This window comes from Pelmatolapia mariae, linkage group LG2 (assembly GCF_036321145.2).
Source record: "Pelmatolapia mariae isolate MD_Pm_ZW linkage group LG2, Pm_UMD_F_2, whole genome shotgun sequence".
In the NCBI taxonomy this organism is placed as follows: Eukaryota; Metazoa; Chordata; class Actinopteri; order Cichliformes; family Cichlidae; genus Pelmatolapia; species Pelmatolapia mariae.
In genome coordinates, this window is record NC_086228.1 from 16,982,875 (window position 1) to 17,054,963 (window position 72,089).

A 72,089-nucleotide genomic window follows, 5' to 3' on the forward strand; every position below is an offset into this window, starting at 1 on the left:
ATGCACAAACATGCGCATGTGCATAACCAGACACACAGGTGGGACATCTAATCTCAGTCATTCTTTGAGTTTGTAGACAGCAGACTTTCATGGAATCCCTTTGCAAATTTAACCAGCCACACTGGAAAAACTTTACCACTTCGTGTTTTCACTGTGAGAATACTATGCCAAGCACATTTCTCCATAACATGTTAAAGATAAACTTTATATCCAGGACAACATTTTAATCTGAGAGACGTATACACAAATAGCAGCTTTCAATTAAGGTTCATTGTATTTTAGGATTGCGTTTAGATTCATTTTGAATCTTTCTCTAAACTGGAAGGTTGAAGTTTAAACTCCTTAAATTAGATCAACATTGACTCCAGTGGGGCTGCTCTGTAGATGACCACTGAGGTTTTTAATGATAGTGTCCTGCCCCAATACATATCTGCTATATCTATTATATCTACTATCTACTAGGCATGAATATTTTCCTACATTATTACTGAACAGTATTAAATATATAGAATATGACATTGTTGTCATATTATATAGTATAATGCACAATAGACATGAGAGGTGTGCAGTGCAAATCAGAATTACAGATTAGTACAAATGTTTGACAATACTTCATAATACATTTAGAACAAATTTAACATTTACCTATCAAATACAGGTATAAATCATACATTTCTCAAAATGATGACATATTTCAGCAGTATTAATTCCTTTATATGTGCATTTTTTCCTTTTTAAACTGTATTTATTCCATTTTGATTAATTAAAATAATTCACCGTGAATTACGTAATTCACTGTTATTTCTATTAAATATATGGCTGCACCAGGGTTTGATCCCACCCAGGATATTTACTTAATAGCACTACATTGCTGCATGCTCTCTCAAAGAAGAGTTGATCATTGTATTTTATATTACTATAATGTTCTCTGTGGAGGTTTGGAACCTTAAAAAAAAACTGTCTACTTCCGTTATCTATCATATGATGTCACACATCTGCACATGTACCGTTGGTCACTCGAGTCAAAAAACAAATGTCTGCTTTGGTCCCTGTGGGCTAAATGAGCTAGCTCAACAATGCTATTGTTCCTTCGAGGGATCTACAGTTGATTAAGTACCCTGTTGAGAGAGTGGAGCTGTTGCCAAACAAATACTAAAATGTCCACAGCAACAATGGTTGGTCCAGTGCCAGAGATAATTATCCACTGTGTGGATTCACACACCAATGGCGGCAGAGCTGCCAAAGTGCTCGCCTGACACTGAGCATTTAGGGTTCGGTGCCTTACCCGAGAACACAAAGGGACCAGGGATCAAACTGCCAAACTACTCCTTATAATTAGAAGACAACCTGCTCTAAATACAAACTTGTTACCAAGTGTGAAATTATTTTACTTATTTCATTTATGTAGCATTAAAGTTCAGTCTTGTTTATGATAACACAGTGAAACACAATGATGTGATTCAGTTCATTAAAAGATTCTTAAACATAAAGATAGAACTAATTAATTGACTGGTAGTTTTTTGTTTTTTGTTTGGGTTTTTTTGTAAGTAGTTAGTCGTCTTTTGGTATGACACACAAGTATACTGCTTCAAAAACTGAGTGTAAAGAACATGTTGATAGCCATTAATATCTACTTGTCTTATTTATAACTGCATATATATTTCCCTTCTAACGATTGCAATGGTGCCTATTCCTGCTGCTCAGGATAACAGTCTGTGCCAGTATGACAGACGGCAGCACGTAGCCCATGTGCGCCGTGGGAATTGACAGTTTGTGTCAGCTGTGTCTTCTACCTGTCGTCAATAAGCTGCCACTAACTCTCTTCCTCTTTCTCTGAGCAGGCTTGTTTTCCGTCCACTTGTATCTAAAGGCTCCTTGCTGGGTGACATACCTCTGTAATGCCAAGGAGCTCCAGAGCTATTTATCTCCATCTCTGCACCTTTTGGAATTAGTAACATCGCATTTCAATAGTGATTCCTCAATCAACAGTGGAGTGCTTGGACATCTGGCTGTAGCTGTGATACTTGTATATTCTTACATGTTGAAATAGCAGCAAGTAAATGAGGGAGTTGGTGAGTGATTGACTGAGTGTTGAATTTGTCAGGGAAGCACCATGTTTAGTCAGTGGTAAGACCTTCAGGCATACGAACTACAAACTACTACAGGAATGTAATATCAAATCTCCAAACAACCATGGTTTGTGAACTTGTAAATTAGTGAAGCTGAGCATGATCTAGGATGTACTGTCTAAATAACCTTAACAATGAGCTGGCTGCTCGATTGTCCTATGTCAGAATTTTACCTGTACTTTGGGAAGTGTACAAATAAAATATTCTCAATAAACTGCAAGAGTCAATTTGCCAGCATTGATTTTTGTTCTACAGCAGCAGAAAAACGTTGGTATGCCTCAGCCTGTGAGTGCTGACAATTTGATCTAACTAATTTCCAAATATTTGTTTGGCTCCAAGAAGTTTCAGAGTTGACCACACTTATTCTTTGGCAATAACGTGCAAAAACTGCAGCGATAAAATGCATTATCATTCACCGTTAATTATTAAAGGAAGCTGCAGAGTTGGACCTGTTGTATTTTTAAGTAATATTCTATGAACTGCATCTTTAATAAACTCCAAAATTAATGGAACTGTTTTATTACAGTTTGAAAACATGTCCAGAATACCACCAACATCAGAGTAGCTAATATTGTTTTCACGCAATGAATGTGTGTTTCATCACAGTAAAATATGGTCCACCTAGAATAGCAGAAATGACCACAAGATCAACCTGCAAACTGAGTTTGAATGTGGGTATCAAAATTTACATGTAACCAAAGTACTTTGGTTACATGTAAATTTTCCATGTAATTATGTTACATAAGTACAGTGTAAAACATTAAATTTAATGGAATCTGGTCAAAGAAAATGTATGTAAATAGTATACATTCAGTGAGCATATTTTGTTAAATATTTAGAGTTATTATTTTTTTAAATAAATCAGCCTTTTATTTTATACATATCAGTCGCATTTTACTCAAACGTTTTTAGTGTCAAACTTACTGATTCATGTTTATGAGGGCAAAAATAATTTATTTGAGTGCTGGTCGCTTTCAGCCACTATCCGGCTTAGAGCTCAGTGACCCTGTCTGTAACTTTATGAAGTCTGCCACTTTATGCCTGAATTGCTGTGGTTTCTAAGCACTTCCACTTTGCAATAATACCAATTAAAGTTGAAATATCTAGTATGAAAGAAATTTCACAAGCTGTCTTGTTGCAACAGTGGCATCCTACTACAGTCCCACACATGAAATTCAATGAGCTCTTTAGATCAACCCATCCTTTCACAAATGTTTGTGAAGGCAATCTGAATAGCTAGGTGCTTGATTTTATACACATTGTACATTGTCCACAGTGTATTTGTAACTCCCCTTATGATGTATCTTGATCTGGTGGTATATTTCAATCAGCTTTGAATCCATCTTGAAACAAATATTGCTTTACTCTGCTATGTATGGTAACCAGTAATTTACCCGAAGCCTGCTTCTCAGCTGCTGGTTAAACATTTAAACTGTATGTCAAAAAAGTAATATAAAATCTTTAAATTGCCTGGTTTTGTCACTGTAGCTTCAGAATGATGATAAATTAAACTGAATTCTTCATTGTCTGTGGGCTCAAAAGTCAACTCCATATGACAGGAACACTGAAAGAGCTCAATTTTAAGTCTAGGCCCTCAGATTATACTAATTATACGCAATAACAGACTCAGTTCTTTGAAGGTTAAGCCTCATTAACTTCTTCGTGTAGGCACATGTAGCAGTAAAAGATCATCGGAAAACCCCTGGAAGAGTGTCAACATGTACAAATTCGGCTGTATCTACAAGTGGTATGTATTGTAAGTATTTCGGCATGCTGTACTTTCTGTAAAATATTCTGACTTCATGTTTTTTCCATTTTGTAAGTAGTTTTGTTAAAACCACTACTGTTTTCTAGACCAAATTAAAACAATTTGTGCATGTATTGTTTATCCAAGATCCATTCATTCACCTGACAGTTGTTGTTGATCTACTTATCAACTTCAGCTTAGTAAATTGTGTGATTTTGACTGCAATTTTGTTAGGCCTTTTTTGTAAATGAAAAACGACAAAAAGGTAATCTACTTGGTTTAACCTGAAATAAAGTTGAAATGCACAACCCTAAACCCATCTGCTTCCTCGGTGCTGGTACAAAATTCATCTTAAAAACAAACACCTGTTTCAGAGATGCTCGCTCCCTCAGTTTTAAGCTTTATTATTGGAGAACAAACATGGTGTTTAATCGTTCATATTAGACATGATTTTGATAAACCCAAGATTTTAATGTATCTCAGTGCACTGGCTCAAAGGTCACTGCCTTCCACCTAACAGAGGAGTCATATAGTAAGAGAATGGGCCCTGTAAAGGAGACCAGAGATTTACTGTGTCTTCCTCATACCCATGCTTCGATGCCATAAACTTTTATGATGTATTTTCAGCAATACTTTTTAAGCACATCTATCCCATAAGGCAGAGACATAATTCACTTATGGGTATAGCTGAGTCATAGCCTTTCAAAGCCTGATCTAAACCTGATTTGAGTTGCTGACGCACACAAGAGCTCATCTACAGTGTTGTGATTTTTGGGGGCAAACGTCAAATATTTGCACAGGTCGACGTGGCAGCAGAATAGTCCATACAGAACAGATTTAAACTGATATATTATGATGTTATGTATACCATTGTTATGGTACTATAATGTTATTGTTGATAGTTGCATCATAACTGCACTATACAAGTCAGTGTCAATTAAACCTCATATATTATACGCTAATTTTATTTCCATAATACACTTATTATAAATGGGAAAATAATTTTGGTAGCTTCTGTGGATATTTTGTTATATTGTTATGGTTATATTTAACTTATGATTTTTTTTTATTGAGTGGCTTCATTGTTGCAAATCACAATCATAAGTATATACTCCTGTTGTCATCTTGGTCAACAAAATGCATCTTAAAAGTACTTTTTGCAGTCTGTGGATTTTCTAGACATACATTGTGTTGCAAGGAAAATTTGCTAAAACTATTTATATTATACATGCAGAAGAAGAACATTCCCCACATTTTCCCACACTTAGGGTCATGAAAGTGCCTTGAAAAAATGATTATCGAAAAGAAAAAAAAATACACTGCTTACATATAGATTGTTAGAGCTACAAATTATGGATTAAAATGTTTCAGAGGTGTCTTAACTTAGAAAGGAACCACTGCCAATTTTAGCCATTTCTAAATGTACATGAAACTCCCATTAAATGTGATAGAATAAAAAAAAATCTAAAGATAAACTTTATTAGATAATTACAATTTATTGTTACTTAAAATGAATCAGAACATTTCCATATAAGGATGTAAGACAAAACACATTCATGTCTGATGCAGACAAGCAAATGCATGCAATATTTAGTTTCAGAAATGTTACACCGTAAAGAGATTTGGCAGTGAGGCTGCTCTAATTAAGCTTAGATGTTTTGGTTCATAGTTCAAACTCACCCATTTTTATTTGGAGAGCAGTAAGGGTTCAAACTTGTCCTCTGAGTGATGTGATTGGAGGACACTAAATCCTTGTTCTGTTAAGGCTCAAAGAAATATTGTGGATGAGAGAAAATATCTTGGCAAAAAGCATCAGTCAGAAATGCTCATGGGAAATTATTGTTTTTAAGTTAATAAGTTGTTTTACTCTTAGCTGAGTGAAAGGGGATTTTAGGGATTCAAATCAAAACAAACAAAATGTCCAAATGAACTAAAGTGCAAAGGAAGAATCCTTGGAAGGAAATCAGTTCTACACATGGTATGAGCAAAAATAAAGTCCAGATGTAGTGAGCTGATTTTCTGCTTCAGCTGTGTTTATAGGCATGCAATAACTAACACAAACACACACACAAACTCTCAAAATGGCTTGTCAGGAATAAAAAATTATGAAGGAGCCCACAATTTCTTCATAATAATCAAGATAAATAGCCTCTACTGTAGCAAATTGAACTCGCTCCATTTAATGCTTCTCTAATTTCTAATCTCAGCTGAGACACGGCATTAATACAAATTGTGAACACGAAGGTTTGGACCATATTTAAAAGCTTGATTGCAGCCACATGATTAATGTAGTAGAGTTCACAGATAAGAGCAGCTGTCATTTTAGCACCTTGACAGTCCATTTTAACTGAGTCTTCTGCACTTTTAGTATATTTACAATATAAAAAACATGTATAATAGCAATATAATAACTTTCATTAAATGTGCTACATTTCATCCGATGGGCATAATAAAGTTTTATGTGTAATATGTATATTTTTTTCTACCTTACACACAAAAGACAGATTTTTCATTATATTATTAAATATATGTTTTCCTTTTCAATAATAAAATTTATAATTACAGTTAACAATGAACTCCTTTGCATGATGTCTCCCAGTTAGGGGATGTACTTTTCTCTCACCAACTACTGTTGCAACATTGCTCCCCCTAGTGGACGTCCTTCTCTGCTGAATGAACAAGAAAAAAGAAATTGTAAACAACTTATTTCACACAAGCAAGACTAGTCATATTTCTTGATATCCCTGTTGATATGTTGTTGAATTTACTTTGAACATGTCTGCAAAGCTACAGGTTTCAACTTGGGCAACAAAAATTAATCACAAGAGACAAATCTCTCCCTTAATATCTCCAAATATTGAGCACATCTCAAAGAGCAATGCTGTAACTGATCATTAGGCAACACTCTCGGGTTCAAGCTCTCTTTGAAAACAGCCCAATTAGCAAACAGAATGCTGATCCCTCTGTCACTGTGCTCTTCAACCATTAAACCGCCTTTCTTTATGAGTCCAGAGATGAGGTTTAGGTGCTAACAGAGCAGGACACAGAAGGAGCAAGGGCCATAAAATCACTTGGCTTCCCATATCTCCATAAAGTCATATTTTTCATGCTTAATGCAAAGTTATGTTCTATTTGCCCAGGAATGAGATATACCGACTCATAGAGACAGACTGTTAACTTCATTAACCGTGAAATCGGATGCTTTTTTCATGTCTTTTAGGTGTTCTGTACTTTTTGAACTGTGTTATGTGATACTGGCATTTAAAACACATTTTGAAAACTTAAAGAAGGCACAATTAATCATTTTGATTAATCTAAATGTTCTAAAACAAACATTTTATGGTGGTTGTGGGTGTTCCAAGAGCCCATGCAATAGTCTAACTTGTCAGGGCAGGGCAGAGCTCTGGGGTGGGTAAATCTACCTCCAGTACCCTGGGGATGTGGGATTACCCTGGGCCATTTGGCTGTTTCCAAACAGGTGAGGAGTCAGGTTAGACAAGACGGACTTTGTTGGGGTGTCCAGGGCTTAGTGGATATTACTTTAAAAGCAACTTGGTGGGTGTTCCCTTTGCTCTCTCCCTGTCTCTCTGGGTTGTTTGTTTGTCAGTCATTAGAGATGGAGCATTTTGTGTGGGTAGTAGGTCTTAATCCAAGTGGTAGTGATTATAGGGGCAGTCAATAGAAGCTAATTGTGTGCACTGCAGAGTTAATAACACAAACATAATCAGTCAGCTTTTAAACGATGAAGTAATCTTGTATTGTGCTGAAGGACTTTCCTTGCTGATTGCTAATGAATTAACACAGTATAAAAACTACTTCTGCACCTTCTGTTAAAATATAATCATTTCTATGTACAAATGCAATGACTTTTGACTAGGCTGCGTATTCAAAGTCTTTAAATTGAATTGTTACTCGACCAAATTGTCAAGCATAAACCCTACCTTGACTGGGGACTCTGTGTGCCTTAATAAAGTCCTAATAACTGGGAAGCATTGTTTATTTTCTGTTACACTGGCCCTGGGGCCAAACAAATTTAAACCCACTGGCACTGTGGCTTTACCTCAAAGCCTCACATATCCGCTAAATACCATTGGAGATCTGAGACTTTTCCTCGACCGTCCCTTTCATTAATGTTTCTGGTGACCTGACTAGGCCTCCCTGGCACTAGTTTCATTCCCTAATAGTGGATCAGCTATGCTTTTTCTGTTAAACATAATAGAGTTCATTCTGCAGGGAGATTTGTTATTGGTTGCCGAGACGCTGTGCCGCTGATTCTTTTACTTGTTATCATTTGTTGCTTTACATGTAATGTTTGCAATTTAGGATTTGTAGCTTGTTTTGCTGTTACTTTTAGTATCCTGGTTAAGAGCAGACATTTAATGCTGAGAAATACAAGAGGAATATCTCTAAAATATCAATGTAAAGCTAGCGTTCTGTCAAAATAGAAATACATAAGCGCTTGAATAATAGACAAAGAATATTTTGATTAACAAGCTAAATTCAAGTAAACATGGCAATCTGGTCTTTTTTTGTTGTACTAACTCTTTAAAAAGTTCTGTGTATTTGCAGTGGCAAACAAATGTTTTAAAAAGATTTGATAGTATTAGCTTGGAGTATTTATAATGTGGATGTGTGGATCTGGGTTTTTGTAGATAAGCACATCACCACCTAGTGGAGCTTATTGTTTTTACAGCTACAGCAGATGCATTTCTGTCTCAAATAAAAGGCAGCCAATAGAATGAATGAAAAAAGAAAACTGCTAAATCATTTTTTGTAGAAAATATCAGGCCATGTATGTCACTTTATTACGTCTCTGTATGTTGGGCATTTGAATGTAGATCTAAACATCCCATCCTATAATCACTGACTGTCACTGATATCCATATCAAGGCAAGATTTTCCACGTTTGCTCAGAGAACATCCCTTTCAAGCAAATGTGTTTGCTCTTACACTCAAGACATGTGAGCTGAGGAATGAAATATCAAACAGGACAACTGTTTAATGGGATGCACGCATGCTCGCGCAGCCACATGGGCGCACACACACACACACACAGTTATGCATGCAAAAACAAAGCAAATGAATCTCTGAGCGTACACTTGCAGACACTTCATACCTCAGTGTCCTTAATGATAATTAGTCCTCTATGATGCCCACCGAGCGATCAATGACTGTTCTGTGGGTTTTGCATGAATAATTTGTAAAGGAGAGAGTATGACAAAGAGATTGAGAGAAGCAGTAGCTGTGTCCTGTTGTGTTCTGGGACAGGGGAAGGCTAGATTACCCATGTGCCAGGGGAATCTAATGCAATTACGAGTGTTTGCTTACACCATGTGTCCTCTTCCGTCTGCGCAGCGGCATCGGGACTGCACCCGCCGCCATCCTCCCATTCAGCTCTCTTGTTTGTTTTCAGTATTTACGCCACCACAATTCCCTGCTCCTTCACCACCCCCTCCTCATTTGCCCCTGTTTTCAATATCGCTAATTAAAGTAAACCAATAAGGTTGGGGGAGGGCAGAAAATAAGATTTGTTTGAAGACCAGATTGAACTCTACCGGCAACTCAGAAGTCAAAAGAGACATTGTGGGGGTTGTTGGTGGTGGTGGTGTGTGTGTGTGTGTGTTTTGCTGGCAAAATATACATTATTTATAATGCAAGAAAGGAAGCCACAAAGGGAGAAAGGAGGTTTGTTTAAGAGATTAACATTGGCCTGCTTATTAGCTTTAGCACTCATTCCCAGTCATTTGCCTGTTCTCCCATGCCATCCACAAAGATGGAGCCAGATTATTGATTAAAATCAACTTTTACATTTTAGTCTTAATTTGAGTCTCTAATAGTGCTTCGCATTAATGTATCTGTACTTAGACAGAGCAGTAGAGGTAGGAGATTGAAATTTTGCCCATTGTACTATATCAAGCAGTGGAGCCCTGGCTTGGCTGTCGATACCGTGGGACATGGATGACTTAAATTTTTGTGTATTAGCTCCAAGGATGATATTAAGTTAATCTGTCTATGCTCCCGTTTGTTCTTTGAGATTTAAGAAATATAAGCAAACATGAAGCACACAGAGACTCCAGCTAAGATGAGGGCCGATTGAGAGACTTTTGGTAAAGAGAGGGAGCTGATCGCAGCGAACTGTTGGCTTTCTCAGTGTGAGGCTGTAAGAACACTGTCCATGTTCAAACCTCCCCGGTTAGGATTACATATTTGATGGTTAATCCTTTGCTTAAGTTTAAATCTGTGTGTCTTGCTGACAGCAAAGTTGACCTTACAATGTGAACCTTCTTAAAAGCTAACTTCCCAGAGGCATACAAGATTTAATTCAAGATCACTAGGAAGGGATCACATTTACAAGCAATATGCAGTGAAAAACTGCATCTACATGATGCAAGTCAGTGTTTTCTTTATATTGTCTGTTATGTTGTCAGTAGCAAGTCTTTACTTGCTAGCGTATTAATGAGGAAGAAAAAAACTTGCTGCAAGTCCTACACTATTAGTCTCTAACCCCTTCATTGCAACTTTGCAACTTAACCCCTTCATTGAACAGCATTATTATCATGCCACTATAAATTTTGTTCCTGTTGCCCACATGCTAGAGTACTCTTACAGAAACTCTCGATATTAAAAAACTCCATAAATCAATCTATTTATTCCTGCTAAACTGCAACCGTTGATAGGTGATACAACTAACATTGTTCATCTTACTAAAGTGCATTACACAAGCTTTAGGTCGTGACATTCATCTGAATGTTACATGGCCATATAATTTACAATATTACAAAATAATATTGTATCTGCTTTTGAACACCATTTCTTACTGTCTTAAATTTATTATTCAAATATTGTCTGTGCCCTGCTTCATTACTGCTATAATATAAAGTATAATACAAAAAATAAATGTTGAACTCTCTTAAGTCTCGAGGCATTAGTTTCCGGTTGCTTTAGCACTACATACATTTCTGTGTACATCGGTGAGATGGATTTATCTAAAACTGCTGAATCTGTTTGTCAGCTATGCAGACTCCTAAAGAAAAATACCAAAGTGCCTTTATAATTTAGACCTCCAGGTACGTACATATTTAAATACACGTATATGTGAATTCAGCATTACTCAGTTGAACTGCTGCTGCCCACGTGTAATTGAAACTGTGGGATGGTTGAGTATGAGTAATCTAACCCAGCCACCTATAATGGATCATTTCAGGTTTCTTTTCTGTTCACCACAATTACTATCCAAAGAAAAGTGTATCAACTGTGTGTGTTTTTTGGGATTGGCCCAGTCTTTTTGTGGACAGGCAGTAAAAAAAGGAAGCGTGATCCGGGTGCCTCAATTTGGAACAATGGTGAGTTGTTGTGAGGAAAAGTGGAAAAACAGAATGATGTACTTCACCGTGGTGGTAGAGCAAGGTTAACTATGGCCGACCGCACTCATCTTGACTTTTCTTGTCTTACCACAACCTTGAAACTCCTATGAAGCAATGTTCAACTTGGGAGCCATCAGAGCCAGAATATTTTTCAAGGCCAAAAACAACAAGTGCTTGTCTACCACTAAAGTCAATTTATTTCACGTGATTTTTTTTATCCTAATATTTTATCTCATCATATTCTTGGGAAAAGGTGAACAAAGTTCTTTTAAATAAACTGCAAAAAAAAATTATAAAAATGTAACTCTCTTTAAAGGCATATTACTACAGCATATTGACCATTTTAGATTGTTCCATGTAGATACACAACCACTTATTTCATATCAATTATGTTCTTACAGTCACATAAATAAAACGTTCACAAACCCTCCCAGGAATTACCTCAGCCACATGAGGCTGTGGGAAACAGGGGAGAGGTAAACTGAGCAGGTTTGGAAGAAAGGTAAATCTCCAAGTACTTTCTTCATGCTTGTGAACTTCTCAGGGATTACCGGGTAAACACACAGGGTCTCAGAGAAATATTTCCCCTACCTCCATGCCATAACCACATCAAAATACTCTGTTGACTCAAAGTTAGCATACTAAAACAAAGAATAAGTGGCAGATGGGATAGGGCTATGTTCAAGTCTGTCATGGATAAGTCCTGTCAAGCCCACAGGGTCAGAAGTTATTCCACCGTTTTTGGGGCACTACATTTAAGTCATGTGACAGTGAGTCACGGGTAAGAGCATGAACACAAATTATGATTCTCTACTTTTGCCATGGTATCTAATTAATATATAATAAAAAATGTATCCTCAGTGTCTTTAATACTAGGCCATAAGATCTATAAAAAGCTAGACTCAAACTACCCCAGTGTATGACTCCTTCCCATGCCTGTTGGTGATGTGCTGGGTGACCACTATGGGAGAGACTAAACAAAGGAGTGCCATGATAGCACCTTAGAGCTAATCTCTCAATTACTACTTTACTGCTGCTGTCAGACAAAACACAACAAAAGCTTAGACCTGTCACGCATGTATCTCTGTATGTGTGTGTTTGTGTGTCTCTTTGGTAATAGCCATGTGTGGTCTGCCTAATCCTGCTCTTTGTTGCAACTTAACTATTAAACAGTGTCACAGGTTATAAAACACAAACATATGGTCATGCATGGCTCAATAAGGGGTGCATGATAAAGTTCTTATTAGGGTTAAAGGTTTTGTATAACACTAATGCCGCTGAGAAATGTAACTATAGATTTTAATATTGTACGAGGAGCACAGAAAAATGTAATAGTCTTGTATATACTTTTGTTAGCCATGTCATATGTCTTTTGCTTTTAGAGTTCTGTTGCATGGAAAACATTACTATAACAACACTAGTATCTGAATCCATTTTCAGTCACTTTATAATGCCAAATGCACTGTTATCAAGTCTTCAACACATGGCAGCCATAATTTCTAAAAATAAATGATAATACCTAGATAAAGTAGGCTTTTCACTTAAAAACAACACACAGTGCCGTGCCAGATATGTTACTGCACAGTTCACTAATGCAGCAGAAAACCAGTTGTCCTTCCACTACACTAAGTACCACATTGTGCTGTCCTCCAGTGAATCTGAGTATATTCCACTGACACAGAAGCTAAAGCTAACCGTGTCAGTGAAAGACCGGGAATGTCACAGGCAATGCCTGGCATTAGCCGTATAATGGCCGGGATTTGCTGATAAAACAGGGGCCTCACACTGGCAGTCTTTAGTGACTTAAGTGGGCCGTTCTTCCATAGCCTTGAGGCTATACAGTATATCTACTTGGTCTCAGGTTTAGTTCTCACAGATATGGATATTGTAATTTCTTGACTGATCAATTTTAGTTTTACTTTTTTGATTTTCCAGTGACACGAAACAAGTGTGCAAGAGGTTTATGAGAACACAGTGATATCGGTATCGTATAGAACTGAAGCCCTGCAATGCTGTTGCACTGCAAAAAGAACATATAAAGACTAATTAAAAGTAGTTAACACTGAATATTTGCAACACTGCGTTTGCCACTGAAACACATCAAAATATATTGTGCGTCAAATGGATATAATACAGAATGCTTGCTTCTGCATGTTCACTAAATACATCATCAATGTCCTTAAGAATTGAAAAAATGGAAAAGTGAAACACTTCTAGAAAATGTATTTGCCATAGATTAAAAAATCTCAACATTTTGTCAGACTTAATTGTTAGCCAGTGAAAAACATATAAACCTGTCACTTTTCTTGTTTGATATGAATTCTCACTGTGTGACTGAAGCAGCCATAATGTGAAACGGGAACGAAAACCAGATAAAGCCAAATATAAATTAGATGTGTATTAAATTATTATAGAACATCTAGTAAAAGAAGAAATATTACTAACAGTAGATACATTGCGTTGCTGTATTGTGTAACCATGTTGCCGAAACTGACCCTTTTTTTCGCCTTTGTTTTAGTTTTGTTATTTATTTATTCTCCTTAATGTGGCAGAGAAAGAAAAATATTAAAAATTGAAATTAAAAAAAAAGCTTTTTTAAAGTAATGTCTTTTACTTTTTGAATATACATAAATGTAATCATAAAAATTCATACAGCTTGATTCCAGGTTGCAGGAATGTGAAAATGATGGGGTGAAACAGCTAAACATCGGCTGCTGCTTTCAGCGAATCTCATCTTATTTATCGAGTCGATGCCACTCCACAAGACAAATAATATTCAACCGAGTCCTTCTATTTCCAATTACTAATTCTTTTATGTTCAGAGAATTTTTTTTCTATATGACATGAAATAACAAACAAAGACCAATATAGCATATTCTTTTTTTAAACCCACATAGACTTCCTTTGTTAAAATAGGCTGTTTTCTGCCTACTATTCTTATATTCTTAGCATATATAATGTGCCATCATCCTGTCACACAGGAATATAGCTTAATAAATAAGAGGAAATCCCTTGATCCCACTCTAAATGTTGTGAAAAGGCAAGGCAGCATGTTTTGATTTTTTTTCCAGACATACCTTTATTTGTGCCATGGCATTTACCTCAAGTATCGTGTCTAAAAGTCTCAGGAAAGTAATGATACCAAGAGAAAACGAAAAAAAATCAACAGAGGGGGAAAAAAAACATGTAAATATCAGGGTTGGTATCTCTTATCACTATTCAACTCCATGCTTCTTCATGCTAAAAGGTTGTATCCAAGAAATATCTGCAGAAAAGCTGTACAGATGAGTGAAAAATATGACGAGATGGACAGTTAAGGCTTTTCAAATGCATACAGTGCTGAGGTTGTAATTCAGATAACATGTCCTCCCTGTGTCTGGTGCACAATGCTGTGACAATTCCAGAGGTTGCAAGGATCAAAAACAAAGAGGGGAAAAAAAGAGGTAGGAGACTTATGGTCGTCACTTTGGATAGTTTTCCCATGGATGAGGCAGACATTTGGACACATGTCCGCAAGAAAGCCTTATAAATCTGTGAGCATGTCCAACATTTATAGATGACAGTGCCCAGTCACATAACCACCTGTCAAAACTTGTCTTCCTATTTCTTTTGATCTTTCCCTCTTATCTGCTTCTACTGCAGCATTATGTGCATTATTATGTGTTCTATTTCTCGACAACATTCTTTACTTTGAGGGTTTTTTAGTAACAGAAGGTGACCTAAATTGTATAATCTGTGATTGATAGCATACACGCAGAGGAGAAGGAAAGGAAGGAAGAGCACCAATTTTTTTTCCATTTTAAATAAAGATGGAAAAGTGAGGTAAGTGCCAAGGGTATTCATCTGATCTGAATGGAACTTCAATAAAACAAATTCCTTCGGCAGCTATTTCAGTTCTTCACTGGGAGGCATTCCCCAAACAACCTTTTGTCTTCTGTCCTGACAGCCCACAACTGTTATTCTAGCCCTTCTCTGTGACTCCCATTTAAATCAATATATAATATTACCAAGGACGAAATTTGGTAAGCCTGACCACATGAAGCAGATACTTCTTCATGGTTTATGACAGATTCAGCTACTTGGTTCCTGTGTCTTTTAGAGCACGTTCTATACAAGGGTATTTAATTACAACTATTGCTGTACATTGATATCTGGATTAGAATGACCATCGTTGCCGCTTCCAAGCATGACAAAAAGAATTTGCCCTGATGTTCCTGCAGATGCTGTATATTTATAAATTACAACCAATTTACAAAAAAAAGAAGTAAACATTTTTGTGTGTTGGATCATGATAAACCAAAACAATAATCTTAGAAATCCACATGAATAAATGAATCTTTGCACACTGAAAACCTGTTTTTATTGAGATGATGCCTTTAGCGGACCTAAACATCAAAGCTTTTACACGACTGCCATCTAGTGGCAGATGGTGGCATGTCATTTCCTACAAAGCCGAGCATGGAAAACATTGTAATTGTCAAACTAACACAAAAATGACAAAAACAATGCAAAATGTTATAAAAGTGACAGAATACTTCATTTTATGAGGCAGACATTAAAGGATTATCCTTTGTTTAAGAATCTTGAAGGCTGATGACAGTGCGGATGCTAAGAAAATAAAAAGAAGAAGAAAAATTAATACCGAAGTTTCAATTCCCAACAGAACCAAAACATCTATCCTACAATAGAATTGCAATGTTTATACAAATAATCAATCCAGTGGACATTACTACAAACATTATCCATTTTTTTAAGCCACAAGTCACTGTTCTAGCTTAATCAATGTGAATATTTGGATGTTTTAAGGTCTGAAGGTAATCAAATACTTAATCAATAAAAATATTAAGGACACAATATACCAAATAGTAATTACATTTTAATGTCCTGGGAAATAAGTTTCTGAAATTATTTCTAAAGATCAATCGAATTGAATCTAGTGATTTGTTTAATCAAACAGAACATGTTAGACAGACGTTAAAGATTTGAAAATACTTTTGTTACATATACACAATTTTGTCCCTAAATAGCAATTCAGCCCCAATACTTATGGCTAAGTAGACTTTTTCGTTGTTGTTTATGTACACATATGAAAGGTCTCACCTTTTACCACTTTTTAAAAGGTCAAAGGCCTTATTGATTTGAACCAGCGGGAGCTTCTCCGTAATAAACTCATCCAGTTTCAACTTGTGATTCATGTAGTCATCCACCAGTTTAGGCACATCCTTCACACTCTTCCACCCTTTAGAAAAAGTTAACAAGCTCAACTTGTAAACATGTTTTCATGTAATATGAATTGCATTGTTGTAAGACCGTCCTGTGGACACATTCACAGCCAATTCAGTGCACATCAGATGTGAGTTTGATGTGCTCATAGTACATGAAACATATGTAAATGTATTGTTACAAACTGCAAAAATGATTATATAGTTTATGTAGGATATACCTAACTGTCTGTCCTCACTGAACTTCTTCTTATATACGTTTTGAACTCAGGAACCAAAAACTGATGGGTATTTTGACAGAAATTTAGATGATTCATCGATTGTATAATTTATTAACTGAGCACAACTCAAGACTTTTTACAGATTCTATTCTTTGAGTTATTAAATTGTACTTCAATAATATTTAGGTTCAGGAATGTTGATCAGAGAAAACAAGCAATGATTGTTTTGAATGCTTTACCTAAAAAAATTACAAATAAAATTCTAATACCAAAGCATTTGTAATATAATTTTTAACACATTTTAAGTATTAATAATCCAATCGTAAGGTTTTTTACCTGAATATAACATTAAATTTTGCACTGAAGGGCAACATTAGGGACAGTTTTTCAGGATGAAACACTCAATTTTATGTTCATCACTCAATTCCACAATTACACCAGTTACCATAAACCTGTTGATGCGTTATGAAATGCCGTTAAATAACCTAATATGTATGGTCATTTTTTTTACTTCACCTCCAAAATAAGTGCCCTTTAAGGTACGTCCCATGAGAAGCTTTTCAACTGAAATGCTCATTGCTTCTGTCTCTGTCCATCCAGCAATGACGCAAGTACCCCAGGCATCTCTTGTGGACTCAAGTGCAGCATTCTAGGGTGACAGAAGCAGTTGCTTAACTAATTATCATTTTGTATTTGTATCATTATATAACTGTTTCACTTGTGTCACTTTTTGCAAAAGAGATCAAATCTAGGGTTAACAAGGAAGACATTGTACAGTGTACTCCAATTATAGTCACAAGACTTAATTTGCATTGACACAAATTTCAAATGAGGCACCCACCATGATAGCTGGACTTCCAACACACTCCAGCGCATAGTCCACACCTCCACTCGTCATCTCCACCACAACCTCTTGGATAGGCTTGTTGTAATCTCTTGGGTTTATACAGTCTGTTGCTCCAAACTGTCGGGCTTTCTCAAACTTGTCAGAGTTGATGTCAACCCCGATGATCCTTCTCGCCATGGCAACCTTGCAACCCATGACGGCAGCCAGCCCGACAGCTCCAAGCCCAAAAACGGCACACGAGGAATCTTTTTCAACCTGAATGCCCAAAAGTTGGAAGCCAGTCAACTAACAATTCTTAAAGATCATTTCAGCATTTTCACAGATAATTTTACAGTAAATATAACATTTAGAGTACATTCCTTTAACCACATACATGAGATATTATCAGGTCTGTGAATCTTGATTAAAATTGTGTCTAAATAAATAACCCATGCAAGGATTTCCACTCATTTTTAGTTGGTTTCTTTTTAGTAAATGAGTACAAAAGTGTCCTGATTTTGTCATTTTATTTATGTTAATGTGTGTGGACCTACTTTTGGCTGCTCCCTTATTCACAAAGGGTCACCTCAGTGACTTTGGCGATTTTTAAAGCAGATTTCTTTCCACATGCAGCCAACACAGGAACATGTATTTCACATGTTATACAAATGTGTAAACCATTGCACTATGGAACTACTTTGCATGATTTGAATTTCTGTAAAGTAACAAATTAAAGTAGTTGACATGTACACCTTATCCTGAAAACTTAGAGGCACTCATGTCATTTCTGCCATCTAGTGTTGATATTAAATGACTACAGTCTTGCAGCATATTGTAAGACAGAAAACTTCCAAATACAAATATCACTAATTTTTCTTTTTTTTTTTGGTTAAAATATGCTTGGCTGTTTATATATTGTCATGTTTAACAATATATCTTTTCAAATTTGTTGCTTCGTCACATCTGTTCTAAGAGTATTAGTTTGAACCTTTAGAGTTCAGTTTTCTAACCTTGCCTGCATTAATAGCAGCTCCATAACCAGTGGAGACACCACATCCAAGCAGACAGACTTTGTCTAGCGGTGCATCACTTCTTATCTTTGCAACCGAGGTGTCGGGGACCACAGTGTATTGAGAGAAAGAACTGACTCCAAGGAACTGGTAAACCTGCTGTCCCTTGCAAGATATCCTGCTAGTCCCATCAGCCAAAACTCCAGCTTGCATATTTGTCCTAAAAACCACAAAGAACAGTATTTACATGAACACATTTTAAGTAATAGAGTAAATGTGGTTGTCTCAAAAATGGGGAAATAAAATCACCAGTTTTTCTTGCAATGATTTGTTTTTGGACTTAGACAGCGTTCACATTCCCCACAGTATGGCAGAAAAAGAGGAATAACTTTGTCCCCTGCGAAAACAACAAAACAATTATGTAAGTCTGAGAAGAAAAAAAAGAGAAATAAGACTCATAACAAATGTCATCTGACTGGTTGTGGTACACTTTACCCGGGGAGAATCTGGTGACTTCTGGACCAGTGCTCTCCACTATGCCAGCTGCCTCGTGACCAAGTACTAAAGGGAATGGTCTGAATTTCATCCCTTTTCCAGTCTCAAACAGGTATTCCCAGTCTGTGTGGCAGACACCCGTGGCAACAACCTGTACAAACCAAATGATGTGACAGTTTCAGGAAGTGGAAGTGTCTGTGGTTAACAGTCACACTAACAGGAAATAAGATTAATCATATGCAAATCATATGTATTGTCATATTGCTGACAAATTTGAGCTGTGCCAAACCTTAATTCGGACTTCATGAGCTTTAGGTGGTGCCACCTCCACTTCTTCAATACAAAGAGGCTTCCCGGGCTCCCACGCAACAGCTGCCTTGCATGTGATCACCTAAAGGGGAAAAAAACCCAAAACAAAACAAACAAGTTTCCAAGGATGAGTGACTGTGTTTGGGCGCTGTTACAGATGGAAACAAACAATGAACACTCTCCATGACAGAAAACTTTCGAATGAAAAGCAGAACCCCCAAAAGCAACAGTAGCTGTTTATAAGACAAACAGTAAAAAAGAAAAAAAAAAGCTTAAAAACAACTTTTTTCTTACCTTTCCAACTGTTGCCATTGTTGACAGATGCTGTCTTCATATAAAACAGCCTGTATTTAAACAAAATAATTTAAATAAAGGAATAATTAAATCTGCACTTATCACAAAAACAGCTGCGAGTTACATTATATCAACATTTGAGTGCGTAAGGTTGAACTGACCGAGTCAAACAGCAGACAGGTTGCACCCTCTTCTAATTCTAGTTTTTCTTCAATGGTTTAGCTCTGTCAGCGCGTTTACGACACTTTCCGAGACCGCCCAGTGCCTTTACGGCACGTTACGGTCACACGTGTTGTAGTCGCATGGAATTTCGGCACAGCGGTCTGAAGTCTAGCCACTCGGTCAAATTTGTGAGTAATTTTCTTTGTCTGTGCAAGAACCGTGTTACGCACTTTTTCGATGTGTATGTTTTTTAAACGACTACGCATCGTGTTGGTTTATGTTAGAAAACACCGATGAATTTTCGTACTTTGAATGACTGAGTTATGCTAACGTGAGCTAACAACTTCAGCTAGGATAAGAAAGAGCTTCCAAGTCGGCATAGTTTGCCTGAATCATGGGCAGGCTAATTCATTCATAAGTGTTTAGCTTCAAGCATGAACTCACGTGAGCTGTATCGTCTTTGTGTTTTTATAATTTCTTATTTACAGAGCATTTGAGGAGAATGTCGTTCAGAGGAGGAGGACGAGGTGGTGGAAGAGGTGGAGGTTTCAACCGAGGTGGTGGAGGATTTGGACGAGGTGGAGGAGGATTCGGTGGAGGCAGAGGTGGTGGAGGATTTGGACGGGGTGGTGGAGGATTTGGACGGGGTGGTGGAAGAGGGGGTTTTAACAGACAGCAAGACTATGGACCTCCTGAGTATGTTGTTGGTAAGCCCAGTTCTAACAAAACGCTAAACCGAGTGCTTCTTTATACACATATGAAGCTTCGCGTGAATTCTCAGCCATTGAGATGCAAGTAAACAGTCTTGATATTGCCAAAACACTGACTCTGTAATATTACCATTACACAGTTATGGAGAAATGGTGTGGATGAGTAGGCTGTGAGAATTTTGTCATCATCAAAGATGGAGACTATCCAAGGATGTGGAAAACAAGACTTGTGTCCTGTTGTCTGTCTTCTGTCTCTTCTTTTCTATGTTTGGTGAAAAGTCACCAGGAACTAGTCTGTGCAGTCACAAAAACAAACAAAAAGAACATGCAGGCACGCAGATGTCCACACACACCATCTTGCTTGAATCTATGTAAAGCCCATGTAACGTATGTAAGATGACATTATCAAGCCAGCATTTACTGTGTTAATTACTTTGTGGTAGAGTCCTGGCAGTTTACATGTGGTGCCAGTCAGGATAGAAACAAACAAAATACCAGAAAGTTTTTTTTCCCCCCTCTGGGTCGCCACTCTTTGCTTTGTCATTTTTATAGTTGTTTCTCTAGTTTTTCCACATCTTTGTACATTACCCTAGTGTCCATTCCAATAGTTTTGCCAATCTCCCTCTAGGAATTTGCTGCCAATTGTGAGTCCGTATTATGGTTTCTATTCCTTTTAACAGATCCTTACATTGTTATTCTGTCATTGACAAATTCTAGCACTGCATCAAAAAAGTAGCCAGAAATGCATAGGAGAAATCGTTCATTCAACAGGCCAATCACGGTTGTAGTGGGCAGTGTTGATGTGACATGTAATTAAGTTTCTGGGGAGGTGCATGTTAGTTTATGAGGGTAGGTTGCATTATAGGGTTTCTCAGGGTCTACGGCTATATACATTGCCCACTGAAGCATAAATTTCCAGTCAGTGTTAGCAGGCAACTCTAAAACAACGGTGGACCTTTGGGTGTGTGTGAATGGAGAACTTCAGTAAATATTCTATGTGACGAGAGTATGAGATTAACACACCGTGCGTCACCTACACTCATTCAAGATCCAGTTCATGTTAATTAACTTTAACTACATGTTTCCAAGTTGTCCCAAAAACACCAGAAAACTATTATATTTGCAAAGATGTTATATAATATTAGTAACAGTATTAATAATATAATATTAGTAATAGTAGTGGTGATAGTAGTAGTAACAATATTAATAATAATATGAGCAATATGTAAGTGTTTAAATGCAAACTACATTACAGACAAAAGGTCAATTTTTTATGTATTTAATGATCATCCCCCAAAATGTGAATATAACATGCTGTACCAGGAGTTAGGTTGACATGGAATATATTTTTAAGTCCACATTGTAATATTGTTAAATATGTATCTGTTTCTACCCATTGGGCTGTTCAAAAACAGATTTTTTCCAACTTATTTGAACTTTGTTTTTATATGTTTATATTCTAGCGCCTCAAAGTTTCTGTTTTAGCATATATTCTGGGTCACTTCCTTTAACCCCCATTTATTCCTCTGGCCTCCAAAGAATTTCAGACTTACAGAAACCTTGTGCTAGATGCCCATAAAGTGAACTGCAGAGCAGTCAAGCATATGCTGACTTATTATAACCAGTCAGAAATTTAAATTGGTTGTCAGTCATGGTATTGCGCGTCTTAAACTTTAACTGTGTTTCATTGTCTTCACACCCTTCACAGCACTGGGAGAGTTCATGCATCCATGTGAAGATGACATTGTCTGCAAGTGCACAACAGAGGAAAACAAGGTTCCCTATTTCAATGCCCCAGTGTACTTGGAAAACAAGGAGCAGATTGGGAAAGTGGATGAGATATTTGGCCAACTCAGAGACTTTGTATCCTTTCTATTGTCTTTGTTTTTCTCTAAACCTTTGATTGAACCGGTGTAGGGGATCTGTTTGACATTGTCAGTGTTCTTGTTGCTTCCTTAATCCATCTTTGCAGTATTTCTCAGTAAAACTTTCTGAAAATATGAAGGCGTCTTCATTCAAGAAACTACAAAAGGTACCAAAAATGTCTCACTAATCTTTTCTAGTGATTAATTTAATACCTCAGATTTCTAACCAAAATGTTGTCTTTTAGTTTTATATAGATCCAATGAAGCTACTACCACTGCAGAGATTCCTCCCGAGGCCACCAGGAGAAAAGGGGCCTCCAAGAGGAGGCAGAGGTGGGGGTAGAGGTGGAGGAAGGGGTGGTGGTCGTGGGGGTAAGATGGCATTCTCATTTTAATTTAATCTTCTAAGTGTTTAGAATATATAACAAAACAGACATTTGTGTTTTTGTTTTTCTCTAGGAATTATGCTCAGTTTTTGCTCAGTATTTACTTTTGTAGATTGAAAATGGAAATAAAGCCTAATGCATATTTGGAGTATGGCATGCAAGAGTAGTTTGATTAATTTTACTTTCTTTTTGTCTCAGGTGGTTTTCGAGGAGGCAGAGGTGGAGGTGGCCGTGGTGGAGGAGGAGGCCGTGGTGGAGGAGGCTTCAGAGGAAGAGGAGGTGGCGGTGGTGGACGTGGATTCAGAGGTTGGCAGGTTTTCTATCGTCTTACAATGTTTTGGTTATTTTCCCTGATGTGACACATGGTTTGTTTATTATGTCTGAACTTTGTTGTTCTTTTGTTTTCTTATAGGTGGGAGATGATCTGACTCTGATGGTTCATTGTGTCCATCACATCTTTATGGTCACTCTCGCAGCTAAAAGGCTATGATCTGTGTCAGATCCTGGCCTGTTGGACTCATATGAACATTGTCTCTATTTGTAGAGTTGATTTTCCTGTTGTATTTTAATTTTTTTTTTATTTTTTACCAGTTTTGGAAGATTGCTGGATCTTCAAGATTTTTATCTAAAATGTATTCTTGTAGCTGGAACCTTTTTGAGTCATTTGTGAGGATTATTGTATATTTATGAGAAGAATGACAGGTGTTTGAACATATTCACAAACCTCCATGTCCAAATGTCTTCATGTGCAAGATGTCAGACTTGTTTTCAGCTGAAAACATTGGTAGTTTGTAATATCATAAAGAGTTACCATTGCAAACAAATGCCTCAATTAAAAAAAGGTGCTTTGTAATTGTGTGGCTGTTTCTTTATCATTCAGCAGTTTTATCCACATAGAAATTAAAAGAAAAGAAACAAAGAAAAAAAACAAAACAGGCACAACTATGTTTTTACTTACTTTGGGCATCTCCTTGCTTATAAGTCACCTAAAAATATGCTCTATTTAACTCAAGTTACAAACCAGTGGAGGTTCTGTTTCAAAACCCCTTTAAAACAAGGCCAAGAGAATCCTTGTGCTCATACTGGGTTCCTTGTAATGGCAAGAAGACGTATCTCTTGTCCTGCATGAGTAGGACTGGATGACTTGGGGACAGTTTTGTCAGTGTTCTTTTTATAAGACTGAAGTGGGCAACTCATAAGAGGAAGTGATCGTTATCATGTTCTTCTTTTGACTTGTTTTGAATGCACAAAGAGTGACAAAAACAAATGTGTCTTATTCATTGATGTGTTATGGGCTTAGTCTGTGGTTTCTGTTTGGCATGCTTTTAAAAACAAAAAATATACATAAAACGATGCAGGTGATGGTGGTGGGTTTCAGGAGATCGAGGCTGGACCATCTGGTTTGTCCATACTTGCGCAGCACATTGAGGTAGTGCACTTTTATAAATATCTGGGTGTCCCACTGGATGAGAAGTTCTACTGGTCCCTTAACACTGATGCTTTCTACACGAAGGCGCAGAGCCAGCTCTTCTTCCTGTGGAGGCTGAGGTTCTTTGGTGTGTGTGATGAGATTATCACAGTGGTGGCCAGTGCTCTCTCTTATGCTACTGTGTGCAGACAAAACACCAAGTGGCTGGACCAGCTGGTGGGAAAAGCCAACTCTGTGCTTGGCAGGAGGCTGGACACTTAAGACTGTGGTTGTGAGGGATACATTGAACAAAATGAAAGCTATAATGGACAACAGCAGACACCCTCTCCACAGCCTCCTGACTGGGCAGAGGAGCAGCAGTGGCATACAGCTCCTCTCACTGTGCTGCAGATCTGAGCGGTTCAGGAGGCCCTTTGTCCTCACTGCTAGTTTAACTGGCAGTTTTTCTCAGTGAAAGATGTTTTCTTCGTTGTTTTTTCCCCACACTGTAGTAGGATCCTTCTTTCCTTCTGATATTTGCAGGTAAAAAATCAGTAACTGAAACTCACATTTTTATATCTCTGTTATTTGAGTCTGGCATGTTACAAAAGCCAACTCAGCTTGTTCGGTGTGAATCTTTTTTCCTGTATCTGGGCACAATGTGTTGATCTATTTCTCAGACTCTGAGGGGAACCCCTGAAACACTCAGCTGGTTCAAGAACTACCCACCGTGGGCAATCCAACATGTTATTTTCATGACCAAAAATTTCATTCCAGTCAGGAAATCAAACACCAGTATCCTATATGATGGGCAGAGATAAAAACCACTATACTAGAAACAACATCTGTTTGCAAGGAACAGTTGCAGCATTAAACCCTGTGAGTTTCTCAGTGTAACACAGAGTAACAGCTGGACAGCATTCAAAACACCCTGGGTTCTGGATGAATCAAACCTAAACAACCAAGCCTAAAAGGGACTAAAAGCAATTCTAATAAATAAATATTTTTTTTTTTAAAAAGGTGCAAAATGAATAATAAAGGTGCTAAATCGAAAACAACACCAATGAAGTCATTCATATAGTGCAGAAACAAATGGTTTGTGACTCTGACTTTTAGATTTATAATGAGGCTTAAAAGCACATTTGGAAGAGTGTGCTGTACTTTGAAACAAGCTTCAACATATCAAAGATATAATTTCCTTATCCAGCTTTTTTTTTTTTTTATCCTAACATCATCAACATTATTTACATGAAGGAGGTGCTGCTGGCAGTATCTCACCAATCAGAAACAAGGACAAGACTACTGGAAGTAGAGTGACTGATTTTAAAAAGGAAACTCTGATATTAGGAAAATATGACGAGGTTAAACACAGAATACAGACTGAAAACACCAGAGTGTGTATGTGAGGAAATGTCAAACGTTGTGTATTTATAGCCTGGTAGGAAGGTCAGCTATGTAAGATTGGTATTTAGGCATTGTATTTTTTTTTTAAATATTTGTATGACAGGTCTATCATAAGTGAATTTGACAGCTTATAATTGTTATTCCAAATTAAATTTTAGATGTGTGTGAAACAGTATTAATTTTTGTTTCAGCTGCATGCCTGGTGCTGCTTAACTGCCATAAGTGAGTGAAAATGAAATATAAAAACAGAATTCAAAACACAAATTGCATTGTAATCCTGCTCTCTCTTTAAAGACACCTGAAACATTTTTGGTCAAGAACATCATTTGTCATTGATGTTGACTGGCGCCGTTAACAATTGTCTAGTTTAACATGAAGTACTAAGATGTTCAAGTTCAGGGTTAGTACTTATTCCAACTGTACAAATATATCAGTAAAATTTTAAAGATAAACATAACATATTCTCCAGCATCCAAAAAGCGAAAGTCCCCACTGTCAATGATGACATTCAGCGATGACTGAAGTTATTTCTGAGAAGTGTTTAAAAAAATAAAAGATTGAAGCCTACATGTTTTCATTTAGTAATTTGTTTTATTCAAAAGTATTTTTTTTAATAACTGTTAAAATTATTATCATTAGTAGTAACAGAAGTCGTACCAGCAGCATGCAACTATTTGAAATTCTTAAGCGCCCTTTTTTGGCCTATTTTCTTCATTGCTCCCAAATGCGTCATGCGTACGCTAGGCGTTCTCGTATCTGATTGGTCCGAAGGTTAACTCCTTTACGGCTGCTCAGTGGCCCGTTCTCTTCTTCTCTAGAAACAACGAGCATGGAGACAGCTGGTAAAGTGAGTACTGTTCACACAGACTGTGTAAGAAATATATGACACACAAACAAACAAGCATTGTTTCCGTTTGTGCATTAGTCGTAAAGTTGCCTTAAAGTTCAAGTTTATTGTAAACCTGGCAAGTTCTGTAAGCTAGCATGCACGCATTAATTTGCTCTGAATGAAGTACAAAGAATCACTGTTCGATTACTTAACAGGGATCTTTGGTGGGTCAGCGGCAAACAGTTTTTTGCAAGTAGCTGCAGCACTTAAAAGCCATAGTGATAATAGTGATGGCATGGTTTAAAAAGCATCAATACTGACGGCGCTATTGGGGGTTATGTAGGCTGAATACTATTAAAGCAAACATTATCAGGAAGAATCTTAGAGAAGTATAATCTTTGACAGAGTGCAAAGGCTAACTACGCTGGTTGCAACTAGCTCGATCTGCCACAGGGACTGTAAAGCTGGAGCCAACCCACAGCTGCAGCTACTCACTTGACATGGAAAAACACATGTACATGTAGACATGGAAAATACTGTCCTTTGCCTTCAGGTAATCAAGTGCAAGGCAGCCGTTGCCTGGGAGCCAGGGAAACCTCTTTCTATTGAAGAGGTGGAGGTAGCCCCACCTAAGGCCCATGAAGTTCGCATTAAGGTAACTCAGATCATCAGACTCGTTCATAAATCTAAAGCCTGACTTGACTGCAACTGAATAAAAACACAAAACAAAACGATGTTCATTTTAGATTCATTCAGTATTTGTGTGTTCTTTTAAGATATGTTGCTATAGTCATGTGATAAATAGCTTTCATAGGACTCTAGGCAATCATTTGAAAAACTACCTTTACTATTCCCATAGGAATTAAGAGGGTAAGTAGCAGCCAGGTGCTGCTAATCAAATGCACTTAATTAAAGGATCATCAGCAAGTGTAGCTTCCTCTATTAAAGCAGATTTTTTTTGGCAGTTTGCTTGTCTGAAGTATTTATACAGTGCTAGAAGTTTCACAGGAGTGAATGCCCCAGCAAATTCACCCCAAGGTCAGGCTACATCTCAGGCTCTACAGGCCTCAGTTACCGTGTTAAATATTAAAGCTGATGAAGGTACAAAAGAAGCTGGACAACTGTTGTTGTGATTTGGCGCTGTATAAATAAAATTTAATTGAAATATGAAAGTAGACTTGTCACCTCATTACTGAAAAACTTTTGACAGGATGAACATTTAAAAATTACTGCCAAAACTTTTAAAATTAACAGGCATTTCTTTAAAAAAATAAAATAAAGATGAGAACAATACTAGTCTAAGTGTATTCAGCTACATCTATAATTATTTCCTGTGCTTCTGGTTACCATGTTTTTGCTGTTGATCAAATAGAGGTAGGATTCCACTGTTTCAGGGTAGTTGCTGACAGACCTCTCTCAGCTTCATTCTGAGACTTAAAAAAAATATATAGCATTAACACTGCCTATTAACATTACCGATGGGCAGGACTGATATTTGCTGCCTAACTCCCACATTAACCGTATCATTTTATAAGCTGCTACCTGAATAATAACAGGCTGCTAATGTGGCTATCGGGTAATTGCCAATTGTAAAACGGCCAATATTAAATATATTAAATTTATATTCATATTTCAATGCTGTTGAAATAGGAGCCTCAAAAAAATCCTCATAAAGACCTGGGTGTTTGTCTTTAAGAAACCTTAAGTATGTGAGTATCAATTTCTTTAGGAGAAAGCCTCTTCTCCCTACAAGGAACATACCAGAACAGCTTATGTTAGCAAATTTGTATCTGAATAAAGCACAAGATGTCTGGAACAATTTCCTTTTGAAGAGATGATAACAGAGTGAGGATGTTAGGTCACAATGCACAACACCTTGTACCAGCTGTCAAGCATGGTGGTGGGGTGATAATTTGGACATGGCTTTTCAGAATGGGTGAAAAGAAAAGAATGAAGCTGTTGCAATCATTTAAAGTCCAGACTGCATCCTTAAGAGAGCTGTGCATAAACAAGGAAGAGTCCTATGAAAGTGTTATTTGATAAGCAGAAAAATAAACTATTTGTTTTTGCTCTTTATTCTTTCAATCCCATCAACCCCAGGCTTTTGGTTTTAAGGTTTGAAACCACATATTAAATTAGTCAGTGATTTTTTTTTTCATAAATAAGGTTTAAGTTCAATTCAACATAATGTTTTAAATGAAGTAGTACTAATATTATACTCTTCCATCCAGCAGCCATGCCTGACGTGAACTTTAAGTGACACTGTGTCTTTCAGATCTTTGCTACAGGCGTGTGTCATACAGATGCCTACACTCTGAGTGGCAGTGACCCTGAGGGGCTTTTCCCTGTCATCTTGGGACACGAGGGTGCTGGAACAGTTGAAAGTGTTGGCGAAGGTGTTACCAAGTTCAAGCCAGGTAAACAGCTGCCAAACAAAACATTAAAACTTTAATATTTTACTTCTTGGTATACTTATGAATAAATATTTGTTGCATGTGGGTTGTTTTTGTCTTGTTCTTTTTCTAAGGTGATACTGTCATCCCGTTGTATGTGCCTCAGTGTGGTGAATGCAAATTCTGCAAAAACCCCAAGACTAACCTTTGCCAGAAAATTAGGTAATGTATGAAGGTCTATTTACGTAACCTTGAGGTGCTGAAGTCTACTTTTGTGATAACAATTTCATTAAAGAAAGATGCCCCACCACAGGGCAACAAAAGCTCAGTCAGAACCTATTATGTTTTCTTTGCACATTTCATCATGCTAATTTGCACATTTCCTTCCCCCTTCACCCTGCAGAGTAACCCAGGGTCAGGGTCTGCTTCCTGATAAGACATCACGCTTTACTTGCAAGGGAAAGCAAGTGTATCACTTCATGGGGACCAGCACCTTTTCTGAGTACACTGTAGTGGCTGACATCTCTCTGGCCAAGGTGAATGAGAAGGCTCCGCTGGATAAAGTGTGCCTTCTCGGATGTGGCATTTCTACAGGATATGGTGCTGCTCTTAATACTGCCAAGGTGGGTATGACATGACGCTGCTCATCTGCAAAGACATCGTGCAAAACATTAGATATCATTGGAATATTTACAATCTTTTTACATGTTTGTTGCAGTGTCACCTATAGAGTAATAGGAAAATAGTTGATAGATTCTTTTTTCTTAATTTGCAGTTTTACACAAATAGTTTTTGATGTGCTAGCAGGTCCTTCAAATTTAAATTATGTATTCAGGTCTTTACAGAAAGAATAATATAGGAGCCAACAGTTAAGATCCATGTTTCAATTATTGTGTGTTTTTAACCCCCTTTTTTCCCCCCACACTTAAAAAAGATGAGAACAGCAATACGTAAGCCAAATCTATTTTAGAGTTCATACTTGGATTATTGTGTTTATATGGTTATTTATCATGTAGGCACAACACTTAAACTTTCACATTTGTATTCTATCTCATGCTCACTCAGGTTGAACCTGGTTCCACATGTGCTGTGTTTGGCCTTGGAGCTGTGGGCTTGGCCGTTATAATGGGCTGCAAGGCTGCTGGAGCAACCAGGATCATCGGTGTGGACATCAACCCTGATAAGTTTGAAAAAGCCAAGGAGTTTGGAGCCACTGAATTTGTAAACCCAAAGGACCACAGCAAGCCAATCCAGGAGGTTCTGGTGGAGATGACTGATGGGGGTGTGGACTACTCATTTGAGTGCATTGGAAATGTGCAAATTATGGTGAGACTCAGGCACAGTATTATAGCACTGTGGTGTAACTTTGTAAGTAGTGTACAACAGCGGTCCCCAACCCCCGGGCCACGGACCGGTAGCGGTCCGTGAGTCATTTGGTACCAGGCCGCGAGAGTTGAGACTCGGGTGTGAAATGTACGGTTTTCAGGGTTTTGATCGGTTTTTAGCGTTATTTTGTTATCGTTTTTTTCGTTAACTCTGTTTTCCTGGGTCTTTTCACGTGTGTTATGAATAAATCTTCTTTTTTTCGGTACCGGTACTAGTTTTATTGTTGTATTTATCCGCGACACCTTAAAGGCCGGTCCGTGAAAATATTGTCGGGCACAAACCGGTCCGTGGCGCAAAAAAGGTTGGGGACCGCTGGTGTACAAGGTAAGTTTTTAAAAAAAAAAAAACAAAAAACAAAAAAAAAACCCAAAAACATTTATTTATTGTTGTCTGTCTTTTTTTTTTTTTTTTTTTTTTTTTTTTGGTGTGTGTGTGTGTGTCAGAGAGCTGCTCTGGAGGCATGCCACAAAGGTTGGGGTGAAAGTGTCATCATTGGTGTAGCTGGAGCTGGACAGGAGATCTCCACCAGACCATTCCAGCTGGTGACAGGTCGCGTGTGGAGAGGCACAGCCTTTGGAGGTAATGGCCTGAGTTAAAGAATTTATTTTAAAGTGCTTAATATTGTCTGGCTGCAGCTTTCTCCTTTATTTTGCGTATTTTTTTTTTATAAGCATAACCTTTTGTTAAGTGGAGTCAGATAGGACAAATTGTTTTGTAATGAAAACATAATCTATAATGTCTTGATGCATTCTCAATCATCCAGGAAAGTAAATCTCCAAAAGTTGAATCTGTTCATCTGGATGTAGCGTTTTTTGTGGGAGATGTAGCGTTTTTTTCTCCCACAAAAAACGCTACGTCCAGATGAACAGATTCAACTTTTGGAGATAATCTATAATGGTATTTTATGAGACTTATTGTTGTTGGCTAATGTGAAAACTGGAATGCATATGCTGTTTTTAAACCCATAGATTCAGCATGTTAAGTTTTGTAGCTTCTTTTAGTTGTATTAAGACCTATTATTTATCTATTTTATCTAGGTAATTGGTGCTTTGCCTCAACAATTTCAGTAAAATGGTTCAGTCATGCCTTACTGATGTTTGCAGTTGTAAAACTGGTTTTGTTGTTCACCCTCAGGGTGGAAGAGTGTGGAGAGTGTTCCTAAACTGGTGGAAGATTACATGAGTAAGAAGCTGAAGGTGGATGAATTTGTAACCCACACACTGCCCTTTGAGAAGATCAATGAGGGATTTGACCTCATGCATGCTGGAAAGAGGTGTGGAAAAGCAGTGTACATTAGAATTCAATTTACAGAAGTGGCTCTGTAGTCAATGTATTTTGTTGTTGAACTGCAGTGCCTTGCATCCTTAGCCTAACTTTCTTTTTTCCCCCTTCTCATTGCAGTATCCGCACAGTGTTGACTTTCTGAAGTGCCTGAAAGAAAAACCCTTCACATCCAGCCTTTAAAGAGTCTCCTGCCATAGTTAAAGCACTTGTTTCTCAGCACTTGTTTTGATAGCGTACTTTTGACTGTTAGATGTTTTTACTAACAGTAAGATATGTTTGACTGATCCATTTCAATTAAAACCTCTGTAAAACCAAAGGTTTCTGCTTTTCTGTTGGTTGTTCAGCCAACTGCACGTGTCTTTCAGTGACATTTAGTTGGTTAATATCAAGATGGCAATCATTAATTTACATAAAGGCATCAATATTTGTTATATTTTGGAAGCACCTGTCAGATAATACCACAGTGAAATCAATTAATAATTAAGAATGCTGCTTACATACTGCAATATGGTCTCACAGGTCACTCACACATATTTCCAGTTTTTGTGTATCATATAATGGACAATGGACGTCATACTTTTTCCTATACAGGTACAAAATGAATGAAAAAATTGCCTTTGCGATATTCTGTCACGTCCATCAGGGTCTGTATAAACTGACTGGCTGTTTGGGTCAGAGGCACGTATAGTCGAATAGTAACACACTGGCTTTGCAATTACAAATACAAGAACAAATACATTTATTTATTTATATATATATATATATATATATATATATACACACACTGATTTTCCTAAATGCAACAACACATTTTGGGAATAATTGTCCATATCAAACTGTTATTTAGAAAAACATCGACAAGTTCCCACTGCTACAGTGAGTCTTAACCATAAGATGATTCTCAGTTTTCGCGTAATGTACATAATTATTATGAATACAGTTTATCCAGTGCGTTCGTATCACTTCAGAGTTTATTTCCACTAACCGTTGTCCACGCTATCAAACCTGAAGGAGGATGACGTTTTTTCCCCTCACACGTTGAACCAATATTTAATTTTGTACGTATTTGCTTGCGCATGCGTGTTGTGTTTACCATACGACCCAATCCAAGCTATTTTAACACACGGCGAAAAACTCAAAGTGATTTCCAGAAGATGGCGACCGCACTGGTGGTGAGTCCCTTTGCTAGAATAGGTTATCGAAGCTCGATATGTGCGGTTCTTTATCTTTCAAACAGCACGTTTATGGAGTATTTAATTAATCAGCGGTAAAAGACAACTAGGTGACAGTTTAGTCTAAATAATCGAGAGCCTGAGAAATCTTGTAAACTTTACCTCTGACAGGTAACAGAACTCGCTAGCCAAGCAACTTAGCATAGTAAATTATAGCCAGTTTTTTTTTTTTTTAAATCTTAATATCAGCAATACTGCTTGTAAGACCAGTTACAGTAACTGTTTTTAAAGTGTCGTTTACGCCGGGTTAATACTGCGTTGACTGGGTATATGCCCCGGTCGGTGCCCTGAGTTGAACTCAGATACTTGTATGAATGAGAGGACACCGGTAACGACTCTCGTGGGTTCCAGCTAACGTTAGCTGGAAACCAAAAGTTGGTCAGTGTGGGGAAATGTGTTTAAGAATGAGCTAGACATCTTCTCTATAATGCAATTTAAAGTGGCAAACGATAATAAATGCTACCCTTTGAGAAAACCTATTTCTTTTCTCAAGTTTGCTACAAGTCTGTAGATTCAAGCCATTTGTTCCACGGGGAGGTGGAGCACTTAACAGGCTAAAGAGGCCCTAAACATGTAGACACGATAGCTTAATGTTTTCACAGGCATGTGTAAGACGTTAAATTACTCTACCTCTCAGACACGGTGTGCACACACGTGGTTATAATCATTAAAATACCAAAACAACTTAGACTAATTTTTCTTCTAGGCGTCAAATTCAGTTCCTGCAAATGGTGAAACGGAGAAATGTGAAACAGCTGTTCAGAAGGTTGTGAACCCTGAAACGTACATCAAACATCCACTACAAAACAGGTAAGCATTTATCCACGTCTGTCTTTCCTGTAGAAGTATAAATCGATACAGCTGTAGCCCCAGACCTGCTGGCCAAAATGAAGCTCTTATAACATTCATGTATCATTCTACCTTATGTATAACAGCTACAAAAATACTGAACGCAATTAAAATGTTATATTACAGTAGTGTGAGTCTCCCTCTTAAATGAATTTTGCCATTGTTATATAGTATGTTTGAGGTGGTAAAAGTTTGAGAAAGAACATACTTGTATTGCAAATTTTTCTTCACTACCACCCTGACAAATGTAGACATAGTATGCGGTCGTACTCTGTAATAAGGCATCTTGTTTGTGTTTTCAGGTGGGCTCTTTGGTTTTTCAAGAATGACAAAAGCAAGACGTGGCAAGCCAACCTTCGTCTCATCTCCAAATTTGACACTGTGGAGGACTTCTGGGCGTAAGTTTTTGATACTTGTAGAGTTCATGCCACTCAGTATCATAGACTTAAATGCAAAGCTAGAATTATAGTATGGATGTGTTTTTTTTTTTTTTTTTTTTTTTTTTTTTTTTTTTGGTTTGTTTTTTGTTTGTTTGTTTTTTTTTTTTTTAATGTTGATGATAATTCCTGTTTGTGTGGGTGTGTTTCAATAAAATTCAAATTGGCCTATTCGTTGAGGAGAGGTTGCATGTATTCGTATGCTATGCTCATTATAGTAAGCTTGGTAAAGGTGTGCCCATCCTTAAACTATAGCTCCTATAGTGTAGTCTCTAGGCCAATGGTGACCCTTAGTAACACTAACAAGAAAGTTATGAACCACTGTAAATTTCATTTGTCGCAGAGTTAACGCCTTATTGTGATGGGATTTTTTTTTTTTTTTTTTAAAGAGACAAAGAGATGCCAAGAAAGTAAAAGTATTTCTTGTGTTGTCTTCTGTTCCAGACATCACAACAGACTAAACCTTCCTAACACTGCCAAATCCAGCTTGTCACAAAATATGAGCCTCACAGTTGAAAAAACAAAACCAAAAACGGCAGAGTACAAAAATGACATTTGACAACATAAACCACAGTTCTCCGAATAGACTCTCTACAACTTAACTAACAGTGTTTGATGTTTACGTTTGTCCTGTACAGCCTTCAATCATATGCTGAGTCTGTGAAATAGGAAATTTTTTTGTATGTGTTGGTGCCAAGATGAGCTGTGGGTTGCTGGTGATGCATGAAATTACAATTCTTTCTTTAAAAAATTGCTTTCTTTCTTAGATTATACAATCACATTCAGCTCTCAAGTAACTTGATGTCTGGCTGTGACTACTCTTTATTTAAGGTAAGAAGTACTTTTCTGTCCCTTTCAGTATTTATAGTATCCCCGTGTAAAATGTCAGTCTTTTATTTCCTTTTCTCTGGTTCACAAAAGTTGTTTTAGTAAACACTGAAGGTGGACCCCACCTATCAAATAATCAGAATGGAAAAGAGCATCTTCTGCATTAAGCTGACAAATGGCGTAGTCCGTGTGCATTGACTGTGGTTTTTTTTTTTTTTTTTTTTTTTTTTTTGTTTTGTTTTGTTTTGTTCCCCAGCTTTTCAGTTTATTGAAATGCTTTATCCAGCCTTTTGTTTCAACGGAAAAACCTTCCAAAATTTAAAATTCCACAATAGAGTATGTTGTTTTGGTTTGTGGGTTGTTTTTTTTTTTTTTTTTGTCTTTTTTCCTCTTCCCGCTGTCATAGATGGGGATAGTTGTGAGCATACAAGTGTCTCAGTAATTCAGCTTCATGTGACTTTAGTTAATACATTAGTTGTCTGTTAATGTATTAATTTCTTGATGACTTGTATGCAACAGTGATGTATTTGGCGTGGGCTTGTGTTTGAATACAGGATGGGATTGAGCCCATGTGGGAAGATGAAAGGAACCGGCGAGGCGGCCGCTGGCTGATAACTCTGTCCAAGCAGCAACGTAAATCAGACCTGGATCGGTTCTGGTTGGAGACGGTATGTTGCGCCCTCTTGTATTATTGGTTGCTTTAACAGAGTCATCATTCTTCTCATCAATTGGCCTTGTACAGTGTGTATGTTTTGACACATGACAATAGGAATGTACAGTGTAAACAGGTGTAGATAAAAGGATAAATTCCATGTAGCAGAGTCCTTGCAGTGTTGTTGTTTTTTTTTGTTTTGTTTTTTTAAATAGCAAACTACAACTGTGACAAGCCAGTGAATGCTAAGTACACAACGTTTCAGGTACTGCATTTAAAACAAAAACATGTGTCCACAATAACAAATCTTTTAAAAATTCATATTTTCCTGCAGCTCCTGTGTCTTGTTGGAGAAGCTTTTGACGACTACAGTGATGATGTTTGTGGAGCTGTCATTAACGTTAGAGCCAAAGGTGATAAGATCGCTATATGGACTACAGACTATGAAAATAAAGAAGCCATCACACACATAGGGTAAGTTGGAAATGCCACAATTGTAGATGAGGAAAAAAAATCTGAGCACATTAGATGCTGTTGTGCAAGTTTTATTTTTATTTTTTTTTAAGTTTTCCTCTCTTCTGTCTAGAAGTACGATTCAGAATTATCTGTAGTATCATATAGTATTAGTCTTGAAGTAAGAAGCCTGTTACAGGAAGATGTAACAAAAGTGGGTTTTTTTTTTTTTTTTTTGTGTGTGTGTGGGGGGGGGGGGGGTGTGTTTTTGTGGGGGGTTTTTTTTTTTTTTTTTTTTTTTTTTTTGGTTTTTTTTTTAATGGCTGAGTTTGTCTCATAGCTACTATGTAAAATGTCTTTGCTTCTTTAGGCGTGTGTATAAAGAGAGGCTAGGCGTTCCGCCAAAAGTGATCATTGGTTACCAGTCACATGCAGACACGGCCACAAAGAGTGGTTCAACAACCAAGAACAAGTTTGTTGCCTGAGGATCCGAAGATTACCAACCAAGCCTTCCTGTGTTTCCAAATATTTTTTTTTTATTTTTTTTAAATTGAATGTAACTGTGATCTTTGGAAAAACATTGGGGAAAAGGGATAAAATTGCTTCTTTGTTTTTGTTTTGTTTTTTGGGGTCACTTATCACATGTTTGGGACACTATAAGGTGATGGTGTGATAAAGATGCCTTTTTTTTTTTTTTCTTTTTTTTTTTAATTTTTCCCTTTTGCGTCTGAATACTTTGGTAAAGGTTGATTTGGTGTATTTTTAGCTATTTTTGTTAAAGTACTCAACATTAAAGGCATATGAAATAAAAACGTGTAATTTAATAAACTGGTACTTTACTCCTATAGCAAATTTACAGTAACAGCATAGGATTTAAACTGTTTACATTGGAATTAAAATTAAACAAATCCAAGTAATGCGTTGACTTCAGAGGCTATTCACTGTAGAAGCAAGGCAATACTGACATCGTTGCCATTGACCCACTTTGGGTGTCAAGTCACGTTGTTGGTGCTTTTTTTTTGAAACACCACCCAAGAATGTTGTGCAATATATATATTTGTAATTTTCTATTTTTTGGGGGGGGGGGTGGCGGCATGTGAGTGTCTAAAGAGTTAAAACTTCACATCTCTAATGAGATCAACATCAATGTTTCATGATAGATAAAATTTATTTTCTTTGGCCAAAGCATGTGTTCAGTGCATGTGTTTCCAAAACATACGTGTTATACAGCATTTGTTTCTTGAACTGAACAGCCAGGCTGTTCACTTTTTTTGCAGGGTATTTGTTTCTAGGACATAAGCTTTGTTAAACAATGCAAACAGTTATTTCCATTCCACATTTTTGTGACAAAATGAATATTGTTGGATGAAACTGTGCCTTTAATGTAAATCCCTGCCTGATATGTCTGAAATGTACAGAGCGGCAATGTAAATGAACTTGTACAGTGGCATTTTTTTTTCTTTTTGTCAACATGGTGTGCTATGAACTTGTCAGAAAATGTTTTAAACCCTCTACCAAAGCACGCAATGGTGGGTTAGTTATGTTTTGTTTTGTTTTTTTTGTTTTGTTTTTTCTGCACTGCAAATGTCTAATATGAAAGCAACTGAGATTTCAGGAAAAAAAAAAAAGGTTTGATTCTTATGTCCAAACTTAACTTTGCTGCTTCATGACGTTTTTTTTTTTTTTTTTTTTTTTTTTAAATCACATGACTTTTCTGAGATCCTCAGGCTCTCAGTATCCTAGCATTAGGATAAGACATTATAAAAACAAGGTTTGATATTTTGTTCTTCAATAATTAAAGGTTTACACGAAGCAGCTGTAAGTGATGATCATCATGAAGTTGCCCCTGTTTCTTCCTCTAGCATTGTAGGGTTTGGGATCCAATTTTGTTTTGCTGGCTTTATAACTACAGTATATTGAGGAAGATTAAGCGGTTTCAGTGGGAACTGCTGCATCACTAATTTATGGCCCGTGCCTTTATTAGGCTGCACAAATTGCAGTTTAAGGGGGTTTTAAGTAATCTATGACATCAATTGACTGTTACTTTAGAGCAACAGCAGCTTAGCCCCTCCTGTCCATTTGAAATAAGCATCCTTGTAATTGACACAATCTATCAGGTCACATTTTCACATGTGACAACTTGGAGGAAATAAGAACAGAGCTACAGAAAAGTCTCTTGAGGTTATAAGGAAAAGCTTTACCTCACCAAAAGTATTCCTTGTTGAAAGCTTTGGAACATTTTCATTTTGTTCCCTGGTAGATATTCAAAACATTATTTGCTGATGTTGAACAAGTGAAGATAATTGAACACATTAAATCTCTCTGCTTTAATGCAGACCAGAGTAAATTGTAAATGTTCTGCAGTTATATAGCACTTTTACATGTTAGCTGTGTTCTACAAAGCCCTTGACATTGCGCTTCTTTTCCACTCATTCACATGCTTACACCAATAGTAACAGAGCTGCCATGAATGCTGCACACCACTGGGAGAAACTGCAGGATCATGGTCTTGCTCAGTGGTACTTGAGCACATGAAAGGGGCAGGGTATCAGACTGCTAACACTGCAATTAGTGGTTAGCTTGTTCTACAGCCTGTATTTCATTTATTTGCTATGCAGACAAAAATACATATGGCCCCATAAATCACAGTGTCTAACCTCATACCTCAACCTTTGGATGGTGTCACCTTGGACTCTACTGCTGCTCCAGTACTGCCATTTTGGACCAGGTTATGTCCTTTAACTTACACACTAAACAAACTACTACTACTACTTCTTTCTCCAAGTCTGTGCAGGGCTGACAAAATATTGTTTGTATTTGACTGATACTGAAAAAACTAGTGCATGGATTTACTTCCAGGGTGGACACATAGAGTAATTTCATACTGTCAAGTTGTCCTAAAAACTCCTCGCAGCAAGAGTTCTGACAAGGGACTCAAAAAATAGATATCTCTTCTCCAATATTAGCTTCAGTGGCTTCAATTTTAATCCAGAATGGAATTTAAAATCATCTTCACATACAAAGTGCTGAATGATTAGGCCCCGTCATATCTTAAAGAGTTCATATTACCTCATTATCCCCATTTGGGAGACAGACACCCTCTCTACTTTTAAGATTAGACTTAAAACGTCCCTTTTTGATAAAGCTTATAATTAGGGTTGGAACCTGATTAATTTCTTGTGATGTTACAGGCTCAAGCTTCTGGCGTACCTCCTATGATACACGGAGCAGTTCTCCACGTCCCTCTTTTCATGTCCTATTTGTTTTCATACCACATCAACTTTTGTCTGCTCTCTTCCTTAGCTAACTATAGGCATAGCATAGTCACCTGACATTCCCCTGAATGACTATGACTATGACTATGCATTAGTTTAAATGATATCCAACTGCATTTCCCTATCTTGGATAGATTCAGATAGCAATGTCAGCCTTTGCAACTATATCAAAAGATTGCTCAATTTACTAATATCCCACTCTTTAATGTAATGCTGCAGTTATCATAAGTACTAATCAATATAACTGCCTATATAACTGTTTTTATAGCCAGTTATGTCAGGTCATATAAATGCATTTTTAGTTACACTAAATGGAGCTTATGCGTATGTTCAATAAAAAGAATCTGTATTCATTCATCTGCCTGGATTCCTGGGTGTTCAGGCTGCTAATCTATTCTTTACATCACTTCCGCTTCCCCACACTGTCAGACTTGTTGTCTGATCCAATCAATTTCTTGCCCACCTTCTGCAAGTCAATCCACCTCTCTTCTGTGTGCTTTAAATCTCAGTGCTCTTCTGTCATTCTGTAAGACTCTCATTAGTGCAACCCACCTAGAGATCTTCCTTCACCTGCTTCATCTCTGACATCACCAGCATTTTGACTCCGGCAGTCCTGTCCTATTTCCTACCATCATTAGATCAGATTTTAATCTCAGAATAGTTTATTACTCAAACTCTGTATATCAATGAACCATTTTGACTTCCTCCAAATGATTCCTTCTTCTCAGATGCTGTTCTTGTATTACTGATCAGTGAGATCATTTTCCTTTTTATTGTATAAAGGTGTGTCTTTCTTTGCTTGCTGCGTCTCCATCGCACAATCCAAAGACAAGCATGTTACATTGATTGTTGATTCTGTAGGTGTGGCTGTGAATGCTGTCTTGCTTATAATGTTTGCCTGTGATAGACTTGTGAATAAATACTGAGTTTACCACACTCAGTGTCACTGCCTCTGACTCAGTGCCAGCAGGGATAGGATGGATGGATGGATGGATGGGATTTAATTGTCTCTTTGGATAGGCAAAACTATGATACAGCGTCCAATAAAATCTCAAATAAGATATATTTCTTTATTTTATCAAACATGTCACATTGTTTTTAACTTATTATTATATATCTGTTGTTACCGGGATGTCTGCCTTTCCTTTATTTTAATAATTTCAAAGCAAATAAGATGCCTGACGCTGCATTATGATCATCTGTTAGCATATTTAGTATGAGTTCATGCAACCTGCTTTTCTTCATATGCCTTTTTAGCTGATTAGCACCTCTTGTGCTCCTCTTGTTTACACAGCTGACACCTGAGGTCTATGGATTTCATGTCTCTGATGCCTTAACAGATGGAATTGCTAATCTGATCTGACACCTAAAATTGACAGTCACAACATTAATGTGCTTCCCATGAAAATCAGGTGCAAATTAAACAGGAGTAACGATAACATATATTTCCCTTCTTTTTTTTCGATTTGTATTTTTTAATTTTGAGGATCCTGTTATGATTCTTAGAAAATGCTGGAAATATTATTCATGTCATTCAAGAATCTTATCTATCTATCTATCTATCTATCTCATTGTTGCTATGAGTGTAATTAATGATGAGCAGTTATGTTGCCATGTGAGTAAGGCAGAAATGTTCTTTTCGTTTACTAAACTGTCCACCAGGAGGCAGTATAGCTACACACTTGACTTCAGCTTTCACTCTTGAATCCCCCATAAATGTTTTGGTAGATGAAATTGGGATTCCACTGAGTGAGTCTCTGTTGCACACACCAGGGAAAGAAGATATCTGTAAATAGCAGCTGGGTGCCTTATTTATTTATATATCCCCCCAACCAAGAAACCCCAACTCCCCCTGCCCCCCCACCCCCTAGTTGCTTTAGGCAACTGTCAGCCTCCTGTTCACCAGCCCACCTCATATGCACAAGTGCAGCTATAAACACAGTGACATGACACCACGTTGGATGAAGCTGCAGCATAAAAGGTTGCAGATAGTTCCTTGCATCTGCAGGAGGTGCTGATTCCCTCTGTGTTTCATGACAGATGTGTCACTGAACTACTCGTTCACTGTACCTCACCAGCGGCTGCTTTTGAGGACTCTGAGCTAGTCTCAGTAGGTAGGTTATTATCCATGGTGCTGCTGACAGAGTCCTAGAGTCAATAATAATCTTGTCATCTTTCTGTGTGAACCAGAGGGAGGGATCCACTCATTTGCCAAGTAGTATATAGAGGGCTTCATATCACGCAGACACATATAAGTGTGCACAATTGCACACAAATGCACAAGCCCTAGAGTTCTGACTGCATAAGACTCAGGTCCTGTGCTTTCAGATCAGACTCACATGCAGGCTGCTTGGTGTTTCTGTCTTAGAAGTAGTACACGAGAGACATATATTAAGCCCCTGGTGTTGATGAAAAAAGGGAAATATTTGAGTTGACTGCAGTACATTGTAAGTATTTGTCCCCTTCCTTTTTTTTTTTTTGCATATATGACACACATACATTTTAATATTAGACAAAGTAAGTAGATACAAACTAATTACAAAATGCAGTTTTTAAATGATTATTTAATTTATTAAAGGAAGACAAAATCCAAACCTAATATTAATGTGGAAAAGTAATTACCCCGTAAACCTGATAATAGGTTGTGCCACCCTTGGCAGCAAGAACTACAATCAAGCATTTAGAATAACTGGCCACAGTTCTTGTGGTAGAATTGTGACCCACTCTTCTTTGGGTAGTTGTTTTAAGTTGTTGTTTTGCTCAAGTAGCACTGGAGCATTTTGAGCATGAAAAAATTAAAAAATCAAGAAGGGGACAAATACATTTTCAGGACACTTTATACGTCAAAATATAAAGTTTGTCACATAAAGAAAGTGTTAATATTATCATTTCACATTACACACATTACGTCACACGAAGGTAAATGTATATGTGTCTGTTTGCTATACCTGTGAACAGTGCTTCTACATTCTGTTTTTCATCCATTGCCCTTAATTAATTCAGAAACGAATAAACGTTTTTAAAGCAGTAATATGAATAATTTCTATATATCTTAAATTGTTGCAAAGAGAAAGGCTGTGGGGCTAACACCAGCACAAACTAGTTTCGCTCATAACTGCTTCAAACAGAACTGTTTCCAAGTATAGAGAAAGTATTTTACTACCCAAACACAAATCAACTTGTGGAAGTACAACCAGGATTATTCAAATGATCCATTTTCATTCAAATACTGATCATTGTACCACTTGATTGTTACTCTTTCCAAAGCAAAAATGTCTGCCACAGTAGTTTCATTATTCTTCGTGTAACAACAGTACATCAGCAGCTGATCACTGAGTCTGAATATTTTTAGACGTAACCCTAATGTGTTAGAACAAGGGGAAAAAAAATGTCACGTTCTGTCACATATTTCTCAGCCTTTTCTGTGAACAGACTGCAAAATGGCTAACACTAATGTTAATAATAAGCTGCCTGTACCCTTCAGCAGAAGGATAGATCATGTGTATCTGTGCTTGCAAAATGGCATTATTCAATGAAGTGAACAGCCACAGTAAGCTAATTTATTTAGCAGTTCACTGACTTGCAGTGCTAGAATACAGTATGATTGTCCTTAGCAGCTACAGTTGATGTAATCTGCATACAGACAATAGCTTATATGCCAATACGCAAAGCAAACAAAGTGAACTTTAGCTTTTTATGAATTTCTTGAACTCAAAGTGACATGAAAATCCATCTAATTATTTGAACAATGGAAATATACTAAAAATGGTAAAAAATAAAAAAAATGGAGATGGCAAAACATGGGATTTACAATGTAACACAATGTAATGTGAAGTAAATATATTACTGATCTGAAACTGTGTACCCTCATGACTTCCTTCTGGATCAACAAAAATCCAAATAAATATTTAAGGCTTTACCATCATTCTTATAGCCCATACCTGAAATTATAAATGAACAATTCCTTTTTTGGTCAGAGGACTAGTTCTGTTACCACTGCTTTCCCAGGCGTTGTTGTATTGATTTAAATTGCATTCGTGCCCTGAACAAAAAAGCAGTACCAGAATCAGCAGGCTGCTGACAAACATCATGCCGCAGAGAAATAAAGAGAAATAAAAATCACTTACTTGTGAAGAGTGAAGTGAAAAATACTATGAGTCACCCTTGAAAACATCAGCAGTCAAAAAACATGGATTCTGACTAATCAAATGCTCTTTTATTAAGCCTCTGAACCCTTTCTTAAAAATTTTAATCATTTCAAAAGAATCGCAAATCATCCTTAATTTTAAGAATCAACTTTAATTTTCTATTCAGATCACCAAATTTGGTCCACCAGAACTTCTTTTTTTTAATCCATTCAGTTGGTTTTTGTCTTGCTTTGTATTTTCTTCTTGACACAAATTATAAACTGTGTTGAAATGTGATAGCACTGATTTTTGTATGTCTGCTGGAAAAGTCTTTCACTGTGCAAAACCCAGTAATAAGCAGTAACACTATCTGATTAGAGTCTCCGAGGGAAGGAATTAACCTATGTAAAATGGATAAAAAGTAGTTAGGGAAAATAATCCTCAGGTCTTTATTATAAAGGAAAAGTAAACAAAGTCTTTTCCACATTATAAGCAATGCTCCCATCCATGCTGATTTGACCTTGAGCAAAACAACAAACTCCTACCTGCTTCTGGCAGTTTTATGCACTGACCCAGTTGGTGAAACAGTAATGTGTTTGTGTGTAACACAGCGGGCAACTAGCTCTTTTAAAAAAAGCACTTATTCCCTTTCGTCAGTTTTGTACATATATTCAGTTTGGCAGTTATTTAGCTAAATGAGCTTCAGCAGTAATCACTAGTGTCACAACTCCAGAATCAAATCTATGTTAAATTTGTTCCCCAAAGCTTTGGGTATCATCCATTTCTTAGCTTCCTTCTGTGGACAGGTTTGGTTTTATGACCTAGTTTTTCTTTCTTTCTTTATTTTTATCTGCAACACATTTACATCAGGTAATATCGTGGCAGGATGAGCTGCTGCTTCTTATGCAGAGTTTGATCTCGACTCTGCGGTCAGCTCATCGTGGCTAAATGGTGTTTCCCTGGCAACATATTCCCTATAAGAAATGCTGATGAACGCAGTGGAGTGAGTGGATTGGAGATCTCTATCTGGGAAATCATTCACTGGTTGCAAGAGCTTGTGATGATGATAACGCATCACTAATATTTGGGACACAACTGAAACACTTTCAAGGCAGACATAGTGCCTGTTTAAAAAACAGGAACATATATAATATATATATTCCTTTGGACATGCCTTTGCCACTTACTTTCCGTGTAGTACTTGTACCTGATGGTTTCAAAGCAATGTATTTTTGTTTGTCGAGCCACTGTCACAAAAACACATCACTTGTTCCCATTTCTTTAGCTGAATCTATGAAAACCTAAAGTATAAAATGCTATTTTTGCACCAACAGGGTGATTCCCAATAAACTTGGTATATCTCAGCATGGCGTACAATGATTTTGAGGAAACCAGAGGAGAAAAAAGCAGTGGCAGGATTAACAAAAAGACTATCAACAGCAAATGAACAGTATCTGAAAAACATTTCAAACAGTCCAGTGAAGATGTGACACAGGAGCTGAGAGATGCATCTGGCCCTTGATCCATCTTCTGTTCACTGAAGCCTCATCAGAAATGGTCTCAGTGGAAAGGTGGCTGTCAAGAAGTGGTTCTTAGGGAAGAAAACAGGAAAAAGGGCTGAGATATGCCAAGTTACACAAGAACTGGACTGGAAATTAGATGCAAAAGGTCTTCTGAAGTGGTGAATCCAAATTTGAAATTTGTTCAAATTGTGGTTAGTTTGTATGGAGCAGGTCAGAAGAGAGGTACCTCAGTGAGTGCCTCCAGCCATCTGCACAGTGGTGGCTCTGTCATGGTTTGTATTTCAGTCAGTGGTGTTGGGGATCTTGTCAGGCAGCCAACATCCAAAGAAAAGCCTTGGAATGTGCTTCAAGAAGCCCAGACAACTATTCCCAAAGACTAATTAAAGGAATTACAAGAAAGCTAGGCAAAGAGAGTTCATACTCTGTTGTAGAATAAAGGTGGTAATAACAAATATATGACTTTAAGTTTATTAGAAGTGTACAAGCTTTGTTTTTGCCTTATATACTTATACAGATGTACTGCTAGATATATAGATCTGCACTTTTTACCAATTTTCCTAGAACAGTTTAAAGATGGCTCTAAATTTTTGTACAGTGCTGGATATTTGGTCACGCTATACTGACTCATCCTTTTCTGCTCGAAATATGTTAGGTTAAATCAGATACTGATATGCCACTTCATTTGAAGCATTTGCTTTTTTGTGATGGATAACTGGGCCGTGATATTGTTTGTGAAACAAACAAAAACCCGCTCGTTCTCTTCTTCGGGACAAAGGTTAATGCAACAAATCTGGCATGGTCTATATTTGTAAGTATACAAAACTGCCTCTAATCCAAATCTCCAGCATTTAGGGAAGTGCCTGTGATTTCCAATGTGTGTACATCGATTTGTTAGCTGTGTAATCCTCGACTGTGACAATGGTCAGCGAGATTAGGGGCTAGAGCCACAGCGTCGGTCCTTTTAGGCGGGTAATGGGCAAAAAAGCGTGTTAATTGCCCTTGACTGTTGAAAGTAAATTAATTATTGATCGCTCTCTCGACTCCTCTTCTGTACTTACATACCCTTACAAATCCTTTTATCTCCGGCTCAGAGTAAGAACATTTCCTCTTTTCCCATCATTATGCAGGGTGGTGAGCAAGAGGACCACTAGCCTACCTCTTCAACCAAAGCCATCTTGAATTTTGTTCCCGCTTGTAGTTGTGTAGCATGCTGAGCAGGCCTGTCAGAAAATCTCACCTCAAAAGACGCTTACCTTCTTCTCTGATCTCTTGCCACCTCTCTCACTCACACCTCCTCTCTCTTTTCCTCCTCCTCTCTAATTTTCTAATAGTGTCTCCTTCATGTTCTTGCTTCTTCCAGCTCACACGCACACATACTTACAGCCCACATACTACGCACATGTCCCCATATACCAGCAGTGGTTGCAAATAAATAAGCGAAAATGAATAAAAACCCGGTTTGAGGTCTAAAGGCTGCTTAAATTGATGACAGTGAACATAAAGGTGTGGAGGCAGTACAGACAACAGCATCATTATTCTACCTATTGATTTTCTCCGACTGCTACTAAAAGGAATAAGCCACCTTGGACTTGAAATGAGATATAAACAAAGTCCAACATGATACAGCTGCATATTTTTTTTTCTGCTGCAGTAGATGTCAAAGCCCTCGCTTAGCTTTAGCTTGATAACAGTCTTGTGTGTTGTATCAGTATATATATATATGTATATATATATATATATATATATATATATATATATATATATATATATATATATATATATATATATATAACTAATGTTGAAATGTAACAAATTGGAGGGAGAAATGTGTCAAACCACCAGAGAATGGTGTGAGAACAGCTTCAAATCACCTTGGTATTGGGTCTACAAGTTTAGAAACTTCACTCAACAAATAGAAGGCCATTCTTGTGAAAGTTCTACCCACCTTTGCAATGGCCATAATGAACATTGTGTTCAGGTTCATTAAGCCATGAAGTGACCTATGGATTTGGGCTTTGTCACATGAAATAGACCGCTCCGGTCATGAAAGACATGTTTCATGACAAAATAAAGGTGATTGGTCTGAACAAGTTTGCAATGATTTGCAGGGGCACTTCTGTAAAAAGGGACAAGTGAATTCAAACCATACTCACTGCAGGTGTGCAGGTTCAGACTCTTCGTTTATCACATGTCTGAATATGTGTTTGGGGATGCGTGAAAGATGCTGTTATGAAATATACCAATATTTTATCAGCGACCAAAATGCATCTCAAATGAAATCAGAGCAGCGTGACAGTGGAAGTAGCATAGTTAGATATTATGTGACAAGATTTTCTGTATGGTCCTATACATCACTAAGTAGGTAATTTTAATGCTTTAGTTTGTTAATTATTTAAATAAAAACAAAAAAAACAAAGGAAATAAGCATAAATTAAAATGTGGGTCTTAAGTGAAGGTCTCAAGGATCAAAGGAGTATTGTGAGATCTTAGCTGTGGCTAGAACAGGTTATCTTCTAGTTAAAAGTTGGTGGTTTAATCCCTGTTTCTCCAGTCTGTTTGCCAAAATATCCTTGGTGGTTTATCTTTAATACAGGAATTGTTATCCTGACTTTGTGTACCAATAGAACACTGTGAGACCTGGTCTGTTTCTCCTTGGTTTGGTCCTTGGTAAGTTAATTGTTCTAGGGTTAAACTACTTATTTAATGCACAGATATTTTAAGGGTGTTTTTGCAACTGTTGTTTTTAGTCCATTTAAATTGAACCCTAGTTCCTTTTCCCAGTTGGTGCAGTTCATTTGTGCAGGTATGAACACATTAATCGCACTTGGGTGCAGATCTAAACAACCTCACGGAAACACGTTGGAGGAGGTGGTCTCGGAGGAGGTACGGTTTCAAATGAACACCAGAGGAGTTCATTTAAATCAAGGGCGTAGATTTGGCATGGACGGAAGGGACATGTCCCCACCAATATCCAGCTATTACTGAATTGTCCCCACCAATAATTTGATCTCTTCGAGTAAAGAAAAACAAACCCGATAGAAAAAAAAACCGATCTGTCAACGTCTCTTTCACCCAGCGGTGCAGAAAGAGTTAAATTACGTTCTCTACTGGAGTCCTACATCATGTGACAAATATGGCCAATGTGATTGGCTGTGCCTTTCAGGGAGCTCTGTTTAATTTTAGCAGCGGCGGCAAGCCTGCGCTGCCAGGACCTGCAAGGAGGAGAGGAGGATGGCAGCAAAAAGGAAGAACCTGGATATAAGAAAGTATTTTTCAAAGAAACCTGTAAGTCACTTAAAGTCAAGTTCACTCATAAAATGTGTCTGTCATAATAACGTTACAGGCTATGCTAGGCTTTGGCCCACATGAGTCTAAAATTGTATGTAACCATGAATAACGTGTTTTGGAAACTAACTGCACAACAGGCAGCACTATTAGTTATCTCAGTATAACAGAGTAGCATTTCTAATTTTGATTGAAACTGTCAGAGAAAACGGCAGCCTCGAGCAAGCCAGGATATTAGTTTACAGAGGCTGTTAAAATTATATGTCTAACATGGCTAAGGTCAACAATGACTCAAATGAGATTAAACAATGCTGCTGTATGCCATGTCCACCAGGAGAGACTGGACAGTATAGATGTAAAACAAATATGCCAGCAGTTTATCTCAGTTAACGAGAGGAGAAGGCATGTGTTTGGCTCCTTCACATAGTGGACATTAAGTTGTTGTCTGGGGCAGCAGTAGTCCATGTCTGTTGCTGTAACAGTAGTTCATGTTTAGAATAAAAAATCCCAGCTCACTGATTTGATCGGGGCAACAGTGTGCCTAAACTGTTGCATGATTTTGCTGAGAGATGTTGTACTTTGTGGTAATCTTAGATGAGTAGTTTTATGGACAAAAACCACCAGGTCATTCAGTGTTCCCTTAGTACTAATGTATCAGATATGTTGGTGTACTATAACTGAAGTAATGTTGTTAAGTCCTTAAAGTCATATTGTTTTATTGTCATGACTGTATTTGAAGCTATTTTTATTTTTGTATGATACCTGATTCATATGGAATATGGCTGAAGTAAACTAAAGCCTAAAATACTTAGTCATTTGTTTAATAGTAATTTAACATTATATAATTCACATATAAAACTATGAATTGTAATTTTAAATGGTTTAAAAGCATGTAGAATAGCATATGTAGGCAAGTATATTTCTCCTTTTTTAAAAAAATCAAGAAGCAAAGACAAAAAGGGAAAAAAAAAAGAAACAGGGCAGGGGTTCGGTGGTTGAATCATCTGTCCCCACCAATGCCAAAACCAAATCTACGCCCTTGATTTAAATAAATGTGATCCGAACTAACTACCACCTGCACGTTACAACTTGGAGCTAAAAGAACATTGCGTAGCTACGCAAGAACATTGCGTAGCTACGCAATGTTCTTTTAAAGCATACGGATCACGTATGCTTTGTGCTCTTAATGTGGAAAGCTTATAGATGTACAAAGGTCTGTGCGGGCTAGCAGCTAGCCCTAAAATGAACTTAAATTCTCAATGATCTCCACTGGTCCAGAACAGAGTACTTTTTTTCTGCATTTACTTTTGTTGCTCTGACCCCAGACACCTCTGGCCAATGAGTGGACTGAACAATCTCACGTGGTTTGTAATTATGCAGTTTGGCTTGCTTGGTGAAAACTTTCTGTCAATACAAACCAAACCATGGAAAAAGCTACAAGTTTACAAACTTATCAACTGATCTTGACCAGGGTAAACAAAGTATAGGTGTGAAATACCTTAGACGTATTGATTCTCTATGAAAGCAAATAACCAAATTTCCCTTAAACATCCATTAAAGCTGGCCTCTGCTGATTTCTTCAATTAAAAAAAAAAATTCAGCAGTTGACAGTGCAAGTTGGGGCCCATTTTATTAACCTCAGCAGCAATAATTTCTCAAGGCTGAAGTTAACATTCATCTTAACAACCACGCACAATGACAGTGGGTAATTAGACCGCTGGTTGCTAAAATTATGTTTGCCTGTAATGATATGATGTCACTAAATGTAATTAATGATGAATATGCTAATAGGAAAACTTAGCTGGTATCTGTCATGCACCGTGAACTGCCATACATTGCAGAGATCTAATGTGGCACAAGAGTTTAAATACTTCTGTGTGATGTATGAAGATGTATGAAGGGTATATGTGAGACTGTTCACATGCCTGGCATAACCAGGAGATCCAAAACAGCTAATCAACATGGTGCCATCTAGCTTGTAATGATGTTTACCATATAACAGCAGAATAAAGGCCATTCATTGTTTCCATGCATTTAAAAGGTGTCCATGTTGTCAGCTGGGGGATTTCTGCATCACAAATAAATATCTGTATTTGTGTAGCACTGCCTCTGGAGGCAATTTAAAAAATTGCCTTCTGTTTCTTTCTTTTGGCTGGATTTTGTGTCAGGAAAGAAACTCCAGCTAAATTTCCTCATAGCAAAAATGTTGTGAGAGTTTATTTGTAGATTCTCTGAAATGTAATGTCTGCTGTGTTGCCACACAGAAAATAGCTCAGTATGATGTAATGTGACATATGTCTGACTACAGAAATAGAAAACCCACACTCCAGAAACTGAACACAGAAAAACATCAGCTGGTATTCCACGTCTGACTCTGTCCTGTTGCACTTTAACTGAGGCTGTGTTGTACTTGAAGTTGCACTTGCTTTAATGTACCCACATGACTTTGATAGTCGCTTGCTGAATGTTCCCACACCAATGTCACACATAAAATTCAACTCACATTCATTGGTCGTGGTGACTTGAGCTATTCCCATCCTGACATATTTATCATTGAAGGACCTTGAATCCTCCTGTAGCATTTTTACTATGATAATTGAGAGAGAGATTTAGACAGATCTCCGGCTTTTCTGTGCCCTCCTGTTGGCAGGGTGGTGTTCATCTCTTTGAGGCTGGGATCTTTATGGTGATCTAATCTCTTGCATTTAGGGTTTTGGTCAGTTGAATTATATTCTTTCACTTTCTGAACAAGAAAGCAATTTCTTTTTGGCTGAGGTTTATGCACTGAACCATTTCACTGACTTGCTTTAAAGAAAGTTAGAGGCAAAGTTATCTATGTGATGACTATGTTATTTCTGTTCAGTCATGTGTATTTTCATTCTCTTTTGTCTTTGAAGACAAAAGAAAATGATGTGAACAACGTATAGAAACTTGATAAATATAACAGCAATGCCGTATATAGTGCAGTAATCCTTTTGGATTTAGGTGATCCACCAAACAACTGATAACAACAACAAAGCAGATCCAGCAAACTAAGCCACTGAGAAGAGCATGTGTGATTATTTGTGAAGAATATAGTTTTATAGTATAGTATATTAGTATATCTATGTTTATTAGTGACAGTATAAACAACACTGGCACTGATAATAGTGTGATGAAAAACACAATCCCAATTACACAGAGAACATTAACACTGCATTTTTCATCATTTTCCAATCTCCTCTGTCTGTGAGACACAATTCCCGAAATATTAACGTGTCATATTTTTGTTTTATACATTTAGCCTAGGATTTTAAGATATTTCACAGTGGGTGACGACATATAGAGAAGATGATATGCCCCGACGAAGAGCATTTTAATGCATATATATCTATGAATATTTTCCTGTGACATGTACGAAAACATTGTGAACCAAAGGATATGCCGCTACATATTTACAGCTATTCCCCAAATCTTGTTATTCTATGGATGTTTGTTGGGTAAAGGGTTCTCTTTGTCATTCGTTCTGTCATATTTTTCCATTACATGACCCATGAATGATTCAGGAGCCACTGTGTTTGTTGCAAACAGTCATTCATTTTTCATAACAGCTGTATCTTGAAAAACCTCTTCTGTCCTGGACCACCCTGCTAGAGCATGGTTGCATTTTCATCACTGGTGAATGAAGTGCAATGCAGGCATTCTTCTTTTTTGCATGCTCAGATTTCCAGATGCAAGATTTCTCCTGTTTTTTTTTAATGGCACTTCTATACATTGCTCACAACCTTGAAATATTCACCTCTTTGGCAAAGACGATACTCTAAGTTTCACACACATAAACATACGCAACGCATACATAAATATAAATTCTTACTGTTTTGTGTATCTTCGTCAGAAAACCCACATGGTTTATTTTGCCCTAACCACACATGCAAATGCTTTTCAGTGGGAAGACAAATGCATATGCATCAGTAATTGACTGTGCGTGGATATATGCTCTTAGGTGTCTGTTGAGTCAGCCTCATTTGAAGCCATTTCCTGTACAGCTGCTCTGGATAAGTAGCTATTTACTGAATGACCAAAATATCAAATGATATAAATGCCTTATATAAGAGGTGCAGTGTTAGAAAGAGAGCCACACTGGATTCTCAGACCTAAAGCTATTAGTCAAGGTATAATACAACCACACATCAACTTTTCACGGCTGTGGCTTATCGCAAAATAAACACTATACTGAACTGAGACGTTTATACTGTAGTGTAATTGAATTTTGACCTCGGGAACAGATATAGAGCTGCAGTGTAGAGGCGACCTAAGAAGAGAAGGGATTGTGTGCAGTGGGGCCATCCAAAAAGTCTCTGTGGGGCAGAAAATAAATAAATAAATAAATGGAAAAAAAAGAGGCAGTCATGTTTTGGGGAATTGGTGTGACTGTGTCATAGAATGCAGCACTGTACATATGTGTGTCTCTCTTTGCAGTGATTTCCCGCCAGCCTAGAGGGAACACTTATCTCCTTGACTTTTCTTTACCTCAAGTCAGTGGCAGACTCTCCACCCACCTATATCTGTGGCTGTGCCAGGTGAGAGTGGCAACCTCATTTAGATAAATGCTTTTCCTTTTTTCCCCAGGAACTTCAGGTTGTAAAAGGAGTTCAAAGGAAAGTTATCTTGTCCTTTCCTTACACCCTACCCCCAACACACACACATACACACCAATCCTTTACCCTTTCCATTCTTTTTCTCTGTTTCTTTCCCTCCACATCTCAAGATTAATAATGCGGCATAACTGATCCCCCCCTCCTTATTTTATCTACACCAGATAGTGCTCAGACAGCACAAGCTAATTTTAGAGGATGACACTGCTGAGTGCTTGCGATAAGGAGCTCACAATGAACAGGACGTTATTTTCTCTCTCTCTCAGGTTCCAGTCCTTCTCAGGTGGAAATCACCGTAAACACGGCATGTCCCAGATCTTCAAGATTACTAAAAAATTGCAGAACATATTTTGCATCATTAAGCTTTGGAGACTGCATCTGGCATGCATCCTGTCTTACAAAATTAGCGTTTGGCTGTGATGTCTGCACTTATTCTTGTTTATACGTACGGCTGTTTGCGTTTGAGGGAACAAACCGCAGACATGTGCAGCTGTAGAAGAGGCAAAGTAGAGAAAAAGTGACACAGTCTTTGAGAAAATCATTAATATTGCATTTTAAAAGGACCCCATGCAGTTTTTCTACAGATAACACATGCTTTAAAGTGACATATTTTTTAACAATTAACAAAGACGTCGAATAACGGCAGGGGGCTCCAGATCCTTGGCTGACATAGCAACCTGTTTAGCATTCTAAGCTTAGAGCCCACAGTGCAAGTGTTTATCATACAAAATGTATTATTAATTTTCAAGCCTTCAGAAATATCGACCTCAGTATTTGTCTAACCTAATCATGTTTATTTTATCTTGCCCATAGCGTGTAAATCATGCTAAATCAGCTCTAATTACACTGGAGTGGAGTTTGTCTACAGTTGAGGCAGCAGAGATTAGATTCAAGGACAGGATTATTTTATTGCTGCGTTTTTTGTTGCCTCCTGTTCTGGATGTGTATTGCTACACTGACATGTGGGCGTGTGGGTGTTTGTGATCTTATCTTACAAGGTAGATAATTGAAATTTATAGGAGGCACTAGATAACATGGATGTACACTGAGCCAGCAGACGACATCAGGAGGAGCAATATATATCCTGTAGCTGCTGTTCATTTTCCAAGAGTGGTTGAAAATGGAAAACCAGCGACTGGGTCATATGGTAGACTCTGACATGGACTTTAGTTGCTGCACCTGACATTTTCTCTTTGGTATAAATTGGTAAACCTGGTGGATTCAAAAACAGCAGCATCATTCATGGTCTCTAATGGTCTGAGGAAATTTTAGCAGCTGTTTTTGTTTTTTCATGTTCAGTGTTCAAAAAAGTAATATATTACAGATTATCTGTTACCTTTTTAATATAAAGGATTAAGGTATATAATTACTCCCTAGAGCAGCGGTCCCCAACATTTTTTGCGCCACGGACCGGTTTGTGCCCGACAATATTTTCACGGACCGGCCTTTAAGGTGTCGCGGATAAATACAACAAAATAAAACTAGTACCGGTACCGAAAAAAAAAAAGAAGATTTATTCATAACACACGTGAAAAGACCCAGGAAAACCAAGTTAACGGAAAAAAAAAACCGATAACAAAATAACGCTAAAAACCCTGAAAACCATACATTTCACACCCGAGTCTCACTCTCGCGGCCCGGTACCTGTCCGTGGCCCGGGGGTTGAGACCGCTGCCCTAGAGAAAGTAATTCAGCATGATACTCTTTACATAACTGTAATTTTACTCAGTAACATGACCAGAAATTAGTGCTGTCAGCGTTAATCTCATTAAAATTGCCGCGTTCATGCGGTTATGACGTTAACGTCATTTTAACGAGGTTAACGCTGACAGCACTACCAGAAATGGATCGTAATAATAATAATGTTTCGTTAAATTACAGTCAAAGGCCAACACTAATGAGAACATGCATATGCCAACAACACAAAGCAAATGTGAAAGCTAACCCAAAGAGACTTCAAAGAGACCACCATTGCAGTTCTGCTGTAGAAATGTGTACAGGTAGAAATGGAGGCTACTACAAGCCTGACTGCTCATCATTACCTTTGTGACGTCCTGAAGATCAGGCTCTGGCTCCTGTGCTGATGTCAGTGTGAACTCAAATACTTGCCATGTTGTGTTAGCAGTATAATGTAGTTGATTCTGTTGTGACCAGTTTACATTTTACCATAGCGTTCTTTATGTTTCATGTTTTTTTTCCTATTAATCTGCCCATCCTGTAATACAAATAACAACATAGCTGTAACTGTAACATGATTACATATATATATGTAATCATGTTACATATATATGTAATCATGTTACATATATATGTAATCATGTTACATATATATATGTAACATATGTAGCTGTGCCTTTACCTTTTTGACAGGTAAAGGCACAGCTGTCAAAAATGTCAAAAACTTCAGCTACCAAATTACCAGCTAATTAAAATATTAGGCCATGTACTTATTATTATTATTATTATTATTATTATTATTATTATTATTATTAAATGGACTACAAATGCAATATCTCATATTACTTATCTATGTCCAACAAATTATGTTATATTTTATTTCCAGTAGGAAATTCTTTTCCCCCCCCTAAGGTAATGCCATAGTAAATGATAATCTCTGTCACTGCAAAGTGTTAGAGGAATGCATGCAGAGATTCTTGTCATATTCAAATGAATGTTTGACAAATGAGTTTCTCTTGAGGACATATGATACATTATTAGCATTTTATTATTACTAATGATTGTGGTGATCAGGATTATGTAGAAAAGATAAATCATTTTCCTTCCTTTCATTTAGAGAATGAAAATGGTTTATGGCACTTAGATGAGCATTAGACCTGTGTCAAAGATTTTGATGTTAGTGGATTTTAAAGGAACATTTCTACTTGGGCCTTATTCTCATAGTTTTTAAGATCATGACCGTTGATTGTGTTTAAGATATCACCACTTCTGTCTCTTTGGAGCTTCTAGATGAGTATCACATGCAAAACTGAAAGAATGACAGACATTAAAACACAAACAAACCTTGCATGATTGTTTAATTGGTCTGTACCTGCAGTGAGCCATGATAAAAGTTCCTTATTCTGCAGCATATATATTGGATTAATAGGCTATGGTGTAACCATTGCAGAGGTCTCAGCTTCTTCATCTATATTGCATTTATACTGCAGTGATAAATCCAGCTCTTGACATCTACACTGCATTAATGCTGTAATAATAGCAAAAGTAAAGGTCCCTCACAATGCATCTATCTTACAGTAGTCTTGCAGGAGCTGCTTCAACCTATTCTTTTAAAAATGTGATAAAGGAGAGTTGAAGACTTGCAGTGTGTTGCGACAGTGACCTCATATCTCAAACAACTGGGTACTGAGCCATTCCTTATGCCTGACAACTAAAAAGAGAGAAAATTAGACTTTTTGACTGTTTCTGTAAAGGCCAAAGTAACACTATAAAAGTGGCAAGTAAAAAATCTTTGATATGCTAGAGAGGGATTTGACCAGTTTTCTATGGCTAGATTTGAGGCAGACTAATAAACATATAATGCAGAGACAGTATAAATACACAGCCCACTCTATCATTCTTAACTATTGTCAGTGTTTACAATCAAGGGTACATTTTATCCTCAGAGTTTTCTGCGCAGGACTAATGTTCTCCGAACCGTACAGAGAGAAACAATTCAGGTTAAGTGTGGCAGCGGAGACACAGAACTGCCTCTGTTTGGGGATTTCAATTTGCATTCAAGTCTCTGACCCCCCTTTCTTAACTACTTCTTTTTTTCCTGCAGCCAGTAAGAGACAGAGTAAGCACACACATCGGCCTAATTGAAAGAAAAAAAAAAAAAACTTTGTGCAATTTCTAAGGTGCATGTGTTAAAGTGTTATTTTTTTAAATTGTTTGCCACTTGGCATTAACTAAAAGGAAGCTAATTTCTGTAATTACACGGTGACCACCTTTTACACGATGTTCTTGATGATATTTCTTAAAATATAAAGTGACCATGCATAATGTGTACTTGTGCAAATGAATTCATTCAGGCCTGTGAGCTATTGGCATAAGATTAACATGGTGGAAAAATAAATGTTTTTTTGCAGCTTAGTTGTTACCCACTTAAATTCCAAGTACCACACTCTTGAGCTCTCAAAACCTGTTAACAACCTATTGTTTAATTTGAAATGCCCTTTGCCAGCAAAAGCAAAATAACACTTTTGTCTTACTTTACACTGAAGTAGGTTCCCCACACCGTGTTTTCATGCAGGTGTTCTTTCCCATTAATGTGGTGGATTGAACAGGTGGACAGTTTGTTTTATGGCTTATTTCACGAATCCTTTCATCCTGCTTTGTATGTTTATCTCATGGTACACTGCTCACCTGCGGAACCTTTGTTGATCCAATTTGCAACCTGCTTTGTATCACACTGCTTTAATACATGCCTGAAAGCAGGATGCATATTTGGAGTGTTACATTGTACTACATGTTTTGTGTAGGTTTGAAATGTTTGGAGGGATTTTTCATCAGAAGTATGTGGTTCTCAATTTATTTGTGTAGTGAGTCAATACATGAGTTTTTTTTTCTTTTTCGGTGTATCTGCTTTTCCACACAACCTGTCTTGACTTTTTCAGTGAAGGATTCTTGACATTTCCCAGATTGTCTTTTGACAGTCCCCAGAGATAATGTGTGAACTTGTTGAACTCATTGTTCAAGAGAGCAGAAGTTAAAGGAAAGCTTTTCCAAAGGATAGGTTAGACCTTTCTGCTTTCTCCCACCTAACATGAAAAAGTTTTTCACTGAAATGATTCAGTGAAGAACATCTTATAAAAAGAATTATAATCACTGCAAGTTAGAGAAAAAAACATGAGAATCTGACATTTAGACAAGCATGAGCAAACGGCTGAACGTCTTACACGATACAGTGATCAGCCACAACAGGAAAGCCACCTCTCTACTATTGTGTACATTTTCCACATGCCATCAAAAACCGCTATGATCTCTGTCATAAGATCTCCTGTGACTGTTAGCTATGTTTTGGTGTAGGTTTTCATATACTAAATACTACAAAATATCAGAAAATCAATAATAATATAAAGTAATGGAGTAATGAAATTTCATATGCTCATAGATTGCCTTCATAATCATATATAGCAACATTTATAATGAAGCATTTTCTACTGGCACTGTGTATTGGCATGGCTACAATTACAAATCAAAATGTATTTATGATGTATTTATTTCTAAAACATAATTTTGCAAAGATATTCGTATTAAATTCCTTTTGAATTTTAATTCTATTCTTCTTCTTCTTTTTTGATGTTTGGATAATAAGCAGCATCAGAAACTATTCATGGATGGAAAAGGTTTTGATCCCCTCTTTCAGTAATGATACACAACCTGCTGTCTACAGCTTTAGAACTGTTTGAACGGGCTAAGCCTCAGAGCAGATCATGCCAGGCACTAAAATTCAGAGTCACATAGCAGTCGGAACAAAGGTGCACTCTACCTGAACTCAAATACATCTTTATTTTTTTTACTCAAAATACAAGAGTCACTGTCGGATTCCACCAAAAAACTGACTACTGTGTTGAAACCTGTCCATCTTAAAGACGAAAAAAAGGTTTTAGTAATTAAAACAAGTAAGTGTCTTTCCAGTCCTGAGGATGTTCAATAAAATATTACCTTGAGAGTACAGAGTATTGACTTTTTATTTGTTCCAGTGGCTATGGTCTAATATCCTCAGGCACTTCATTTTCTCTTATTCTTAAATGTTACTCTTTGCTAAAGGGTCAAATGAACAAAAATTAAATCCCCATACAATACACGAACCGACTCAGCGGCCTGGTTGCAATATCATCACCATCTTCTAATACCATTGGCCTTTTGACTGGATGAACACCATTTGGACCATGTAATCAAGTTCCAGATCCACAGTTGGCATTAAAAGATTTTATGGTTCAGATTCATCAGCAATCCTATCACAACTTGATCAAGCATTATGTCTGGCTGCCCCACAGTGAGAAACTGAAGATGATGTGGTTTCCCTAGATTGATGTGGAAAACCATTGCTTATGGGCTTAAAGAGCATTATGTCATTCCATCATAATGACACCAAGGCACATAATCCACATGGGACATGTCTAGTTTTCTTCAGTGATGAGCTCAACTTGCGATTGCCTGCTTCATGTTTGTGTCACATGTCTATGTTTAGACAGCTAAAAAAATGTTAAATGTGTAGGTTTAACCTGTAAATTAATTTCTAGCCAGTGATTCTGACAGGATTTATACTTTCAATATAAACCATTAGGCAAGGAAAGGACTTTGCAAGGAGATAATTCAAGGAGCACACTTTTATTCGTGTTTTCACTGAATACTGTGAAATCAGACTAGCTAACTCTGTCTTCTTAGAACTTCCTATTTGTATGCACCCAGATATGACACAGTGAAGTGCGTCAGTCCTCAATTCATCTCAACTCAACACCAAAATGTCCTGGATGTTACCTAGTGTTTCTGTCTGAAGAAAGTTTGTCCATACTTTTCTCTTTCTGTTTATTAGTTTTTGATACCCTTATCTTCTGTGAAGAACATTCAATACTTACCAACGTAACCTAAGGTATTATCTACCAAGAAAGACAGAAAAGGCTGAGATGACTTTTTGGGGGTACTCTAAAGAATATCATAAAAAGGCTTAATAAGTGATATGAAATAAAAAAAAAAAAAAAAAAAAGTTTATTGGCTTGAAGTAGCAACTGATACAGAAAAAATAGTTTCTACACTAAAACCAGACTACCCATGAAGAAATGTTCCTATTTAACTGAATAATCACCATAGTTGCACAGGTTCAGTAATTACCCTGCAGCAATAAAAGCAGTCATTGTTATGAACAATAGGGTCAGCCATTAGTTAAGACTTTTTTTGCAGCTGAGAACTAATTTTATTAGTAATTAGCGATTTAATACTTTAACACTCAAGGTAAAGCATATGTCAGGCAGTCTGTTATGAGTTTATTTTGTTTTATTTGCCACATATGAATGTGGGATATGCAAACGAAAGCATTTTCTACTTCAAAATGCGAAATCTTGTGCTTCTATCCTCCGTAGAGCAGCTTTTTAATCATTTTTAAATTATAGGATCAAAGGTTCAGTACACGCAAAAAAAAAAGAAAAAAGAAAAAAATATATATTTATAGAAAAAAAAGGGATGATGTTTGGTCTCATGAAGTACTGTTCAAAATATCAAATGTATTTTTCCTCATAGAGAATCCTCTTCCCAGATTGGGGAGCACAATGGTAGATTTACTTTCTGAGATAGTTTCACAATGACGTATGCCCAGATGCTTCTTTATCCATGCCGTTTCAACTATTAATACTTTTCCAGCTGCAAACTACAACAGCTCTATGTATTTCTTTGGATGCGATTCATAATGAAATTGAATTTCATTCTCACCACTCGTCTGTGCAAGATATTTTCCTATAGGAATTTATACTCATCCTTTATCCTCAGCAGCTTTTTGTTTGGAGATTTGACTTTGGCTACATGTTTATGTATGCCACATTCATCACTGTAAAACTGAGCGGTCAGAGAAACTGATAGATAAAATTGTAGTAATCACATTTTCTTCAAGAGTTTACTTTCTACTCTACTGGAGATTATAAAAAGCTTATGTTATGACATTTGGCTTCAATTCCCACATGAAAATTCAGCAAAAATATGTGGAATGCTAATATAGTTAGAATGTAAAACTAGTAATAGAGATCATTTAAAAAAACAATATTTGATATATTTGTCATTCAGCTGTAAAAGCTGGCTGACTCTGCCTGTAAATGTACATGGCCATGCACAAAGCCAAACACATGCATTGTATAAGGCAGCCGATTACTGTACACATCAATCATTCTAATTTCCAGGGTGTCAATACTGTTGCTTTCTCAGTTGCGAGCATCTCATCTCATAGATATCAACATGGTGTCCTTTGGCATCTGTGGTATGGCACATCTGTTGATGGTTGTAGTGCAATGGGTCTCATTCTTAGTGCTTTACATTTGGACACTTTGGACATTTTTTTTCAACTCTTAAGGATCCTGGGTCTTTTCATCCAGCGTCTTGAAACTTCATGTGTTTCATGTCTGTGCGTCTTATATTGTCAAGTTCATGCTGTCATGTCTGCGTCTCATTATGTTTCCTGTTTTATTTTGAAGAGGTCTTGTGTCTCCAGGTTCGATGTGTTTAGTTTCACTCCTCCCCTGTGATGTCATTATGTTCATTGGTGTCAGCTGTTTCCCCATGTGTGTCCACTTCCCCTGATCACCTCCTGTGTGCTTTTAGTCTGTTTGTGTCATTCAGTCTTTGTCAGATTGTCTGTTATCCTGCTACATCATGTTCCCAGGTTTCCTTGTATTCATGCCACGTAGCCATGTTTAAGGTTTTTTTTTGTTCATGTTTAGGATGTGTCATGTTTTCTTTCTAGTTTTCCCAATTTAGGTTATTGTTTAGTTTCGCCTCTGCTTTTGTTTTGTAATATTTTGCCAGCCTTAATAAACGGCTCATTTTCTGTTAAGATTAAGTTTTGTTCTTGCGTGTCTGCACTTGGGTACCCTCCCTCACTCCACACAGTCAGCTTCTGCTGATTGTGACATTAACTAACTGAAGCCTTTCATCGAACTACTAAATAAACTAACTGGTACTCACTTTCTGGCCAGACATGTGGCAGCACTTCTGCTATAATTTTGTTTGTATTTAACAAAATAAAAATGCAGACATAAGTGTACACATTAGTTTTCTTTACAAATAATTCTCTCACTGAACTAACACAGCCAATCCCTCAACATGTTTGTACTCTCTGCTCATATTGTCTTAATATTAATTATTTATTTTTTTTTGCTTTTTAAAGAACTTATTTTAACATTGCACTCAGCAACAAACAAATCCTTCCTAACAAAGTAACTTCAAGGGCCAAATTGCATTATTATTTCTTCATGTCAATATATGGGCTACATGTAGGGCTGACGTGGACCGCAAGTTTGAGACCCCTGATTTAGAGGGTACTAAAGGACACCTATAGCATGCATGTCTGTAGTTCAATTGACTTCTAACATAAAGACAGTATTTAATAAACTTGAATAAGTATGAACCTGTTGATTAAAACAGTGAGAGGGAAAGGAAAACTACTGATTTAACTTCATTTTTAATCAGATCTTTTATACAGAGTATCATTAAATAGATGCATTATTTTCACATGTTGTTAAAGAGGTATTTAACTGCACTGAAAGTGTTGATGATTGATGCTAATTTATTTTACTTCTACGATAGAGACTTTCTTTATTATAACAACCACAAACAGGGGGTTCACAAGAGACCAGCAGTGAAAAGGTAGGAGTTTTCCCACATTTACTTTTGCTATTAAAGTCCTGTGTTTTGCACATGGTATGCAAATTAAAGTTGCAAGATTAGGTCTAGTTTTAACACTCACTGTTTTTTGTTTGTTTTGGGTTTGTTTTGTTAAAATTAATCAGAATGTTTGCAGAAATCTGTAAACAAGAAAAAAATAATCCAAACCTTATATTATTAAATGAAAATAACACTGAGAATTTTTTTGTGAACTTGTGTAGTCCTTTGTATACAAAGACTCTATATCAGCACTCTTTTAAATATAAGTAAAAACAAGGGCTCACACAATATTTGTACTAATTATTATCCGTACTTAGGGAAGGCTATTCTCCAGATCATGGAGGTCTTCGAAGTTCAGCTAATTAAATCTAATGAGTGTGTATAGGTGTGTTTGCATGCACATGACAACCCTGCCTCAACAATGTTTCTTTAATGGAAAAAAAGTCAACAGTCTGTCTGTAAGGTGCAGAATCCACATCTATCTGTGTAGGGTTTTTGTTGTTTTTAGTTTTACTGATTGTTGAGGTTTTGATTTTGATTTACTCAGTTTACAGTCCTGCTATCACTTTGGTTACTGTTTATTATTTCCCTCGTGTAAGCAAGTGTTACATCATGGTAAGCAAAACAAGAAGGGGTATATAAGTAAAGGTCTGTAAGTGTGCTTTATGCTTTACACTATTTTTTTAAAGTAGTCTCTTGAGTAATAGTTCTCCAGTTTTCTTTGGATGCTGGCTGCTTTTTCACTTGATTTCAGTCCAGTACTTGTACCTGACCATTTGCAGGTTTTTTTTTTTTCTTGTCAAACCACTTAGTAGTGACCTATAAAACATTCAAGGATAAAAAAGGCACCTAACTCAAAAGATGAAGCACTTTATTACTAGCACCCTGTCACCCCCCCCCAATTTCTTTAGTTGAATTTGGGAAAAATTACAGAGACGACATAGTTTGCAGGATTAAAATAGTATCTTTGCACCAGGAAGTCATTCCCAAGGAGTTATTTGGCAAAAACCCAGCATGGTGTGCATTGTATCCTTAAAACATTTGAGGAAACTGGCCAGGTGGAGTTCTCAGTGAAAAGGTGCCTGTCAAGAAATCATTCTTAAGGAAGGTAAACAGGGAAAACAGGCTAAGATATGCCACATTATACAAGAACTGCTCTGAAAATCATTATTAAGTGTTATGGAGTGATTAATCCAAATTTGGATGTAAGGTCAGGTGAGAGGCACAACACTGAGTATCTATAGCTATCTCTTAAACAGATGGTGGTGGAGGCTCAGTCATGTTTTGGGACTGCATTTCATCCGGTGGTGTGGATGCCAAAATTGATTAAATTATCAGTGTAGAAAAGTACCATCAGATTTTGATCCACCATGCAAAACCATCTGGAAAGTGTCTGATTGGCAAAGGCTCAAGTTTACAGCATGGCAGTGATCCCAAACACACTGCCAATGATGAACAACATACCTGGATAGAAAAACACAGTGAAAAATTGTTAGTCATGGAATGGCCTCCCAAGAGCCCCTTAACATTACTGAAGCAGTGTGGGATAATATTGACAGAGAATGGAACAAAAAGCAGACAACTTCTAATATTGGCTAAACATGAAATGTTGATTTTTAAGCTGTACAATCTCTGCTTTGCCTCATAAACTGTATTTCTTTGTATATTTGCATGTTTCTATAAATTGCCTCACCATTTTCGCAATTTCCTAGCAAAGAATAAGGAAATTAAAGTTAAATTCAGACTTTTGCACAGTATTTGTTAAAAAAAAGTTACACACAGTAGAACCCCTTATACTTACTTGCATACTTACTGATTTTGTCATTTCAGCACCCATATAGTCATGCAGATGTCAGGTTAAAAATCAACACATTAATAAGCACATTTGTACAAAATTGTGAATTCAAACAGATGATGGTCTTTTGCAATCAATATTGCTGTTGATCAGGTGAAAATACATCAACCTCATCCTTGTTACTACTGGATGGCCTGATCCAGGACAGAAGAGAGCTGCTATCCTGGGCTGCCTAATTCCCTTTCTTTCCATTTCTGAACCTGTCTCTTCTTACTATCGTGCTGCAATTTACAAATACATTAATATTGGACATGGCAATTAAGGGCTAATCTTTAATAAAACAATGTACGATATTTAAGGAAAAAAATATGGATAATAAAGTGACTGACACTGGGAGCTGCCTTTATGCTCACACTTAGGTTTTGCCCTTGTAATCTTTAAATGAATGTGTGGAAATATTTCAGTCAGGTAGTGTGCAAATTAGTTAACCTAGTAAGGACGTCACGCACAAACTGACTCCGTCCACTCTGGCTGTCTCTGCTTTTTCCTCTGCAGCAGGTGAGACACACACATGACATGCTCCTTCTTATATCTTGTGGACTTGTGCACAAACTTTGACACAATAAGATGTCTTTCATTTGAGTTATATGCCAGGACAATCCCTAAGTTCCAGACAAGTAGGGAAGTGGATGTGTGCACTTTGTTGTCATCTAGCACAGTGTGTTCAAGAATTCATGATAATCCAAGCGATTTTTGACTAGGCCGATAAGCAATGAAAATGTGGAAAAATCTGTAAGATTTATGGAAATTCTGTACAAATTGTCATGCATGACTCTGGATGGATAGGTCGAAGACTAATGTTTCTGACATCCAAATATTTGCATAGACTAATGATCACCCACTTCTATCTGCTTTTAAAACAATGACAAACATGGGCAACTGTAGGGCAACGATATTGTCACCTGCCTGTCACCAATAAAAGCAGATCAGTGAGTGAGGCTGCTTCTCAGGATGCTTGAACGACAAGTGTACCTGGATGTGAAGGGAGCGAAAGTTGAAAGAGAGGCCAGGGCATGTGGCCTTAAGGCTAGACAGGCAGGTGCTTGAGTGCCACCTGGAGTTTTTTTCTGTGCATGTATTCAGTTCCCTCATTACTGTTCCCTCATCAATTTAATCCTCCTTTGTTTTCCACTCTGTTAAGTACATTCATGTTTCTGTGCTCCTTTTTTTGATATTTATTTCTAATCTTACTTTGTCATTTCCTGTGTCTTGTTTTGCATTTCACTTCTTTGTTGTGGCATCTGTTTTTCGTTTTATCTTTCTGTTGTGTTCTCCCCAAAACTCTAACTTTACACTTTAGATTTGGTTTGAGATTTTTTTTTATTTTGGGACTTTGAATCTTGCAGGGGTGTTTTCTGGGGTGTGTCAAGAGGGGGTGGGGCAAGGGAAATGCCATTGGAGTAGAGTAATGCTAATTTTACAGCAACCAGCCAATTGGAGGAAACATGGATATGAACAGTGATGATATGTTGTTGTTGTTTTACTGAAGTACAGTTTTAATGTTTTTAGTAATTTGTAGACTGCCCCCCCCCCCCCCCCCAATAAATAAATAAATAAATAAAAATACAGGTACACTTAAATCACAATCTTGCATACTCACATCATAGATAATATTTTTGTATGTTAATTTTCTACAGTGCATTTATTGAGTTTCCTAAAGCATATGTGCCAAATAATTTTTAGTAGTTTTTAGCATAGTCAGTCTTGATTATTTAACCATGTGTCTATATCAGGAGAAAATCAAAATAACATTTGATATAATTTTTACCCTGGTTTAGGGAAAATACGATTTGAAAGGAGCATCACAACACAAAAAATCTTGTTAAGAGCAATATTGTTTGCAATGACACGCTGCCAGGGCCACTGACTGTAACGTAATGGGGAGCAGTGTTGTGACTGTGACAAGGGCAGCTACTGATGTTCACCTTGAGACAAGGGTCACTCTTCTGCCTCATAATCCATAAAGGAGCCATAATAGCTTCTCCCTCTGCCAGACACGACCCCTTTTTACATCAAAGTAGAACAACACTGTCTGTCGGCACAGAGAGGTACTTTACTATACTCTCACAACATAAATGAACATGTACTGGCATGTACATGTTGTGTACATGCCTTGTGTGGAGGATGCAATGCGGAGGTAGTATGCATGCACACATATGTAGGATGTTAACATTTCATGACCTTTTTTCTCCCCCCAAGAAAATGTTTTTTTTTGTTTTGTTTTTGGTTTTTTTGACAGCAGCAACAGCATACTGAGTGGCTACCATACAAATGTTGATCAGGATAACCAAATGCAGTTTGGTCTCAGTCTTAATCTTTGACTTTGTTTTTCTGAGCTAACAACTCTTGAAATAGTCCGGGAATATAAATATATAAATGAAATGTACCTTTACGGTCTAGTCGGGGTTGATAAAGACAGATACAGACACAAGTATATGCAGAATCTCAGTCACATTCATTCACTATCATGTCTCTATAAATAGAAAAGCTCTATGCTACACTGTATACATGTGTAGGTGCTATTGAAATCTGAGTGACAATTTCAGGACTTTAAGGATGCATAATTCATTCTTTATAAAACACAGAATAACAGACCAGCCTAAGGTGTAACTTGGTCATTTAAAGAGTATTTACAGTCATGGGCAAAATTATTGTTGACCTTCTTCTTGAAAATTACTTACACATTCATTAGTGTATATTTATCAAAAACTACTGACTGTACCTTTAAAGCTGATTTTTCTCTTGCCATTTTTAGTTTGATCAGCTATCAACGTTTAAACGGAATCAATGGCTAAAGCTTAAAGACACATGATACCAGCTGAAGATAACAGTATACTTATATCTTTTTGCAGCTTATTTTTGTAAAATTCTGTAAAAAAGCAAAGTCATGCATATTTGAATGACACACCATTATTAATTAAACACTGTCAACAATGCCTTATCTTAAAATATATGTTGTAAGGGTATCGTACGTATCATTGGCTTGTTTACATGTGTTTTCTATAAACTTACTGTGTATAGTGTATTTTGTCATTTTTATACCAATGAAGTGTTCAGTATTCCAAGAAATATTACTCCATTTCTTACATCACTAATGCTCTTTCAACCAAAAACTGAGAAAAAGAGAAACATGGTTGGAAACTGAATGAGACAGATACATTTGTTAAAAGGTAATGTTGTTTTGCTCTTCTCTGAGAGGTTTCAGGTCCTTGAAAGGAGCAATTATGGCTGTTTCTTAGCTGCTAGCAAAAATCACTGTCACGTTGTTCAAGTGTAGACTGCAAATGGATTCACCTTGATTTAGACCACAGTTTCATTGCATATTCTGCAGTATGATGATTACTATAATAGATGTGCCAGTATATTAAAAAAAAAATACAAACTGTTTCTCTTTTGATAAATTCCTTTTTATATTACAAATGAATATTTGTAACATTAGACTAATTAACACTGAATCACAATTCTTTTTATATATTTTTTATTTTACAAAGAGTGAGTCGCCTTGATTTTTTTCCCCCTGAAATTACTTAGTAACAGCTGATTTCCTAATTCCAGAATGGATGATGGATATCAAATTTGTCAGAACTGATTTGTAATTTCTCTGTCAGTCATTTTTTGACAGCAGCTGTCACTTTTCTCAAATGGCAGATGTGACGTCTCACTTTGGTCCCAAACTTTATGAGCTACAATCTTTAAGGAAGTAGAATTTCCTAATTTAAGGTCCCCAAATACCCTGGTGCCTACAGCTTTTCTACGAATGTTCTTTTTTTTTTTGTAATTATTATGATTCAGCTCAGCCACTAAAATATATAGCAACCACATACATAGCAGTGATGGACTGTAGAGGTCTGACAAAGACAGCTATTAGAGACAGAGAGGGCTACGGGGGGGGGAGCAAAATTGGACTAAAGTGAGCGGCCTAATGCCTCCACCAGCAGCTGTCAAGCCATCTCACGATGCCGTTGCTAAATGAACTCCATGGCCCTACTGTTCACACTCCACCCACCTCCTCCACCCACTGTCTTCTTCACCCTCCCTCGCACTTTTCTGCCTCTCCTCTCTGAAATTGGGCACTGAGAATCCATTCTGGCCCACAAATCAAATCATATTATATTGTCATTTTCCATATCCACTCTTTCTCCTCCTTCCTATACATCCTTCTTACTCTATCATTCTCCTATCTCTCCCCTTTAACTTCCTCTGTCAGAATCCTTTGCTATCTCTCTCACTGCACTAAGAAAAGGGCATCTGATGTGAGGAATGATGCAAGTCCAGGAGCAGAGATTTTTTTCCCCCGTTCCTGAGGTGTAATCCCATCAGATGAGCTGCAGACATTAGGCTCAAAAGTCACAGACTGCATGGTTGCTTTTATGTTCAAGTTGAACATTTTTCATCTCTGCGGTGCCTTTTGTAGCTGAAGTCATGTGCAGGAGGCAAACCCATTTAATAATGGTTTAATATAATAGTCCTCCTTGAATGACATTTCAATGTCATCAGGGTGAATATGTTTCATGAAACTGCCGAGTCTGTTTCATAGAAGCATTCCAAATTAAAATCTAGACTTCAATGCCTCCTCATCATCAATACCTGCTGTTGACCTTGGAGACATTAGATTGTTAACATCCTTGACCAGTCCAAGGAAATAACTTTTCTTTCCCGCTCACCAGTCCATCTCTCCACTCCACCTTTGGGCTCTTTAGGAGGGTAATATCTTTCTGAACAACCTCTTATTCCCGAGGGCACGGCAAGGCATGTGTATCATGGAATCCAAACAGACAAAAGCAAATGAATAAAGTAGATCCCTGAGGGAATCATGACCACGGTCTGAATGCATTAGAACTAATGTCGATCACCAATGTCTTCGCCTTGTTTAGTAAGACTTGTGAACTGCCTTGATGTAAAAGATTGTGTCTGTTTGCAAAGTAATTAAACTCTACAGCAGGGACAGATGGCTCTTGCAGATGAAGAATATATTAGTTCACAACCCAAAACAAACACTACAATAATAGAAATGTAAAAACAAAAGAATAATTTCACTCTCAAATGAAATATTATTTTAAAAAGCACACTGTAATTAAAACAAAGAATAAATCTATAAAAATTACATATAAAACTATATTGTATTAAAGTCTTTTAAAAATCTAAATATATTTCCCCAGGACCATGAATTGAATAAACAAAAGAGTGTGGATGGAAGGATGGATGGATGGATGGATGGATGATGGGTGCAGCAGTATTAGTCGCAGGGAACCTCAAAATTTTTGTTCTAGCAACTGCTGTCTTTCCAAAAATCTTGTAATTTCAGGTTAAAGGCCACGTCTCTATCTAATAAAACAGAGAGAGACATTTAATTTTGGTGGTCAGTGCAACATAAATATTGCAAGCATAGAATAAATCCATCCATCCATCCGTCCATCCATCCACTGATGCATTCCCAAGCCAAGTGAGAGAGGGAGAGTGCAATCAGTCCAAATGATATTGGGTCTTTTCCGGTCCTTCCAGTTCTCTTCCACTGGAACAGCTCATGTAGGAGGCATCCAGCAGGCATCCACGTGAGACGCTTGACCAACCTCAGCTCATTCTTTTCAATGTGGAGGAAGTCTTCTCTGTGTTCCTACCTAATGACAGAGTGTCTTACCATGTTCCTAGAGCCCAGTCTAGACATTCTTTAAAAGAATCCCCTTTTCACCACTTGTATCCAAAATCTTATTATCTCAATCACTACCAACAGCTTATGACCATAAGTGAGGGTAAATAAACGGCTTCACCTCTCTTTCAGCTTTCTTTATAGCATGTTCGGTTTGTACAGCAAGAGAATTCTTAGTAATGTCTCCCAACATCCTCCTTTCTCCCATGAGCTGGAACTGCATGCATCCTGTGTGCAGTGAAGGCTTGCAAAGGTAAAAACACTAAATAAAAAGTTTTACAGGCAGTTTCAGGATTATGTAAATTTTGGATAATGTAAGCGTTTATGTCTCAGATGGATTTTATCTGGTAGCCTTGGTTCCATAGCCTATCACCTTTAGTTTTAACTGAAATAAATAGTGAGCCTAGATTGTGTAGAGTAAAAATAATTGAGTTATTGATATCACAACTCCATTTGACACCATCTATGGCACAAAGAGCAAAGTGCTGAATTGCAAATAAAAGTTAGCAGTGTTGGTGGGAGCTAGTACTACATTCATGTAATCCATGTGTACATTGTGATCACAGGATCAGATTCATAAAGAAAAAGCATAAATAAACCAAAGGTAAAGGTTAATGTTCTTAGTACGTTGTGTAAGTTAATCAATTAGAGAAGCTTGGCTTTTCTGGAAATTAAGCATTCCTTTTTATCTTTAACATATACTACAGCTGCACAGGACAGTAATCTTGTAATTCAAGTTGTGTGTGGGTGTGAGAACATGTGGCTTAGTCATCACAGACCCACACTAGACAAAAGAGAAGGTCCACCTACAACCCTGAACTAACTATAAGGGAGTATTTTAGCTATTGATTGAAGTGGAACTGTTTTTCACATCTCATCAACCAGTTTGAGCAAAATAGAAAAGTAACAATGCCCACATAACTAGAGCTGCTAAAACCCTAATAGTAGCAGATGAATGAGGTGGTTTCATATAAAAAAATTAAAGGACTTGGTATGTTCTTTAATAGAAGTAATTAATAGAAGTAATTTTTGAGTACAGAGAAATATCTGTTCTTCAAAGGGGTTAATTGTACCCCCAAAGTACCATCTCTACTAGACATACTTTTGCTTTTGAGGTTTTGCCATTACAACAGTGCACATACATGCCTAAGGAACACACAAACACTAAAGAAAGTTCTTGTTTATGCTGGAATTGTATGAAATATACAGTACTTAAAATGGCAATTTGAATTCTGCCAAATGATTCTGGGATTATAGAGGCTGTTTTGTGTTGCTTTGGGATATTTCAAATCCTTTTTAGCATTATAAGCTTTTTGAAATTCCTGTCAGTCACTGACAGGAACTGTCAAAGCTCTGGGACTGAAAGAGTAGCAAGCTAAGTCGGCTTCATCAAGGCAGCCAATAATATCATTTCAGGATGCAAATATCCTCGTGAGGGAAATTTTTAATTCTTTTGCAATGGCCAGAAGCCACAGGCCAGTCCAAGTTCAATCTCTGCACAAAAGAACCACACTGGTTCAAATTTCTTTTCTTATTAACAGCTGGGAGGAGTGGGATGCAAGCTTATTAGCTTAGATCTTTTCGTTTTTTATCTTAGGTACAGGAAAGCAGCTGAGATACTCTAGCTTATTCATGTAAAAAGAAGAGTGTAAAAAAGAAAAACTATTAATAGAGAAAGAACAAAAATTACACAAATAATGATAAATCTGGGACTGAGTTAGAAATAAAGTGTGATTCTACTTCCACATATAATTATGATTGTATCAGCCTATTATGTCCATTTCATATGAGCTGACAAGGATATAAAATAATCAAGATGTCAAGTCATAACCTATGATCTACAATCTATGATATATTCTACTTTATAATCACAGGGCAAGTATATGTGTTTGTATGTGGCATTTCTTTTTGCCTGCAGGAAACATGTTTCTTGTGAGATCCTTGGTAAATTCTTCATGGGATTAGCAAACTTACATCAGCATTGGTTTGGGGCTATAGAAACACCTTCTCTCTCTCTCTCTCTCTCTCTCTCTCTCTCTCTCTCTCTCTCTCTCTCTCTCTCTCTCTCTCTCTCTCTCTCTCTCACACACACACTCACTCACACTCACACACACACACACACACACACACACACACACACACACACACACACAGGTGGGAACTTGCTGGCTTCCTCTGTTGTTATAAAGACTTTTTTTTAATCTTCAGATCCGTTCTGTCAAATCAGTTTACTATCATAAAAGCCACAGATTTTCAGTGTTTCAAATACTCAACATAACGTTAAAGATATGCATAGTTATTGCAGATTTGATCTTGATGATTATTAAAAAGAACTGGGCCATTAAATGAAATGCAGGTTTTCTTTTTTTTATCAACCAAGGGAAAAAGTAAATAAGGAAAAACTGAAGCATAACATTTTATTACACTGTTAGAGTGAATCTGATGTTGCAGCTGAATGAGGTCAAAAGTAGATTTG

The 72,089-nt window shown here is 37.1% G+C and overlaps 4 protein-coding genes across 4 annotated transcripts; 3 read left to right on the plus strand and 1 right to left on the minus strand.

Annotated features, from left to right (window-relative positions):
• Positions 1–15,590: 15,590 nt before the first annotated feature.
• On the minus strand, positions 15,591–19,837 carry LOC134635864 (alcohol dehydrogenase class-3-like). Its single transcript, XM_063485483.1, has 10 exons — positions 19,779–19,837; positions 19,618–19,667; positions 19,304–19,405; positions 19,015–19,165; positions 18,829–18,916; positions 18,520–18,739; positions 17,525–17,785; positions 17,200–17,332; positions 16,341–16,479; positions 15,591–15,848 (listed from the first exon to the last, which is right to left on the minus strand). The coding sequence occupies exons 2-10, from the start codon at positions 19,633–19,635 to the stop codon at positions 15,815–15,817; spliced, it is 1,146 nt and encodes a 381-aa protein (XP_063341553.1). The 5' UTR covers positions 19,636–19,667; positions 19,779–19,837; the 3' UTR covers positions 15,591–15,814.
• Positions 19,838–19,898: 61 nt separating this feature from the next.
• On the plus strand, positions 19,899–23,580 carry gar1 (GAR1 homolog, ribonucleoprotein). Its single transcript, XM_063494135.1, has 7 exons — positions 19,899–19,967; positions 20,268–20,486; positions 22,198–22,352; positions 22,462–22,521; positions 22,600–22,726; positions 22,939–23,046; positions 23,153–23,580. The coding sequence occupies exons 2-7, from the start codon at positions 20,282–20,284 to the stop codon at positions 23,161–23,163; spliced, it is 666 nt and encodes a 221-aa protein (XP_063350205.1). The 5' UTR covers positions 19,899–19,967; positions 20,268–20,281; the 3' UTR covers positions 23,164–23,580.
• A 2,749-nt stretch (positions 23,581–26,329) lies between these two features.
• On the plus strand, positions 26,330–31,760 carry LOC134641631 (alcohol dehydrogenase class-3). Its single transcript, XM_063494124.1, has 9 exons — positions 26,330–26,399; positions 26,935–27,036; positions 28,657–28,798; positions 28,909–28,996; positions 29,178–29,397; positions 29,840–30,100; positions 30,604–30,739; positions 31,295–31,433; positions 31,562–31,760. The coding sequence occupies exons 1-9, from the start codon at positions 26,382–26,384 to the stop codon at positions 31,584–31,586; spliced, it is 1,131 nt and encodes a 376-aa protein (XP_063350194.1). The 5' UTR covers positions 26,330–26,381; the 3' UTR covers positions 31,587–31,760.
• Positions 31,761–32,590: 830 nt separating this feature from the next.
• LOC134635868 (eukaryotic translation initiation factor 4E-1A-like) lies at positions 32,591–37,587 on the plus strand. The gene is made up of 7 exons (XM_063485498.1): positions 32,591–32,616; positions 33,383–33,486; positions 33,828–33,923; positions 34,730–34,793; positions 35,345–35,458; positions 35,777–35,916; positions 36,266–37,587. Exons 1-7 carry the CDS (start codon positions 32,599–32,601, stop codon positions 36,378–36,380), a joined length of 651 nt encoding a protein of 216 aa, XP_063341568.1. The 5' UTR covers positions 32,591–32,598; the 3' UTR covers positions 36,381–37,587.
• Positions 37,588–72,089: the final 34,502 nt, after the last annotated feature.

Excerpts from the sequence above, each read along its gene's own strand:
- LOC134635864 (XM_063485483.1), bottom strand. Across the intron at positions 19,166-19,303 it reads CTCATGAAGTCCGAATTAAG|GTTGTTGCCACGGGTGTCTG; the intron begins GTTTGGCACAGC and ends TGGTTTGTACAG. Across the intron at positions 16,480-17,199 it reads AAAGGGCACTTATTTTGGAG|GGTGGAAGAGTGTGAAGGAT; the intron begins GTGAAGTAAAAA and ends CTTTTTCTAAAG.
- gar1 (XM_063494135.1), top strand. The coding sequence starts at position 20,282 with ATGTCGTTCAGAGGAGGAGGACGAGGTGGTGGAAGAGGTGGAGGTTTC. Across the intron at positions 20,487-22,197 it reads ACCTCCTGAGTATGTTGTTG|CACTGGGAGAGTTCATGCAT; the intron begins GTAAGCCCAGTT and ends CACCCTTCACAG. Across the intron at positions 22,353-22,461 it reads TTGGCCAACTCAGAGACTTT|TATTTCTCAGTAAAACTTTC; the intron begins GTATCCTTTCTA and ends CCATCTTTGCAG.
- LOC134635868 (XM_063485498.1), top strand. Across the intron at positions 33,487-33,827 it reads AAACATCCACTACAAAACAG|GTGGGCTCTTTGGTTTTTCA; the intron begins GTAAGCATTTAT and ends TTGTGTTTTCAG. Across the intron at positions 33,924-34,729 it reads ACTGTGGAGGACTTCTGGGC|ATTATACAATCACATTCAGC; the intron begins GTAAGTTTTTGA and ends TTTCTTTCTTAG.
- LOC134641631 (XM_063494124.1), top strand. Across the intron at positions 27,037-28,656 it reads CCCATGAAGTTCGCATTAAG|ATCTTTGCTACAGGCGTGTG; the intron begins GTAACTCAGATC and ends TGTGTCTTTCAG. Across the intron at positions 28,799-28,908 it reads TGTTACCAAGTTCAAGCCAG|GTGATACTGTCATCCCGTTG; the intron begins GTAAACAGCTGC and ends TCTTTTTCTAAG.